Below are 60,948 nucleotides of genomic sequence, written 5' to 3' on the forward strand. Positions count from 1 at the left end.
GAGAATGTTCACACCCAAGTTGAGGTATTGAGACTGATTATATTGGTATCGATTGTCCGGTGTGAACAAGATCAGGATGACTTCACGGAGACGTAGCACTCTGCGAGAGACTACTACTAACAATCTGCACAAAACAATGATAATTTGTTTGCTGCGATTCACGCTATGGTTAAGGTTGTGCGTGAAACGGTGACTGCTACTACTCAAGCAGTTAACCATTTGGAAAAGCATAAAGGCGAGCACAACGGTGACTGTAACAGTGAGAATGATGGGAATGGAGGAAGAATGAGACAAGATATGGGTAAGCGACCTCAGCAAGCATAGATGCGACCAGTATGTAGGCAGTGTGGGAAGGAGCATGGAGGTAGACCTTGTCAGCCTGGAGGCATTATCTGTTTTTCTTATGGTCAACCTGGACACATGGCTAAGTATTGTCCGAAGAAGCCAATACAAGGGGTAGATAGGCCGCGACAGTAAGGACATGTGTTTGCTATGACTGCTGACGATGCTATGATATCAGACTCCCTAATCCAAGGTTAGTGTCATGTCAAATCTCAACTCTTAACTGTACTGTATGACTCTGGTGCATTGCATTTTTTTATTTTCGTGACTATTGTGCATGAGTTAGGATTAGATTTTATTGTGTTAAATTATGATATGATTGTCCATACACGTACATCTCAGAATGCCTGACTAGTCGAGTGTGTCAACAAGTACTTTTGTTATTGAGGCTATGACTCTTATACGTGACTTGGTCTGTTTGTCTTTGCGTGGTTTAGATATTATCTTAGGTCTGAAATAGTTGTCTAACCATCATGTTTTCCTTGATTGTTTCAAATGAACTGCTATATTTCCATCATTTGACATGCATACTGGACTAGTTGAGTCTTGTACCTTTTATATGAACTCCCTAAGAGTTACCTCTAATAGTAGTAGGTTAGAAGGTTACGTTCTATTATCGGCTAGCTCAGAAAGTGGAGAACAACACTTGGAGCAAATCCGACTAATGAAGGAGTTTTCTGATGTTTTTACGGATGACATACCTAAATTTTCACCCTAGAGAGAGATAGAATTCAGTATTGACTTGGTGCTTGAAGCCGGACTAATTTCTATAGCACCGTATTGGATGTCGCCACTGGAACTGGAAGAGATGAAGAAACAGTTAGATGAGTTATTGGGAAAGAAGTTTCATCCGTTTGAGTGTGTGATGAGCGGATATTTTATACGCTTTTTGACTTCATTTTCATATAGTTTTTAGTAGTTTTTATTTAGTTTTTATTGAGTTTTTATAGGTTTTAGTGTTAAATTCAAATTTTTGGATTCTACTATGAGTTTTTGTGTTTTTGGGAAATTTTAGGTATTTTTTGGCTGAAATTGAGGAGCTGGAGTAGAAGTTTGATTCAGAGACAGAGAAAGCACTATAGATGCTGTCCAGATCTGACCTGCATGCATTCGGAAGAGCTTTTCTGGAGCTACAGAAATCCAAATGGATCAATCTCAATGGCTATGGAAATCTGACTTCCAGAGCTTTCCAGCAATATATAATAGTTCATATTTTGCTTCGGATTAGAAGGCCCAAAACTGTGGTCCAACGACAGCTTCCTGCTCCCTTCCAGGCGTCCAGCACCCAAAAAGCAGAGCCCAGCGTCCAAAGCCCCAGAAAGGACCCCCTAGCTGGCGATCCACGCCCAAGGAGTGTCAAAGCATGTGGATCTCATCAAAGCTTAGTCCAAATACTCACCAAGTGGGCCTCAGAAGTGGATTTTAGCACTAGATAGACTATTTTACCCTTACTAGTCATCTGTTTAGTATTTAAGGGCTTATGTTTATGTAATTCACAAAGCGTTAGACCTTTTTTCCGACTCTTTTCGATTCAGGAGAGCTCCATTCACGTTTTTCCATTGTTTTTACTTTCAGTATGAGTTTCTAAACCTCCTAGGTTGAGGGGAGGAGCCTTGCTGAGTCCTATGAATTAATAAAAATACTATTGTTTCTTTTTCGATTCGTGTTTGATCTATCTCTAAGATGTATATCTCGATCTTCATCGTAGTGAACAGGACGATCTGACAAATTGGCTTTGTTCATCACATTAAGACGAACGTGCTTGACAAATACCTACGTCTACTTGGGTTCGTGTGAGTACCTGGAAGAAAAGCACGAGCCAACAACTATGGTCATACATTTCTTAGACGGTTAATCCATAATTTCGTTGGAGACTTCTCAAGACACCAGTTCAGCCGATCTTTGGGAGATTAGGGTCTCCGTGGTATAGGCTAGAATCCAAAGAAGCAGCGTTCTCTGATCCGGAAGATTCGACCTTATCTGTGGCGTTTTGAGTTGGATCGCCAAGAGAATGACTTGCTAAGCGCTTCACCCTTTGTCAGATTGGATGACCATGGCCAATGGCGTCCATTCTGTAGCAGAGGAGATCAATGATCACGGGCAATGGCTTTGATCACTTACAGCATGCCATAGAAGAAGATCATTCACAAGCAAAGAAGATAGTAATACTAGAGTTACTTCAGAAAGACAAAGCAACTCCAACTCTCAACTCTATTCCCATCATATAATTCCTAATAGCTAACTTCTTAATCCAACAACTTCTGATTCCGCCTGACTAAGACCTGCAAGACAACCATAAGCTTCCTTCAAGTCACAATCCTCGTGGGATCGACCCTATCTCGCTCAGGTATTACTTGGACGACCCAGTGCACTTGCTAGTACTGTTGTTGTTGTATGAAATAGTGTGGGTTTTGCGTACACGCGCACCAAGTTTTTGGCGTCGTTGCCAGGGATTGTTGAGTTTGGACAAACTGCCGGATTGTCTTACTCCCTAGATCAGGTAACTTTTATTTTTGTTAAGTCCATGATTTTGATTTTCTTATTCTTCTTAATTTTCGAAAAATTCTAAAAACTTTTTCAAAAATGTTTTTTATTTCTTTGTTTGATCTTTGATTTTATTTGAGAGTCTTTGAGAGTGTTCTTAATTGAGTCTTTTATTTTTATTTTTCTTCTTCTCTAATTTTTTTCAAAAACTCTAAAAATTTTTGCAAAAATAATTTTTTATTTTTTGTGTTCAATTGGTTAGAGCGTTGGCTTATGTTCTTGTAATTTGATGTTCTTTTGAGTCCTTCTTTCAAAAACTCTTCAAAAATAATTTTTCTTTGTTTAAATCTTATTTCAATTTTTAAGTTTAGTGTTTTCTTGTTTATTTTCTTGTGTTTTTGAAAATTTTGTTTTGGTTTTCTAAAAATTTTAAGTTTGGTGTTCTTTTTTTATGTTCTTGAGTTCTTTGTGTTCTTGTGTTTCTTCAAAGTGTTCTTGAGTCTTGTATGTGTCTTGATCTTAAAATTTTTAAGTTTGGTGTCCCTTGGTGTTTTCCACCAAAATTTTCGAAAAACAAGGGTGCTAGATCTAAAAATTTTAAGTATTGTGTCTTTTGTGTGTTTTTCTCTTTCATCATAAAATTCAAAAAAATAAAATAAATATCTTTTCTAACTAATTTTAAGCATAATTTTCAAAAATTAAAATAAAAATCAGATTTTAAATTAAAAATTTTATCTTATCATATCTTAGTTGTCAAGTTTTCAAAAATTAAATTTTTTAAAAAATAAAAATCATATCTTTTTCAAAAAAATATATTATCTTTTTCAAAATCTTACCATATCTTTTTCAAAATTTAAAAATCTTATCTTATCTTTTTCAAATTTCAAATTTTAGAATTTAATCTTTTTCAAAATCAAATTTCAAAATCTTATCTTTTTAAAATATTTTTCAAATCTTTTTAAATTTCTATCTTATCTTTTTCTAATTTTAAATTTCAATTTCAAAACTCTTCTTATCTATCTTTTATTTTATTTTTAAATTAAAAATTATTTTTTTAATTAATATCTTATCTTCTCTCTCATCTTTTTCAAAACCTCCTAACTAATTTTTTCCTCTCAAATTTTCAAAAACTACTTCTCTTCTTCTCTCTCATCTTTTTCAAAACCACCTAACTAACTCTTTCTTGCTTAATTTTTGAAAATAATATCTTCTTTTTCTCTCTCTTCTTTTTCAAAACTAACTAACTAACTCTCCTCTTCCTTAATTTTCGAAAATATCTCTCTCTCTCTCTCTTCTCTCTCTTCTTTTTCAAAACTACCTAACTAACTCTCATCTCTCAGTTTTCGAAAACTTCTTCTCTTTTCTCTTCTATTTTTGAAAATTTAACAATTAAAATTCAAATCTTTTTAAATTAATTCAACTTAATTTTTGAAATTAATTAATTAATTAATAAAATAAAAATGACATTATTTTAATTGTTGCTTACTTTTTCTATTTATATTTCTTCTCTTCTCATCTCTGTTCATTCAACTCTACTTCCTTCTCTTAGTCTACCTCAACTTCTTTATCTTCTTTCCTTTCTTCTTCATATTTCACTTGGAGCTTCTTGCCAATTGGCACAAAAAACTTTATTGTGATTTCCTTTCTTATTTATTCTTATCTACTATATTCAAGGTATTTTTCTTTTATTTCTTTTCTTTTTTCTTCTTCTTTCTACTCTGACTCTAAGGAGGAGTTTCTTGCCTGTTGGAAGTCTCTTTCTTTTCTTTCTTTTTTATTTTCTTCTTTTTTATGACTAGGAAGAAGGATAAAGAACCCCCTTAACTCCTAATCCTGAACCTAAAAGACTCTGAGGAGGTGTTTACAATAAGCTAAAGCACAACACTCCGGAAGAGACCTTTCAAAAAGTTTTGAACAGAAAGCAGAGGACATAACCAAACCTTAAGAGGAGCCTAGAAAGGTCCTTGGTGACTTCACCATGCCTAACTTTAACTTTTATGGTAGAAGCATTGCTGTACCTGCCATTAGAGCTAACAATTTTGAGTTTAAGCCTCAGTTAGTCTCTCTTCTGCAGCAGAACTGCAAATTCCATGGACTTTCACTGGAAGATCCACATCAGTTCTTAACAGAATGTTTACACATCTGTGATACTGTAAAGACTAATGGAGTCAATCATGAAGTCTACAAGCTGATGCTCTTTTCCTTTGCCTTAAGAGACAGAGCTAAGTTCTAGTTGGATGCCCAACCTAGAGAGAGTCTTGACTCTTGGAAAAAGCTAGTTAATGCTTTTCTTACTAAATTCTTTCCACCTCAAAAGATGAGCAAGATTAGAGTGAAAGTTCAAACCTTCAGACAAAGAGAAGGTGAATCCCTCTATGAAGCTTGGAAAAGATACAAGCAACTGATCAGGAGATGTCCTCCTGACATGCTCTCAGAGTGGTCCATCATAGGCGTGTTCTATGATGGCTCATCTGAGATGTCCAAAATTTCATTGGACATCTCTACAGGTGGATCTCTCCACTTGAAGAAAACACCTGCAGAAGCAAGAGAGCTCATTGAGATGGTTGCAAACAACCAATTCATGTACACCTCTGAGAGGAATCCTGTAAACCAGAGAATCTCTCAGAAGAAAGGAGTGCATGAAGTTGAGACTCTGAATGCTATCTTGGCTCAGAATAAGATCTTGACCCAACAAGTCAACATGATCTCTCAACATCTCACTGGGATGCAAACTGCAGCTGGCAATAATCAGGAAGCTTCTCTTGAAGAAGAAGCTTATGATCCTGGTCAACTCACCATGGAGGAGGTGAATTATATGGGAGAGCCCTATGGAAACACCTACAATCCTTCATGGAGGAATCATCCTAACCTCTCATGGAAGGATCAACAGAAACCTTAGTAAGGTTTCAATTAAGGTGGTAGGAGCCAGAATAGGTTCAATAACAGACTACCATTCCATCTTCTCAAGAGAATATGGATACCTCTAAGCAGAGCCTTTCTGACTTAGTCATTCTAGTCTCCAGCCTCACTAAGACACTAAGACTACCCATAGTTTCATTAATGAAGCAAGGTCCTCCATTAGAAATTTGGAGGTACAGGTTGGTCAAATGAGCAAGAGGATCCCTGAGATCCCTCCTAACACTCTTCCCAGTAATACTGAGGTTAATCCTAGAGAAGAGTGCAAGGCTATAACCATGGAGGTCGAGGTTGAATTGGAGGAGAATGGGAAGGCATTGAACACCAGTGAAGAAGCCTTCACTGGGCGTTCAATGCCCACCAGCCCAGGGAAGCTGGCGTTGTACGCCAGCAAGAACATCTCTGCTGGGCGTTCAATGCCCAGAATGCTAGACGGACTGGCGTTTAACGCCAATCAGGATGGACAGCAAGGGCGTTCAACGTCCAATAAGCTGACAGAGCTGACGTTGAACGGCAGCCCAAGCACACCCTTTGAGTGCCCAAATCCCACTCAAGAAACCTCTAGCCCAGAACCAAAGAAAATCATAATGACCATTGAGGTTCTTTTGAATGCATTCCTGCAGTGCATGAGTTCTGATGACTACTCATCCTCAAGTGAGGATGAAGACATTAGGGAAGAGCAAGTTGCTCGGTACCTAGGAGCTCTTATGAGGATGAGTGCCAAGCTATTTAGTACAAAGCCCCTGGAAGAGGAACCTCCACTGCTTACCAAAGAACTCCATGCTTTGGTTTAGCAAGAGCTACCTCAGAAACTTCTAGATCCTGGACGCTTTCTGATTCTTTGCACCATAGGCACCAAGACATTTGAAAAGGCTCTGTGTGACCTAGGGTCAAGCATCAACCTCATGTCACTCTCTGTAACAAAGAAGCTAGGCATACTTGAGGTACAAGCTGCCCACGTCTCTTTAGAGATGGAAGACAAGACTATGAAGAAGCCATATGACTTAGTAGAGAATGTCTTGGTTAAAGTTGAAAACCACTACATCCCTACAAATTTCTTAGTCTTAGACATAGGAGAGGATGAGGATGACTTTGTCATCTTTGGAAGACCTTTCCTAACCACAGTTAATGCTATCTTTGATGTGGCTAAGGGAGAACTAACCCTAAAGTTAGGGGAGGACTACATCTTTTTCAAGATGCCTCATCCCAATTCTCCCTCTAAAAGAGAGATAACTGTGCAATACCTAGTGTGCCAACCCTCTCTTTCTGTGCAGAGCATTGCAGAGCCCCAGACATCAATTCTAAGTTTGGTGTTGGGTAGCCCTCAACAAGCTCTAAGCACAAAGGTACTAAAAAAAAGTACCTAAAGGTTGGAAGAACAAGAAAGTCTCAACTGAAGGCCTCTCACCTGGCATGAGAGTTGTCTTCACTAAGAAGCCAGCCTTACCACATACAGTGAGCCGTGTCCTATCTCTAGAGCATGTAGAGCTCATTCATGAGAGGACAGGAAGAAAATTCATTGTAAGTGGCAAAGATCTGAGCCCAAACTCACCTCCGTAAGGAGCTAAAAGCCAAGCTAGTGACTTTAAAAGAGTGCTTGTTGGGAGGCAACCAAACTTTACTCAACTATTTATTTTCATTTTGATTTTCTTTCAGTTTTAGAGTCATGATCATGTGCATTCAGTCAAGAGACAAAATTCACAGCAGTGAAAATAGAATGCTCCGGAAAGAGTGTTAAAGTTAAGCACCAGTGAGGAAGTCCTCACTGGGCATTCAACGCCCCAAGAGGGGAGCATTGCTGGCGTTGAACGCCAGCCAGAGAGCAGCCTTTGGGCATTCAAATACCAGTGCGGAGAAGCAAAGAATCTGGAATTTCCTAGCCTCTCAAGACCAAGAGGTCCTATGGAAGCTCCACCTACCCCACCTTCTTCTTTTCCATTGATCATATTTGCTCGAGGATGAGCAAAAATCTTAAGTTTGGTGTTGCAAAAGCCTTGCTTTGTGACTTCTACCACTCTTAAGTATAGAAGAAGAGGATGGAGCAAACCAAAAATCATGCACATGAGCCTATGCAGCAGCCTTAACAAAGACAAAAGAGTGACATTGAAGAGATCAAGCACTACATTGGATCCTCAAGGAGGAGCACTAGCCACCATCATTCAGGTAGATTCGTTCTCTTTTTCACCCCTTTCCTCTTAGTTTTTCGATTTTCTGTCTGTTTATTTATCTGTTCTCTTGTTCTAGTTGTATGATCATTTGCATTTGATGTCTTAAAGTTGTAAAATGTTCCATATATCTCTCACCTTGCTTAAATGAAAATTTTTATTGAAAAGAATTAAGAGATGCATGAATTTCAAGTTTAAAATAAGATTAGTTTAATTAGTGTGATGTGGTGTCATTTGCTTTTGTTTTCTGAATGTATGAAATAAACAGTGCATATTTGAAGTTGTAACTTTAGAATGTTGGCTCTTAAAAGAATAAGGAAAAAGGAAAAGTATTATTGATAATATGAAAAATCTAAAATTGATTCTTGAAGCAACGTAAAGTGTATGTGGCATGAATGTATCCGGTGGTAATACTGGAAAACAGAGTGCTTAGGGTCACGGCCAAAACTCAAAAAGCTGTGTTCAAGAATCAAAATAAGATTAACTAGGAGAATCAATAATATTATCTGGATTTTAAGTTCCTAAAGATACCAACATCTCTGAGTTTCAATGGGTAGTGAGATGCCAAAACTATTCAGAAGCAAAAAGCTTCATTTGAAACTTAGAAATTCATTGTATCTTAATTTTCTTTTTTATCCTACTGTGTTTTTAGTTGTTTGGGGACAAGCAACCATCTAAGTTTGGTATTGTGATGAGCGAATATTTTATACGCTTTTTGACATTATTTTCATATAGTTTTTAGTATTTTTATTTAGTTTTATTGAGTTTTTATAGGTTTTAGTGTTAAATTCACATTTTTTGATTCTACTATGAGTTTTCTGTTTTTGGAAAATTTCAGGTATTTTCTGGCTGAAATTGAGGAGTTGGAGCAGAAGTCTGATTCAGAGACAGAGAAAGCACTGCACATGTTGTCCAGATCTGACCTTCTTGCATTCCAAAGAGGTTTTCTGGAGTTACAGAAGTCCAAATAGAGCACACTTAACAGCTATGGAAAGCTGACTTCTAGAGCTTTCTAAAAATATATAATAGTTCATACTTTGCTTCAGATTAAAAGGCCCAAAACTGGCATCCAACGCCAACTTCCTTCTCCCTTCCAGGCGTCCAGTGCCCAAAAAGCAGAGCCCAGCATCCAAAGGCCCAGAAAGGACCCCCTAGCTGGTGATCAACACCCAAGGAGCCTCAGAGCATGTAGATCTCATCAAATCTCAGCCCAAATACTCACCAAGTGGGCCCCAGAAGTGGATTTTACCACTAGATAGACTGTTTTACCCCGTACTAGTCATCTGTTTAGTATTTAAGGGCTTATGTTTATGTAATTCACAAAGTCTTAGACCTTTTTTTGGACTCTTTGATTCAGGAGAGCTCCATTCACATTTTTTCATTGTTTTTACTTTCAGTATGAGTTTCTAAACCTCTTAGGTTGAGGGGAGGAACCCTACTGAGTCCTATGAATTAATAAAAGTACTATTATTTCTTCTTTGATCCGTGTTTGATCTATCTCTAAGATGTATATCCCGATCTTCATCATGGTGAACAGGACGATCTGACAAATTAGCTCTGTTCATCACATTAAGACGAACGTGCCTGACAAACTGGTGCGCGAAATTGTGATCACTACACAACTTTGCACAACTAACCAGCAAGTGCACTGGGTCGTCCAAGTAATAAACCTTACGCGAGTAAGGGTCGATCCCACGGAGATTGTCGGTATGAAGCAAGCTATGGTCACCTTGTAAATCTTAGTCAGGCAGACTCAAATGGGTATAGTGATATACGAATAAAGCATAAAGATAAAGATAGAGGTACTTATGTAATTCATTGGTAGGAACTTCAGATAAGCATATGAAGATGCCTTCCCTTCCGTGTCTCTGCTTTCCTACTGTCTTCATCCAATCCTTCTTACTCCTTTCCATGGCAAGCTTATGTAGGGTTTCACCGTTGTCAGTGGCTACCTCCCATCCTCTCAGTGAAAATGTTCCTATGCTCTGTCACAGCATATGGCTAATCAGCTGTCGGTTCTCGGTCAGGCCGGAATAGAATCCAGTGATTCTTTTGCGTCTGTCACTAACGCCCCGCCTGCTAGGAGTTTGAAGCACGTCACAGTCATTCGATCATTGAATCCTACTCAGAATACCACAGACAAGGATAGACCTTCCGGATTCTCTTGAATGCCGCCATCAGTTCTTGCCTATACCACGAAGACTCTGATCTCACGGAATGTCTAGCTCGTTTGTCAGGCGAGCACTCGGTTGTCAGGCGATCAACCATGCATCGTGTATCAGGAATCCAAGAGATATTCACTGGAGCCTTGATTGCTTGTAGAACAAAAGTGGTTGTCAGTCACCTTGTTCATAGGTGAGAATGATGATGAGTGTCACGGATCATCACATTCATCAAGTTGAAGAACAAGTGATATCTTGGACAAAGAACAAGCGGAATTGAATAGAAGAACAATAGTAATTGCATTAATACTCGAGGTACAGCAGAGCTCCACACCTTAATCTATGGTGTGTAGAAACTCCACCGTTGAAAATACATAAGAACAAGGTCCAGGCATGGCCGAATGGCCAGCCTCCCAATGATCTAAGAACTAGATGTCCAAAGATGATCAAAGGATCTAAAAATAATCCAAAGATGAAAATACAATAGTAAGAGGTCCTATTTATAAGAAACTAGTAGCCTAGGGTGTACAGAGATGAGTAAATGACATAAAAATCCACTTCCGGGCCCACTTGGTGTGTGCTTGGGCTGAGCAATGAAGCAATTTTGTGTAGAGACTCTTCTTGGAGTTAAACGCCAGCTTTTATGCCAGTTTGGGCGTTTAACTCCCATTTAGGTGCCAGTTCCGGCGTTTAACGCTGGGATTTCTGAGGGTGACTTTGAACGCCGGTTTGGGCCATCAAATCTTGGGCAAAGTATGGACTATCATATATTGCTGGAAAGCCCAGGATGTCTACTTTCCAACGCCGTTGAGAGCGCGCCAATTGGGCTTCTGTAGCTCCAGAAAATCCACTTCGAGTGCAGGGAGGTCAGAATCCAACAGCATCTGCAGTCCTTTTCAGTCTCTGGATCAGATTTTTGCTCAGGTCCCTCAATTTCAGCCAGAAAATACCTGAAATCACAGAAAACACACAAACTCATAGTAAAGTCCAGAAAAGTGAATTTTAACTAAAAACTAATAAAAATATACTAAGAACTTAACTAAAACTACTAAAAACATACTAAAAACAATGCCAAAAAGGGTACAAATTATCCGCTCATCACAACACCAAACTTAAATTGTTGCTTGTCCCCAAGCAACTGAAAATCAAATAAGATAAAAAGAAGAGAATATACTATAGACTCCAAATTATCAATGAAACTTAGCTCCAAATTAGATGAGCGGGACTAGTAGCTTTTTGCCTCCAAACAGTTTTGGCGTCTCACTTTATCCTTTGAAATTCAGAATGATTGGCTTCTTTGGGAACTCAGAATCCAGATAATGTTATTGATTCACCTAGTTAAGTATGATGATTCTTGAACACAACTACTTATTGAGTCTTGACCGTGGCCCAAAGCACTCTGTCTTCCAGTATTACCACCGGATACATACATGCCACAGACACATAATTGGGTGAACCTTTTCAGATTGTGACTCAGCTTTGCTAAAGTCCCCAATTAGAGGTGTCCAGGGTTCTTAAGCACACTCTTTTTGCCTTGGATCACAACTTTATTTCTTTCTTTTTCTTTCTTTTTCTCTTTCTCCTCTTTTTTTTCGTTTTTTTTTGTATTCACTGCTTTTTCTTGCTTCAAGAATCATTTTTATGATTTTTCAGATCCTCAGTAACATGTCTCCTTTTTCATCATTCTTTCAAGAGCCAATAATTTTAACATTCATGAACAACAAATTCAAAAGACATATGCACTGTTCAAGCATACATTCAGAAAACAAAAAGTATTGTCACCACATCAAACTAATTAAGCTAGTTTTAAAGATGAATTCGAAATCCTGTACTTCTTGTTCTTTTGTAATAAAAACAGTTTTCATTTAAGAAAGGTGATGGATTCATAGGACATTCATAACTTTAAGGCATAGACACTAAGACACTAATGATCATAAGACACAAACATGGATAAACATAAAGCATAATTTCGAAAAACAGAAAACTAAAGAACAAGGAGATTAAAGAACGGGTCCACCTTAGTGATGGCGGCTTGTTCTTCCTCTTGAAGGTCTTATGGAGTGCTTGATCTCCTCAATGTCTCTTCCTTGTCTTTGTTGCTCCTCTCTTAGTTGTCCCATGTTGGAACTCAATTCTCCTAGGTAGGTGTTAATTTGCTCCCAATAGTCTTGTGGAGGAAAGTGCATCCCTTGAGGCATCTCAGGGATCTCATGATGAGAGGGGTCTCTTGTTTGCTCCATCATTTTCTTAGTGATGGGCTTGAGGTCATGCCTTCTCAGTTGAACCGGCTTCCCTCTTGAGTTTCTCTTCCATTGAGCGCCCTCTTCACAAATGTCTGTGAGGACTTGGTCCAACCTTTGATCAAATTTGACCCTTCTTCATGGCCACAACTTCATAGAAGTGGTCTTGATGCACCCTTGAGATGAATCTCTCCATCTCCCATGACTCGGAGGTGGAAGCTTTTGCCTTCCCTTTCCTCTTTCTAGAGGTTTCTCCGGCCTTAGATGCCATAAATGGTTATGGAAAAACAAAAAGCAATGCTTTTACCACACCAAACTTAAAAGGTTTGCTCGTCCTCGAGCAAAAGAAGAAAGAAGAGAGTAGAAGAAGAAGAAATGGAGGAGAGGGAGATGGCTTTGTGGTTCGGCCAAAAGGGGAAGAAGTAGTGTTTAGGTTGTATGGTGAAGAAGGATATATATAGGAGAGGGGGGGTCATGGTTCGGTCAAGTGAGGGTGGGTTTGGGTGGGAAAGTAGTTTGAATTTGAATGGTGAGGTAGGTGGGGTTTTATGAAGGATGGATGTGAGTGGTGAAGAGAAAGATGGGATTTGATAGGTGAAGGGTTTTTGGGGAAGAGGAGTTGAGGTGATTGGTGAATGGGTGAAGAAGAGAGAGAGAGTGGTGGGGTTGGTGGGGATCCTGTGGGGTCCACAGATCCTGTGGTGTCAAGGAAAAGTCATCCCTGCACCAAATGGCATTCAAAATCACGTTTTGAGCCATTTCTGGCGTTAAACGCCGGGCTGGTGCCCATTCCTGGCGTTTAACGCCAGGTTCTTGCCCTTTTCTGGCGTTTAACGCCAGTCTGGTGCCCCTTTCTGGCGTTAAACGCCCAGAATGGTGCCAGACTGGGCGTTAAACGCCCACCTGCTAGCCTTACTGGCGTTTAAACGCCAGTAAGTTCTTCCTCCAGGGTGTGCTATTTTTCTTCCTGTTTTTCATTCTGTTTTTGCTTTTTCAATTGATTTTGTGACTTCTCATGATCATCAACCTACAAAAAAACATAAAATAACAAAAGAAAATAGATAAAATATAACATTGGGTTGCCTCCCAACAAACGCTTCTTTAATGTCAGTAGCTTGACAGATGGCTCTCATGGAGCCTCACATTTTCTCAGAGCAATGTTGGAACCTCCCAACACCAAACTTAGAGTTTGAATGTGGGGGTTCAACACCAAACTTAGAGTTTGGTTGTGGCCTCCCAACACCAAACTTAGAGTTTGACTGTGGGGGCTCTGTTTGACTCTGATTTGAGAGAAGCTCTTCATGCTTCCTCTCCATGATGACAGAGGGATATCCTTGAGCCTTAAACACCAAGGATTCTTCATTCACTTGAATGATCAACTCTCCTCTATCAACATCAATCACAGCCTTTGCTGTGGCCAGGAAGGGTCTGCCAAGGATGATGGTTTCATCCATGCACTTCCCAATCTCTAGGATTATGAAATCCGCAGGGATGTAATGGTTTTCAATCTTCAACAAGACATCCTCTACAAGTCCATGAGCTTGTTTTCTTGAGTTGTCTGCCATCTCTAATGAGATTCTTGCAGCTTGCACCTCAAAGATCCCTAGCTTCTCCATTACAGAGAGAGGCATGAGGTTTACACTTGACCCTAAGTCACACAGAGCCTTCTTGAAGGTCATGTTGCCTATGGTACAAGGTATTGAAAACTTCCCAGGATCTTGTCTCTTTTGAGGTAATTTCTGCCTAGACAAGTCATCCAGTTCTTTGGTGAGCAAAGGAGGTTCATTCTCCCAAGTCTCATTTCCAAATAACTTGTCATTTAGCTTCATGATTGCTCCAAGGTATTTAGCAACTTGCTCTTCAGTGACATACTCATCCTCTTCAGAGGAAGAATACTCATCAGAGCTCATGAAAGGCAGAAGTAAGTCCAATGGAATCTTTATGGTCTCATTTTGAGCCTCAGATTCCCATGGTTCCTCATTGGGGAACTCAATGGAGGTCAGTGCACGCCCACTGAGGTCTTCCTCAGTGGCGTTCACTTCATCTCCTTCCTCTCCAAATTCGGCCATGTTGATGGCCTTGCACTCTCCTTTTGGATTTTCTTCTGTGTTGCTTGGGAGAGTACTAGGAGGGAGTTCAGTAACTTTCTTGCTCAGCTGTCCCACTTGTGCCTCCAAATTCCTAATGGAGGACCTTGTTTCAGTCATGAAACTTTGAGTGGTTTTGATTAGATCAGAGACCATAGTTGCTAAGTCAGAGGGGTTCTGCTTAGAATTCTCTGTATGTTGCTGAGAAGATGATGGAAAAGGCTTGCCATTGCTAAACCTGTTTCTTCCACCATTATTGTTGTTAAAACCTTGTTGAGGTCTTTCTTGATTCTTCCATGAGAAATTTGGGTGATTTCTCCATGAAGAATTATAGGTGTTTCCATAGGGTTCTCCTAGGTAATTCACCTCTTCCATTGAAGGGTTCTCAAGATCATAGGCTTCTTTTTTAGATGAAGCATCCTTAGTACTGCTTGGTGCACTTTGCATTCCAGACAGACTTTGAGAAATCAAATTGACTTGTTGAGTCAATATCTTGTTCTGAGCCAAAATGGCATTCAGAGTATCAATCTCAAGAACTCCTTTCTTCTGATTGGTCCCATTGTTCACAGGATTCCTTTCAGAAGTGTACATGAATTGGTTATTTGCAACCATTTCAATTAGCTCTTGAGCTTCTGTATGCGTCTTCTTCAAATGAAGAGATCCTCCAGCAGAGCTATCCAAAGACATCTTGGATAGTTCAGAGAGACCATCATAGAAAATACCTATGATGCTCCATTCAGAAAGCATGTCAGAAGGACATTTTCTGATCAATTATTTGTATCTTTCCCAAGCTTCATAGAGGGATTCTCCATCCTTCTGTCTGAAGGTTTGGACTTCCACTCTAAGCTTACTCAATTTTTGAGGTGGAAAGAACTTTGCCAAAAAGGCATTGACTAGCTTTTCCCATGAGTCCAGGCTTTCTTTAGGTTGTGAGTCCAACCATGTCCTAGCTCTGTCTCTTACAGCAAAAGGGAATAGCATAAGTCTGTAGACCTCAGGGTCTACCCCATTAGTCTTGACAATGTCACAGATTTGCAAGAATTCAGCTAAAAACTGATGAGGATCTTCCAATGGAAGTCCATGAAACTTGCAATTCTGTTGCATTAGAGAAACTAATTGAGGCTTAAGCTCAAAGTTGTTTGCTCCAATGGCAGGGATAGAGATGCTTCTCCCATAGAAGTCGGGAGTAGGTGCAGTAAAGTCACCCAGCACCTTCCTTGCATTGTTTGCATTGTTGTTGTTTTCGGCTGCCATGGGTTCTTCTTTGAAGATTTCTGTTAGGTCCTCTATAGAGAATTGTGCCTTAGCTTCTCTTAGCTTTCGCTTCAAGGTCCTTTCAGGTTCAGGGTCAGCTTCAATAAGAATGCCTTTGTCTCTGCTCCTGCTCATATGAAAGAGAAGAAAACAAGAAAATGTGGAATCTTCTATGTCACAGTATAGAGATTCCTTGAGGTGTCAGAGGAAAAGAAAAATAGAAGACAGAGGTAGAAAATTCGAACTTATCAAAGAAGATGGAGTTCGAATTTTGCATTAAGGAATAGTGTTAGTCCATAAATAGAAGGATGTGAGAAGAAGGGAAGTAATATTCGAAAGTCAAGTGAAATATTTTGAAAAACACTAATTAGTTTTTGAAAATAAGAGTGGAAAAGAAATCAAGTGATTTTTGAAAAAGATTTTGAAATTAGAAATAAAAAAGATTTGATTGAAAATTATTTTGAAAAAGATGTGATTAAAAAGATTTGATTGGTTTTAAAAAGATGTGATTGAGAAGATATGATTTGAAAAACATTTTAAAAAAGATTTGATTTTGAAAATTAAAAACTTGGCTAACAAGAAAAGATATGATTCAAACATTAAACCTTTCTCAACAGAAAAGGCAACATACTTGAGATGTTGAATCAAATCATTAATTGATAGTAAGTATCTTTAAAAATAGAAAGAAATTGATTTTGAAAAAGATTTGATTGAAAAGATATGATTTGAAAAAGATTTGATTTTGAAAAACTTTGAAAACTTGAAAAAAAATTGATTTGAAAACAAAATCCTCCCCCTTGTGCCATCCTGGCGTTAAACGCCCAGAATGGTGCACATTCTGGCGTTTAACGCCCAAAACTATACCCTTTTGGGCGTTAAACGCCCAACCAGGTACCCTGGCTAGCGTTTAAACGCCAGTCTGTCCTTCTTCACTGGGCGTTTTGAACGCCCAGCTTTTTTTGTGTAATTCCTCTGCTGCATGTTCTGAATCTTCAATTCTCTGTATTATTGACTTGAAAAGACACAAATTAAAAATATTTTTGGATTTTTTTATAATCAAAATGCAACTAAAATCAAATAACAATGCATGCAAGACACCAAACTTAGCAGTTTGTATACTACTGACACTAACAAAATGAGAATGCATATGAGACATATAAACACTCAAGTCAAGAGAATTAAAAATCAGAGTAATAAAATCATCAAGAACAACTTGAAGATTAATGAAGACACATGCATGAATGCAAACAGAACAGAAATATGCAATTGACACCAAACTTAACATGAGACTCTAGACTCAAACAAGAAACATAAAATATTTTTGGTTTTTATGATTTTGTAATTTTTTTGTGCTTTTTTTTTCGAAAATTATATGGAAAAGAAAATAAAGGTATCAAAATTCTTAATGAGAATTCCAGGAATCATGCAATGTTAGTCTAAAGCTTTAGTCTAAAGGAATTAGACATGGCTAGCCAAGCTTCAGCAGGACATTGCATTCAAGAGCTAAATTGATGAAGATCAATCAGCTTTGGTGATGATAAGAACATCACCTTGAAACACTAGAATTCATTCTTAAGAACTCTGAAGAAAAATACCTAATCTAAGCAACAAGATGAACCGTCAGTTGTCCATACACAAAACAATCCCCGGCAACGGCGCCAAAAACTTGGTGCGCAAAATTGTGATCACTACACAACTTTGCACAACTAACCAGCAAGTGCACTGGGTCGTCCAAGTAATAAACCTTACGCGAGTAAGGGTCGATCCCACGGAGATTGTCGGTATGAAGCAAGCTATGGTCACCTTGTAAATCTTAGTCAGGCAGACTCAAATGGGTATAGTGATATACGAATAAAGCATAAAGATAAAGATAGAGGTACTTATGTAATTCATTGGTAGGAACTTCAGATAACCGTATGAAGATGCCTTCCCTTCCGTCTCTCTGCTTTCCTACTGTCTTCATCCAATCCTTCTTACTCCTTTCCATGGCAAGCTTATGTAGGGTTTCACCGTTGTCAGTGGCTACCTCCCATCCTCTCAGTGAAAATGTTCCTATGCTCTGTCACAGCATATGGCTAATCAGCTGTCGGTTCTCGGTCAGGCCGGAATAGAATCCAGTGATTCTTTTGCGTCTGTCACTAACGCCCCGCCTGCTAGGAGTTTGAAGCACGTCACAGTCATTCGATTATTGAATCCTACTCAGAATACCACAGACAAGGTTAGACCTTCCGGATTCTCTTGAATGCCGCCATAAGTTCTTGCCTATACCACGAAGACTCTGATCTCACGGAATGGCTGGCTCGTTTGTCAGGCGAGCACTCGGTTGTCAGGCGATCAACCATGCATCGTGTATCAGGAATCCAAGAGATATTCACTGGAGCCTTGATTGCTTGTAGAACAAAAGTGGTTGTCAGTCACCTTGTTCATAGGTGAGAATGATGATGAGTGTCACGGATCATCACATTCATCAAGTTGAAGAACAAGTGATATCTTGGACAAAGAACAAGCGGAATTGAATAGAAGAACAATAGTAATTGCATTAATACTCGAGGTACAGCAGAGCTCCACACCTTAATCTATGGTGTGTAGAAACTCCACCGTTGAAAATACATAAGAACAAGGTCTAGGCATGGCCGAATGGCCAGCCTCCCAATGATCTAAGAACTAGATGTCCAAAGATGATCAAAGGATCTAAAAATAATCCAAAGATGAAAATACAATAGTAAGAGGTCCTATTTATAAGAAACTAGTAGCCTAGGGTGTACAGAGATGAGTAAATGACATAAAAATCCACTTCCGGGCCCACTTGGTGTGTGCTTGGGCTGAGCAATGAAGCAATTTCGTGTAGAGACTCTTCTTGGAGTTAAACGCCAGCTTTTATGCCAGTTTGGGCGTTTAACTCCCATTTAGGTGCCAGTTCCGGCGTTTAACGCTGGGATTTCTGAGGGTGACTTTGAACGCCGGTTTGGGCCATCAAATCTTGAGCAAAGTATGAACTATCATATATTGCTGGAAAGCCCAGGATGTCTACTTTCCAACGCCGTTGAGAGCGCGCCAATTGGGCTTCTGTAGCTCCAGAAAATCCACTTCGAGTGCAGGGAGGTCAGAATCCAACAGCATCTGCAGTCCTTTTCAGTCTCTGGATCAGATTTTTGCTCAGGTCCCTCAATTTCAGCCAGAAAATACCTGAAATCACAGAAAAACACACAAACTCATAGTAAAGTCCAGAAAAGTGAATTTTAACTAAAAACTAATAAAAATATACTAAGAACTTAACTAAAACTACTAAAAACATACTAAAAACAATGCCAAAAAGGGTACAAATTATCCGCTCATCACAAACACCCGCATTTACTTGGTTTCGTGTGAGTACCTGGAAGAAAAGTACGAGCCAACAGCTATGGTCATACTTCTCTCATACGATTAATCCACGATTTTGTTGGGGACTTCTCAAGACACTAGTTCAGCCGATCTCCGGAAAGATTAGGGTCTCTGTGGTATAGGCTAGAATCCAAAGAAGTAGCGTTCTCTGATCCAGAAGATTCAACCTTGTCTATCGCGTTTTGAGTAGAATCGCCAAGAGAATGACTTGCTAAGTGCTTCACCCTTTGTCAGATTGGATGACCACGGCCAATGGCGTCTATTCTGTAGCAGAGGAGATCAATGACCACGAGCAATGGCTTTGATCACTTACAGCCTGCCATAGAAGAAGATCATTCACAAGCAAAGAAAACAGTAGTACCAGAGTTACTTCAGAAAGACAAAGCAACTCCAACTCTCAACTCTATTCCCATCATATAATTCCTAATAGGTAACTTCTTAATCCAACAACTTCTGATTCCGCATGACTAAGACCTACAAAACAACCATAAGCTTTCTTCAAGCCACAATCCTCGTGGGATCGACCCTGACTCGCTTAGGTATTACTTGGACGACCCAGTACACTTGCTGGTACTGCTGTTGTTGTACGAAATAGTGTGGGTTTTGCATACACGCGCACCAGTGTGTCACCGTGGGGAGCTCCAGTGTTACTGATAATGAAGAAAGATAGTGGGATGAGATTGTTTGTAGATTATCGGCAACTAAACAAGATTACAATCAAGAATAAGTATCCACTAACGAGGGTAGATGATCTTATGGATCAGTTGAGAGGTGCGACAGTATTCTCTAAGATTGATTTACGATAAGGTTACCATCAAATTCGAGTGAAGGACTCGGATATAGCTAGACTTCCTTTTGAACTAGGTATAGTCATTATGAGTATATAGTTATGTCCTTTGGACTAACTAATACTTCTGCTGTATTCATGGATTATATGAATTGCATTTTCCATCTGTATCTAGACCAGTTTGTGGTAGTTTTCATAGATGATATCCCCACCTATTCCAAGACCGAGGAAGAACATAAAGAGAATATGAGGATTGTATTACAGATATTGAGAGCATGGAAGCTATATGTGAAACTGTCTAAGTGTGAGTTTTGGGCGATGAAAGTGGCATTCTTGGGACATGTGATCACGCGAGGTGGTATAACTGTAGATCCTTTAAAGATCGAGGCAGTGGTATAGTGGAAACAACCTACAATAGTTATAGAAGTTCATAAATTTTTGGGGTTGACAGGATACTACCGGTGGTTTATTAAAGGTTTTTCACAGATAGCTTTACCTTTGACTCTCCTTACAAGTAAAGAAGTTCCGTTTGAGTGGACAGAAGAGTGTGAAGAAAGTTTTGAAACTTTAAAGGAAAAGTTGACGACGGCCCCAGTTTTGGTATTATCAAACCCACAGAAACCTTTTGAAGTGTATTGTGATGCTTCCTTTAAGGGTCTTGGATGCATATTAATGCAGCATAGGAATGTGGTGGCTTATGCTTCGAGACAGCTGAAACCTCATGAAAGACATTATCCGACACATGATCTGGAATTAGCGGCAGTGGTTTTTGCACTCAAGATCTGGAGGCACTATTTGTATGGAGCTCAATTTGAAGTTTTCTCTGATCATAAGAGTCTGAAGTATATCTTTGATCAGAAAGACCTCAATATAAGACAGAGGCAATGGATGGAATTCCTAAAAGATTATGACTTTAAGTTAAGCTATCATCCTAGAAAGTATGGTTATATGTGACTTATGAGCCTTCGAGCGATGTTTGAGAATATTGTGCGGGGACGCCCGTATTGTGTTGTTGCTTCCCAGACAGGCTGCGGTAGATAGGTACCAGCCCTGCAAGCTGAATGCTTGGTAGAGGCCTGACTCGCATACCTACGATATATTGAGATTTGAGCAAATACCAGCCCTGCAAGTCAAGAGTACTTGGTAGAAGGTATGCGGTACTTAATTTGGGATTAAGTTCTGGAAAGGCCTTATCTAACTTGGAGAGTCGGATTACATCGGGTGCGGGTCGAAACCGACAAATGAGCTCATTACCTGCAGTAGGACCAAACATGCATCATGCTAGTTTGCGCATAGTTGTGTGACTGCGTATTGAGTGTGATTGTACATATGTCTCTTGTTTCTTCTGCTATTTGTGTTTTGGCTTACACTGTTGTTATGTATATATATGTTTCTGAACTTAATTTATGGTTATGTGGTCACGGACATTATAAATGAACTTAACTCTAAACCCCAATCTTACTAAGAGATCCCCAGTTCTTACCCCTTACACCTCTTCAGATGGACACGAGAATCCTATTCTACGAGATTGATCATCCGTATGTTCACGAGGACCCATCTTATGGGCTTTTTGGGTAGGCCAGGCCCCGAGATATCTTATGTACATATATGTATATATTATATGAGTCACTAATTGAGGGATGTTGTATCGTAGTTCTGTACTTGTTTAACTGAGCTACTCTTGTATCATGATGTATATTATAGTGTGATGTTTTATATATATTGCCTTCTGCTATATATCGCGGTATCGCGGTATTTTTCCGCACTCAATCAGCACTCTAATAGGATCGGAGTGCAGATATTCCACCAGTATCCGCAAATCCAATCTGTAGATCTGCAGAATAAGTAAATAAATTATAAATAAATAAAATATATATACTTATTTAACTTTCAAAACGCTAATTTTCTTATGCTACCATCACACCTCTCTGACTCTCACTCACCCTCCCCTTTCTCCTCCCTCTATGCTTCTGTCCTTACTCAACTCACCTTATTCACCTCATCCCTTGCTCCAGACGGCGGCTCATCTAAACTCACTTCAGTCCTCGGCTCTTCCTCACCGCACCATCACCGTTCCTCGTGCTCGTCGTTGCTCCTCGCTCGCCACTCAGCTGGCCGCTGCTCCTCGCGCGCTAGCCACTTCACTCCTCATCGTTTTTCAGTTTATTCCTTCTACTTATGTTTCTGTAGTGCAGATTTATTTCAGTTCATTCACTTCTATTTTATTGTCTCTGTTTTTACTATTAAATTTATTTTTTAATTTTATTGTTTCTTTAATTTTTGAAATGCATATTTGTTTTTTATTATTTCTGTATTATTATTTCTGTTTCTACTATTAAAAAATTTTGTTTTTAATGTTTGGAATGTATATCTGTATTATTGTTGTAGTGACTGTAATTGATCTATTGTGGGTAAATATTAATGCGAAATTCGGGTTTTAAATTTTTTATTTTATTAATTTTTTTAAATTTAAAATATTTTTTTTTTAGATATATCAATCCAATCTATTCACAAATTTACAGATCTACAGATCAAATCTAAGTATAAAAAAATAAATATTAAATCTGATCCGATAAAATTAATGTAAATCAGATCAAAATTTTAGTTATTTCTGATTCGATCAGTGTGCAATTTACTTTCAAAGAAGGGAGGCTTATACTACGTATCTCTTATATATCATCATTTTTTAGAAACACACGTCTTTCATCATATTAGTTAGTCAACTAAAGCAAATAAGCAACTTACTACGTTTAAAGTCAAAACTAGCCATGAATTAATACACCAACTATGATGAACATTAATAAAAGGGTAGATTCAATGTTAAAATTGAAAGTATTAGGAACAAAGTAATGTTAAAATAAATAATAAACAGTACTTCATTGTTGATAACATAAAAATATTAGGATTAACTATCTATTAGTATACTCTCTACTCTAACCTTAATTTCTATTTCTTTTTCATTGTGAATATTTTTACTCGAGCTTTGGATGAATGGTGGTGGGGAAATTTTCTAAAGCCGTACGTGCATAAAAGATATATTGATATTCAACGTCCATAGACAGATGATGACATCTAAACAGTGTGTATATACATCTCTTCTTTCCTTCCAACAATAATACTATTTAACTATTACGATAACTTTTAAAGCTTTTATTTAAATAAAAATTCATTATTTATAAATTTAAATCAAGATATAAAATTTACTAATTTGTATATTTAGTTGAGAAACAGAAAAATTAAACAAAAAAAATATCATTTTCACTTTTATTAACGGAAAGAATAAAATAAAATAGAACGTTATATTTAAATTTTTAGACTCGCTTTCACTTGCTCCATAAAAAAAAAAAAAAAAAAAACAAAAGTGATTTTGGTTTGTGCCTTATTTTCGTAGTTTCAAAGTCGAAAAATAGTTGTTTCTTTACAATTAAAAAATATACTTTCTTTAAAGATTTTATAAATTATAGATTTACTCTTTTTAAAAAAAAAGAAATTATAATTTCTTTAAAGACGTTATAATTTCTTTAAAAAATTTTAAACTAAAACTACAAATAATTTGCATAAATTTTAAAATAAATTTTTTCTAATATTTAAATTAATTTTAATGGTTATACAAATAGATTTTCTGAATATTATCCTTATAGAAATGAAAGTAAAAAAAAAAAAAGTAGTTTTTTTAGAAAACTAAAAGGAAAAAAAAATAATTTCAATGAAACTAAACAAAGAAACTAAAAGTTTTAATTTTTTTCATTTCTAACTTTTTTATTAACTATTATAATTTCCTCAACTGCCATAATTAATGCTTGGAGATTATATTATTCAACAATGGCTTCTATTTGATATTCCTCTTGACTTTGAACTTTGAAATTCAAGTCTAGACGTTATGGTGGACCAGCCAGTTTCTTGTCTTTTACCAAAAAAGGAAAAATAAATAATCATAATATATAATTGATAATGATAAATGATGAGAAGCACTTATCAGAGAACAAAAACTGTCAAAAAATGTTTGTGGTTGAGGCAAGTTGTAGAGAGAGAAAATAAAGATAAAAGATTCATATACAGATGCATGTATCTTAATTCTTCCCTTTCATTTTCACTTGAAAGCACAAGGCATTGGGCCCCAAACCTGAAAATCCATTGCATACATTTAATGTTATATTAATTAAGCTAACGCAAGTGGCACACATAATTTGTATTAATTTGTACAACAAGTTGATCGAATATGCCCATATATTAAAGGGAAATGGCTTCACCAAATTCAAACCAGTCGTCTTCGTTGTTTTAATAATTCTTTTCCTTCATAATAAACATGACGTCATATATATGCAGCTAGAATTATTTGTGATTCAATAAAATTTAAGAGATACTATTATTGGAAAAAAAAAGTAACATAGTCTAATTGCTTTTTTTTTCTACCGTATGTCTTCTTCCCAAATATTAAGGACTAATATTAAGGACTAATCTATAAAATTTATCGTTAATTAATAAATTACTATATGTATAAGATAAAATTTAAACTTTCAATACTTATTTAAACAGATTAATCAATTAACTACTAGACCAATTTAATTTAGTTCGTATTGCTCATATTAAGAACTAATAGTACCAAAATAAAAGTCTTAAGCATTTTTATTTTCAACAAAAATAAAAGCCTTAAGCAATTTTATTTTAAGACATCTAATTTTTGTTTTCATACAAATATTTTAAAATAAAGGGATACCTAGCTCATTATTATATTACATTAGCAAAACATAATAGGGCCGTAGGGGAAAAAATTTAGCTTATTAGTAGGACTATATAAATAATAAAATCATTATATATTTTCCTCAATATATATAATGTTGCTTGATGTTTATAATTAATGAAGTTATGTGAACACACATCCGAATTTTATAAAATCATTATATATTTTTTGGTCGAATCGGATCAAATTTAAATAGATCTAAATTGATTCTAAACGGACACCAGATTTATTTTGACTCCACTCAAAGTAATTCAAAAAGAATTTGAATTAAATTGAGTTGACCCGATCGATAAAACATTATTATATACAAATTTGTAAATTTTATATATTAAAATAATAAAATTTTATTTTTAAAAATAAATTTAACAAATGTTATCTCATATTTATATTAAAATAAATTATTTTAAAATAAAAATAATATCGTATAATATAAAAAATATTAATTAAATTATAAAAATATAATATAATATTACAAATTAATTTAAATGTATATTTTTTTATTGTAAAAAGTAATTTCGAGTCAGATCGAGTGACTCAAAATAAAATTCAAACTCAATCTAAAAATAATACCAGATAAAAAATAAAAATTTAAACCCAATAAAATATGTTTTTAATTCAGACCGGATTTTGAATTGGGCATAATCTTGAACATCCCTTGCGACAAAGTACCAAAAAAAAATGTAAATTTGAATCTTTCCTGTTATTGGGAGAGTATTTTTAATAATCGGTCCATAATTAGAGACTTATTGAGTCTCAAAACATACCCTAAGTTTAAAAGATACAGAGTGGTCATTACTAAATTCAGCTAAATTTTAATATTAATAAAAAGAAAATTATAACAAATAAATTTATGAGTATCCAAATTATTAGGAAACCAAATAAAGTGCACGCTGGCGGCTGGTGCTGGTGTTTCACAAAGCATTTGGACAAGACAGGTTCATGGAATGTAAATGCCATGGGAGTGGGACATACATAAATTTATTCACTCACCACTATTCACATGGATCATGGACCCACATGCACCATATTAACGGAATTAATTTTATATTTTATGTCTATGGCTGTTAATAGAATAAAAACAAAAAAAATGTTATTTTAAATAATTAATTTGGGTAATTATACATGACAACTACACAAATAAAAAATTCAAATTATTTATAGTATGAATTTTGATTAATCATTTTTATTTCACAATTTAGATTCATTATAGAGATAATTTGAACGTAGATATAAAAAAAGAATAAATTATTATTTGTACTATAAATTTAATAAATATTGACAAAAATATCCATTAAATAAGAAAACTAATATTGTATTCATAAAAGATGAATTTCTTATGACAAAAGTATTTAATAAAATTTTAACAAAACTTTTAAGTTACTCTCACTATTTATCTTTTTCAAATTTCAAACTTTCACAACCCTTATCATGACCAATACCTTTCCTGATTACCTCTGTCTCGCCTCCTCCTCTCCATTGCCACCATTCACTGTCACCACCACTAAATCCCAATCCTCTTCTTTTTTTTTTCTTCACCATCATTCACCATTCACAGCAAGAGCGCGACGCTCCGTTGGGTTTCATTGGCTATGAGTTAGGTTTAGGAAAAAGAGTAATTAGGGTTTGAAGCTAAGGAGATGAAAGATAGAGATTAATCTTTCTTGAAGGAAAACAAGAACAGAATTGACATCAAAACCACATTGAGTGAGATAAGTTTGAACATCTTCAACGAAATGAGTTCCTGAATTCTTTCTCTGCTCCGTAACCGCCGTTCCCGACGCTAATGATGAAGACGCTATTCTTCTTTCTTCCCTTCAACAAACCTCATATAAAACCCTAGGGAGCGTCGCACTCTTGCGGCCGAGGATGGTGTTGAACTTGTCGCAAAACCTCTCATCGATAGAGATGTCGCACTTGTCAATTGTGATGCGAAAGTTCCGGGAGATCGATTTGACGACGCAACATTTATTGAAGGTGGTGGCAGAAGTTCTAGAATATGACGGCGACGAAGATGGTGGTGGCGCAGCACGAACGCGGCTCGGCGAGCTTAGCCATGGTGGCCACATGGAGCAGTTATGCATGAGAGAACAGAAAGTGGTATTAGGAAAAAGAGTGATGCGTGTATGTAGAGAAAAAATGTTTTGTAATTCTAAAAGGTATGAACTGATGAAGGAAAAAAGAAGGGGATGGGGATTGAGATTTAGTGATGGTGTTGGTGAATGGTGGTGGTGGAGAGGATTGTGAAAGTTTGAAATTTGGAGAAGAAGATAAAGGGTAAGGTAATTTAAAAAATTTAATAAAAAAGTCAACAAAAGATTAAGATTTGGGTATTTTTGTCACACGGAATCTATTTTTATGGGTACAATGCTAATTTTTTTATTTGATAGATATTTTTGTTAATATTGATAAAATTTATAAATACAAAAAGTAATTTATTCTAAAAAATATTACTAAAAAAATTGCATAACTTTTTGAAAACAGATCGAATGTACCTTCTTATTTTATTATGATTATCTATATTTATAACATATTTAAGAATAAAAAAGAGCGAAATTTATATTTAGGCATTTGTGTGATTAATACAAATTTGTGTTTAATTGATCATATGATAAATTTACATTATAGAAAAATAGAAAATTATTGCCGACATACAATTTGGGATGGGTTTCCGTCAAAAATAAAAGAAGAGAATTTTGACAAATTTTACTGATGGATTCAATAATCCGTATTTATAGTTTCATTAGTAAAATAAATTATTTTTGTATGAATTTAATATTGATGGGTCCGCTAATAAATATAATATTGATGGTCTTTAAGGTAGGAATTAAAAAAAATTTTTGTTTCCAATCTTTTTTGTATTTAAATTTATCTTTAAGATTTAACTTAATTTTAAAATCGTTTTTCGGACGAAAATATCCTTTCTCTTTCTTTCCCAAAATCAAGCAGAAGTAGAACCAAAACCAAAAATTTAAGCTGAACCCGAAACAGAAGCAACAACAACAACTAGAAATAGAAGAACAACAACAACAAAAGCAACTAGAAATAGAAGAACAACAACAACAAAGATTGATGGAGTTCCATAATGGTGGTTCTGATCGAAAATTGAGAGGAGAAGTGCAAACCCAAAAGAGAATTCGTCCATAAGAGTGAATGAGAAATTGAGAGGAGAAGTGCAAACCCGAAAGAGAATTTGTCCATAAGAGTATTTCCAACACAAGTGGCACTGTTGCTGAGCAGAGTGGTGACAACAAGGGCGGTAATCTCAGCTTGAGGGTGCATCTTCTTCTAATCAGGGTTCCTAAACCCCGTCACGTTCCCCTTCACATGAAATCTGAAGAATCATTCAATTTAACGAAGCAGATAGAAAAACGCTTATGGAAGCAAGGAATATACAAAATACAATTACGAACATGTCCTTCACTACAAAAGTTAGACCACATAGCATTTGGTTGCACGTGCCAGGAAAAAGAAAAGGCTCAAAATGCTGCATAAAGGCACCGTACAACTCCTTATCGGGGGAGCTGAAATCCTCTGCCTCCGCCGTCTACGGCGAGTTTCAGTGACAATAAAGACGGCGGTGGTGAGGTTAAGGCTGACGAGAAGTCAGCGTTTGGATTTGAAAACATTGCACTTTAGAAGATTGAGGACTTTGAACATGATGCAGAAAATAGAGAAAATAAAAAGTGGTGGTTGGCGGTTGAGAAAGCAGCGGCTGCCGCTAGCCCTTCCCCTTCCCTTCCCCACCTTCTCTTCCTCTTCTTCCCTGAAACTCCCTCCCTCGCCAGACGTGATTCCCTTCCCATTCCCTCTTAACCCGTTTTCTTTTGTTTTTTTTTTAGTTAGGAGTATTTTTGGAATAAAAATTAAAAATTTAGTAAAAAGAACGACTTTAAAGTTAAGTTAAATCTTAAAGATAATTTTGTAAAAAAAAAATTTGAAGATAAAAAAAAATTTCAGTTCTGCTTTAGGGATTAAACTCATACTTAACCCTAAAAAATCTATCAATAAATTCGTCTTTTCTAGCAATATATATGAACATTTTACCAATCTTATTTAAAAAAATATTCTCACTTAAAATTTCTAAAAATATAGATTTTTATCTATTTCTATAATTTTATTTTTATTTTAATTATAATTAAATATAAGGTGCATTAAGGATTCTTCTTGATGAGACGCAATGCTTAAATTAAATGTAGTAGTAGATAACGCTCACACTCATCAGTAGCCAGTGAAATTGGAATGTAGTGTATATATATGACAAAGGCATCAATATATATATATGGAAAATTGATTGAGAGTGACACTCATGACACCTACTCATCACACAATGCACTTGGCTTATATGTGAAGTTTCGTTTTGGATATGAATAGTGAAATTGATATAATAATGAATAATGAATAATGAATAATGGATGAATGAAGTTTTTTATTTCATAGCATTATTTTAATTTCGTCCCCTTTTGGGGTAGTCGCCACCCTGTTATTGGTCCAATTTCTAGACTTCTAGTTTCTTTACAATATGGCAGTTGCCCACGTTTCCTTTGTTTCTTTGACTCACGTGCCTATTATAATTATATTTCAACATATAATACTCACTTGAATTTCATTGAAACATTGAACTATCAAAAATGTTATAAAAATATTTTTGTTTTGAACTTGTTGGGTTTAGAAAATGTCTCTTTTCAAGATATAACCGAATTTAGGAGAAATAATTTACAGTTAGAAAATCTTTTTTTAACAGTATTTATTAATTTAATAGATCAAAAATTAATTTATTATAAATCAAGATTTTATTTAAAAATTTATTATTAGTTAATAAATTACTATTTAAAGATTCATTCTAATTAAATTCACAATTGTTTAAACGAAAGAATGAACTAATCACTCGACCAACCAAAATTAATTAAAAAATCTCATTTTAAATAATGTTATATCTCTAACAGCAGTCTTTTTTTTTTTGAGTTTATATAAATTTTAGAAGTCAATAATATTTTAATTTTAGACCTTTTAATCATATGATATTATATCATAAAATTACTTATTTTAAAAAGTTTAAAGTAATAAAACAAATATACATAAATAATTATATCTCTAACAATAAAAAATCTCTTATTTGATACATACAATTAATTTTAGGCCTTAAATTTAATAATAAGTTTGGTAACCAACTTGAATTCGTCGAGGGGTCAAGTTACTCGTCCGCTTAACTAAGTGTCGAGAGTTTAAATCTCACTTTTTATATGCAGTAACTCATTAGCTAATAGCAGACTTTTAAATAGAACTCAGATCTGTAACACATTAATCCTTGACTCGATGAGTTGTGAAATACTATGGAAAAACAAAAATAATAAATTTGCATTGGTCACCTATTTTATATATTTATTGGAATTATTTATAAACTAAGTTTTCAACTTCTTTGAACATTTGTTAAGATATTTGCATATTATTATTTATCAAAGTGAGGACTTTCATATTGACAATGAGAATAATTAAGCTTCAAATTTTGTAAATTAAGAGAACATTTTTTATCACTTATCACTTATACCAACTATTTTTAACTTATATAATAAAAAGAGTATTGTTATTGGTACTTTCAATTAATCCAAATTTGACCCCCCAAAATAGTTTTCATATTGTGTGTGTTTATATGTGTGTTTTTTTAATATCTTAATAGGAAAGTATTGTTTTAGACTCTAACTTTTGGATTAAATTTTAATTTCATTTCAAATATTTAAAACGTCTTATTTTTATTTGAAACGTTTTGTTTTATCCTATTTTTTGTTCTTTGGTTAAATTTTTTTTTAAAATATTTTTTATTTTATTATGAATTTTTTTTAAAATAATGATAAAATCGTAATCGTAATGGTCATAATAGTTGTTTTAATGATTTGAGAACTATCAATGACATAATAAAAAATAATAATAATAGAAAAAATATTTAAAAAAAATTAATTTTAAACATAAAATTAAAATAGGACGATATAAAACATTATGAAATTAAATATAACGTTTTAAAAATTAAAAACAAAATTAAATTTTAATCTAAATATTAAAAACTAAAACAATTTATCATACTCCTAATTTTTTTAAAAGAAGAAAAGTATGAAATAAAAGAGGGAGCCGGGAAGGAGAAGAGAAAAGGGAAACAAATAGTTTTGTTTTTTTATTTTTAATAAAGAGACTAGCAGAATTTAATTCGAACCTTGTTGCCACTAATAAAAAATAAATATATTTGCCACCCTAGTTACTTTTTGACATTTTATATTGAGGCTCTATAGGTTGACCGTTTAACAGTACATACAATGATACAATCTAAGGTTTCATAAAATAAGGAAAGACATGCATCCTCCTTGCCCAATAATCCCAGCATTACTTTATTTTCCTACTTTATTAATTCTTTCTTTTTAAATAAAAAAGGAAAAAAAAAATCATCAATTGTTTTATGAATCCAATGTCTTGGGTCCTTCTGTTGTTTTCTTCCCAAACTGGTATATAAGGCAAGAACCTTAGATCTTTTTCTTCAATTCATCACATCATAAAAGCATACACAATTATTGTAGTAGCAATAGTGGTTACAAAATCATAGCACACACAAAAAGAAGAAAACACAACACAAACTCATCTCAATTTAGTGTATATTCAACTTTTTGTTTTTTGGTTCCAATAATCAAGAAAAATGGATTTTGATCCTTCTTCTTTGTTCCAACAACAAAACACTACTACTCACTACTCCTCTTCATCAAATCCCTCTTTTTCTTCTTCTTATTCTTCTTTATTAGATCCTTATAATTACCCTTTAGAAGACTTATTGTGTTTCTTGAATTATGAAGAAGATAACAACAGTAATGTTAGCAACAACAACAACAACAACAACCTTATTTTTCCCTTCAACGAAATCAAGGAATCTTCATCTTCCTATGATGATTCTTCCAACAATGAAGGATCTCAAGGAAGCAACAATGAATCAACATCATCATCATCACAAGAAGTCTCATCTCAAGGCCAATTATTACCACCGGTATCGCCGCCGCAGCCGCCGCCACCATCAACAACAATAACAAAGACTACAACAACAAAATTACCATTATACCCTCCAAGGGAAAACAAGGAGAAAAGGCCCTACAGAGGAGTAAGGAGAAGGCCATGGGGTAAATTTGCAGCTGAGATTAGAGACTCAACAAGGAATGGTGTTAGGGTTTGGATTGGAACATTTGACACAGCTGAAGCTGCAGCTTTGGCTTATGACCAAGCTGCGTTGACCACAAGAGGTTCCATGGCAGTTCTCAATTTCCCTGAAGAAATTGTTAGGGAATCACTCAAGGACATTATGGTAAATACCAACAACAATAATAAGGAAGAAGGCTCTTCTCCTGTTTTAGCACTCAAGAGGAAACATACTATGAGGAAAAAGTCAAAGTCAAAGTCAAAGTCAAAGGTGATGATTAGTAATAGCAACAATAACACCAACAACAATAGCAACAAGAAGGCCAAAAGGGATGATGATGTTTTGGTGTTGGAGGATTTGGGTTCTGAGTATCTTGAACAGCTTCTGAGTTTGACTTCTTCTGAAGGCATTATTTGCTAGCAGCTATATAGTATATACTATATAGTAATGTGTTATTAGTTGAACTAAAATGTTTTATTTTTCATTTATTATTTTAACCTTTTCTGATTCTTTCATTGCTTTGGTAAATTGTTAATGCTTTGCATTCTGGAATTCCCTTCTCTCTGTTCTTCATTTCCTTTATTTTGAAGGTTTTCTTTGAATTGTCAATAATAAAAAAAAGGAGAGAGAACCCAATTGTATAAAAGAAATATTCCTTTAAGGAAATTTTAGTTCATAATAATATTTTTTGAAAATATAAAGAAACTTATTGTTGAAATTGCAAATGCAAACAATGTGGATTTTTTATAATGAGTTCTATACTAATTAAATAAATTACAGTATATAGTTTAAGCAAGAATTAGACAAATACTTACAAATTGAAGAAACAACTAGTACCCTTGTATTCAATTATACCAATTCTATTGTCTTCTCAATTCTTAGATTTATCAAGTTTACAAATTGTGCACCAATTTAATTGTGCAAGTATAATTACCTTAAAATTAATGAACAAGATTAATCAACAAAGTAAGCATTTTCTCCTATATTAGTAGTACTAGTTTGTGCAAGAATTTGATTAATAGTTACAAAACTTCATTACCATTGAGTTTAGGAAACTAAAATAAAAATGATTTTGATATAAATCGAAAATATTATAGAAAAAATTTTTACATTAAAAATATTAAACAAATTACAAACACTAAAGATAAAAAAACATTCTTTACTTGTTTATGGTTGACATTCTTTCTTGCATTCTAACCATCCCACCAAACCCTAGTCATATTCAACAATTTTGTGCCATGTATGTAGTTTCCTTTTCCTTTTAAGATGTAATTTTATTCGTTTGTATATTATATTGTCTATTTGTCAATGTAAGTACGTATTTTAATTTATACCATTCCAATTACATATATAATAATATTATTGCATATATGAATTTTGACTTAGTTACGTACTTATCATAAAAACTAAATATCTTCAATGCTATAATAATATATAACTAATTAAACATTAAGTGGGAAATCTTAAAAAATAAAATGACAAATTGTTGACCAATAACCTGCCATAACAACAGGACTGCTTCAATTCTAATGGGGATTAAAATGCGTATATATCTATTTATAATTATATTATTTATACGTTAACATTAATTATTAATATAAAATATATTTCAGGAAAAAGTATCCACATCCTTATAAGGCGTTCCCTTCTCCAATTGATGTGGAGCCTTATAATCTACTCCTCTAATGGAGTCCAGCGTCCTCGCTGGCACATCGATCTGGATTATGGCTCTTAACAGTTTAGACTATTCGCTAGCATGATATTGTCCGTTTTGACACACAAGGTCTCATGGTTTTATTTTTGACGATAGAAATGATATCCGAAATTTCTTACACTCACTCGTCAAAACGCATCATGTTAGGAGAGATATCCACACTTTTATAACGTATGCTTCGTTCCTTTTTCCAACCAATGTGAGACTTTACAAACTAAATAATACACATAAATATATAATGACAAATTTTAATAACTGAATTTAATATACAAATAATACTTTTAATCTATCTATATTTTTTTAAACTAACAAATTATTGTGTTAAAAATATCATTAATAATAATTTAAGAGAGAATGAAGGGTTATGAATTAGACAACAACAATTGATTGAAAGGATAAATATTTATTAACAGCTATTATTACAATAAAAATCAAGTGAGAAGTTTAAGTCCTAAAATTTGGGACAATAAATAATATGATTTAAAAAAATATTTTAATATTTTTTATAAAAAATACTAAGCAGTTAAATTAAACATTTTTTTAACTAAATTCAATTAAATTAATTTGCATTTCTTTTTCGAATATATACCCGCTTCTTTTTTTTTCTCCTTTTATTTTTTTCTTCATTTTCCTCTTTTTTCTACTTTTTTTCTTTTTTTTAGTTTAATTTATTTTCTTTCTTTTTCTTTTTATTTTTTTTCTCTTTTATTATCATCATTGTCGTCATCATTATTCTTCCTTTTTTTTCTTTCTCTTTCTCCTTCTCACCCACTTCTTTTTTTTATATATATTCAATAAAATTATAAAGTACAAAAATTTTAGTACATAATACAAAAATATTTTAAAAATTATATATTTAAAATATTGACTCACCTAATTAATAAAATATGAGCTATTCACCTGATTTGTGTTAGTTGGTAGGGTCAATACTAAAAAAAAATTGATTAAATTGGGTATTATTGATCACAGGGATATGATTTGTGTTTTATGTAAAAAAAGAAACTGAAAATGATTTCCACTTATTCATTGGCTGTGAGTTCACGTGGCAGGTGTGGTGTGCTTGGATATATGCCTATAATAAATTTTGGTCTATTTTAGGAACCATTAAACAACACTTTGAGAGTTGGACAGGAGCTCCTGTAAGAAAAGTCGAACGTAACAGGTGGCTGATTGGTTTTTTTTGATATTATTTAAAATACGTGGTTGAAAAGAAATGCCAGGATTTTCAAGAATCAAGAAACATGCGTTGCAGAAGTTATTACCAAGTGGATTAGGAGTTACAAAGAGTGGGTTGGCTTTATTCAGTCTAGTTGTTGATGACAATGCCGGAAATAACTTCAATTTTTTTGTTTAGTGTTTATATTATAACTCTAAACTTTCTAAATGCTCCACCTTATTGTATTAAGCTTCTTATTTAAAAAAAAATAATAAAATATATTTATAACAAAAATTCATGTATTATATCCAAAAAAAATCCTGTATTTTATCGAATAGAACAACAATTGATATTTATTAGAATATTATATAAGAAACTTGACCACTTTAATTCAAATCAATCTAAGATTTTATCAATAAGGAATAAAGATCTGGCAATTTATTTTCCAATAATTTTAGTCCAATGAAAAACTAACATATATACTACTTTAATCGACATATTACGTTGACCTAAACTAATATAACTCCCATATATCAGTCACATCTCTAGTTCTAATTAATTGTATACTGCACTTTATCATTAGGAAATTAGCAATTACGACTACATGTGTGAAACATGTACGTCTGAAAAATGAAACAGTAGATTATTCGGTCTACTATATCAGTATTATATTGTTATAATGATCTTAGATATATACTTGATAGTTGTGTGTTAATATACACCTTTATAGGTATTAATTTTTTTATTTATTAAATATGTAAAATAATAATAAATATAAGATGAAATTAGTCTAAATGACAGATACTATCAAGAGTAAACTAAAATTAAGAAGTCCAATTTATTTTAATTCCAGTCTGAATTCTGAGACACTGTTTGATTTAAGAAAATATGTTTTTAAGAATTATGTGAAAAAAATAAATTTCTATCTTTCCTTTGTGTTTTAGATTTTTTTATTTACAAAATTAAAAAATAAAATAAAAAACTTAACAGAAATTATTTTTAATATGGAAATAAAAATAGTATTTTGGTTTAATATTGACATTTAAAGTATATTACATTATTGTGGAAATATTCAACACGCAGAAACGTGTTAGCTGAAATATTACCACATGTTCACACGTTTTTCTATGTATTAACTTCTCACCTACAAAATCCATTCATATATAATTATACTAAATAATTTCATTTCTAACAAAAACACTAATATTTTTTCCATATAAAAAAATTAGCCTACATGAGTACATACCTTGGCTTGGAAGTTTTTTTAGGGAGAAGTACGAAAATTGAGTTTTGGAACTGAGGCCAGAAAATATTTGGGCTTAGAAGTTGACCCATTGTTATGATAAGCTTACCAAGCAATGCTTCGGGGGGGAAATCTATAAAGCTGATCCAAAATAGAAGCACCGGTTCTTTCTTTATTGGGCTATCAGGAAGTTTGAACTATGCACTATTTTTGGACGGCCTTAATTTCTTTTCTTATCTAATTTTATCTTGACCAATTCTATCTTAATGTTATTATCCAAAATAAGACAGAAAAATCATTTGGTAAAGTACTATTCTTCTTATACCAAAAAAAAAAAGTAGTATTCTTCTTTCTTATGTTTTTACATTTGAAAAAAAAAAGCTATTTTATTATGGTTAACAATTAATAAAAACTAAACAACATAAATTAGGCTTTATTTTTTAGTCGACAATTTATTTTATTTAATTTCCATTTTTTTAACTATAGTTTTTTAATAAAAACCAATTTATTAAAAATCTGTTTTGTAGTTTAGTCTGGTTTTGAACCAAATAGCACTGTCAATTTCAGTAACAACTGCAGTGATAAAATTTAAAAAATTACAGTGCCAATAAAATCGTGTTTTTCTACATATTATACAATGTGCAGCACATATGATAAAAAATTCAAACTCAAAATTTAAACCTTGAAGAATTCAACCTAAAAGAATAACTTTATACAATTAAAATTATATATAAGTAATCTCAAATTCTCTTCTTTCACATAAGCTAATAAAATTTAAGGAGCTATTGAGTTAAAAATTTCTCTCTTTCGGATCAAATATGACCTGATACAGTAAAACATAAACTGAAAGATGGTTAAATTTTTGGATTAGAATGAAGGACTTATTTAAAAGTAGAGAAGGAAAATTGATTATTTTTTCATTACAAAGATAAGAATCATCAATGGAATATAAAATCACAAAAATTTCTCAGTTCAAAAAACAAAAAAAAATGGCAAACTATGTACGGTGATGATTTTTCCACTCCAGTTTAGAAGAAACGAAGAAAACGACAAAAAAATGACTCTCCTTCATTTCGAGGATGAAGAGATGAAGTTGTGATGGACTTGTCACGAGGATGATGATGCCACGGTGGCATTGTGGACGACGAGGATGAAGCTTCGATGACGTTGGTGACAAGGACGGAAAAATTGGGAAGAAGACAAGAGATGAGTTTTCATATTTGAAAGAAAGTAAAATTAAAAATTTTGCCTTCTCTGTTAAATAAAGGCCAAATTTATAATTGTACAATTATTTGCTCTTTCACCATCATTTTTCATCTCATGGTGGACGAGAAAAGTTTTCGATGAACTTTAGATTACTTTTTTCTTTTCCTCTTAATTTTTCATGGTCATCTAAACAATGAAAATTTTGATTTTTCACCCCTTTTTTTTATATTTTTTTCTCCTCATATTCCTTTGAACCTACACTATGTAAATGTATTTTTCCTTTAAATTACACATTCAATTTCTCACATCTTCTCTCTTCTTTCTTTTAGATTTTCTTCTTTCTCAAACAACTTTTTTCTCTATTTTTTTACGTTTCTTCCTTCTTTTGTTTACTTGTATTTTATTTATTTTCTAGAAATTTTATGAAAAAGAATAAAAATGAGAAAAAAAATAAAGAAGTAGTATCTAAAAGGTATCAGAGTAATAAATGAAAGAGAGCAAAAAAAGCAAAAAATCAGAAAGAGAAAAGTGAATACTAAGGAGTATTGGCTATTGTATTTGAGATAATAAATTGAACTACAGAACCGAGCTACAGTGCCTCTCTTACATTATTTATAGACATAGATTAAAAATCTCTATAATATAACTAATTCAGATGACTCAGCAGAGGCTTAACAGCACTTATAGACACTAACAACAATGCTTAACAATCTAACAGTTATGTGTAACTAACTTTCTCTGGCTTATTCTCTCCATCATTCTCTCTCAAACTCAAGGATGCTATTTAAAATTTTGCACCTTGCGTTTGGCCATTAAGTCAAGAAAAATAGCTGAGGGTAATGCCCTGGTGAGTGTATCAGCAATCTGGACCGAACTAGGTACATGACTGACTCAAATCACATTCTTCATAAAATAGTCGTGCACAAAATGTAAATCAATCTTAAAGTGCTTAGAATTTGAGTGCAAGATAGGATTGGCTACCAAGAGAACTGCACTTTGATTGTTACAATAGATTTTGATAAAAATGCATCATATTCAAAATCTGAACCTGCTTTAAACAACTCTGGTTTAGGTTGCATCTCTAACAATGAGGCCGTTTTTAGAAAACTCTTCTTTCATAAAAGAGTCTCACGTCCTAGAAACCCATTTGTGTTAAGAAATTCTTATTTAAAATTTTTTGCAAAGAAGAGGTACAAATGTTAGAGATGGATCTTTCAAAAGAGATGCACTATTTTCAAATACCAGAAAATTCAAATCTTTTAGTCACTATCAGCATCATACCTTTAATCGTTTTCTTCAACATGCTCACACAAATCACTGTTTTAATTGCAATAAATCTGGTCACTCTTCTTTCCAATGCTTTATTGACAAAAGAAGAGTAGGAAACAAAATATACAAGGTTGTTTGTGATTTTAATATACTTGGACAATCAAGAAGGGTTCACTTCAAAGGATCCAAATTAGTTTGGATACCTAAGGTCACTTAAAAGATTTGTGCAGTTTTACTTAGCATCCAAGAAGAAGAAAGACATGTGATACTTAAATAGGGGATGCTCTAGATACATAACCGAAAAGTCCACTTTCTTCATCAAGTGTGATAAATTTGATGGAAGCTTTGTAACTTTCGGTGACAATAGTAAATGAAAAATTGTAGGTGTAGGTAAGGTTGGTAAGAATTTTTCAATTTTCATTGATGTTGTATTTTGAGTTGATGGGTTAAAACACAATCTTCTAGACATTATCCAATTGTGTGATTTATGTTGTTTGGCTATTTTCAAGAAATTGGAATGCTTGGTTATGTGAGAAAAAATATGGTGAAATTTTGTTTGAAGTTTAAAGATGCAATAATTTGTATGGACTTACCTTAGAGGAACTAAAAGAACAAAATGTAGCTTGTTTTACTTCTATGAAATCTAAGAAATGGCTATGGCATAAGAAATTAGAACATACAAGCATGCTTCGAGTTTCTAAGCTTGTGGAAAAGAATCTAGTTAGAGGTCTTCCTAAAATAAGATTTGACAAAAACATCACTTGTAATGCTTGTCAAGTGAGTAAACAAAAAAAAATTCTTTCACACCTAAGGATGACATCTCAACTGAAAGACCATTAGAAATGCTATATATTGATCTTTTTGGTCCTACAAAGACTCAAAGTCTTGATGTTAAGTACTATAGCCTAGTGGTGTTTGATGACTATACTTAATTTGGATGGATTCTTTTCTTGGCTCATAAAAATGTCTTTCTTACTTTTTCAACTCTATGCAAAAAATTCAAAATGAAATTTTTTGAAAATTATTTCCTTAAGAAGTGATCATGGAAATGAGTTTGAAAATTAACACTTTAATGAATTTGGTATTTCATATAATTTTTCATGTTCTAGAATACTTCAATAAAATAGAGTTGTTGAAAGGAGAATTTGAGGCCTTCAATAAATGATTAGGGCTATGTTTTTGTGAAAATAAAATTCCAAAATTCTTTTGGACTGAAGCTATATTTTAAACTAAATCATCATTAGAAAAGTTTTAAAGAAAATACCATATGAGCTTTGAAAAGGAGTACCACCCAATCTTAAGTACTTTCATACTTTTGGATGCAAAGAGTTTGTGTTAAACACTAAAAATAATCTTAGAAAACTTGAACCAAAATCTATGAAGGTGTCTTTGTTGGATACTCAACCACTAGTAAAACTTATAGAGTTTACATCAAGGAACATAGAATAATTGAAGAGTCCATACATATCATTTTTTGTGAGTCTAACTCCATTTCAAGTGTTGTTTAGAAAATTGATGCAGAAGTAAAACAGAAGCAAGTCCTCAAGTGAACCAAGCGAATCCCAAATCTGTTCCAGCTGTGGATATCGTCAGTCCAAAAATGGCTCCTATGAATGAAGGAGACATTTCCATTTTGTCTCCTGACCAAGCCAGAGAATATAGAACAGTGGACTCATCAGAACCTTGCCAAGGTCAAGCTGAAGTCTCAACTCAAAAGCCACGTGAATAGAAGTTCTTAAAGAATTACCCTCATGAATTTATCGTTGGAGACCCTTCACAAGGTATGACCACTAGATTCTCAAGCAAGAAGGAAGTGGAGGCAAACAATGTTACTTTCTTGTCCCAATTAGAACCTCTCAATATGAAGCAAGCTCTTGAAGATCCCTCATGGGTGAAGGAAATGAAGGAAGAGCTGGTCTAATTTGAGAAAAATGAGCTGGATATTGTGATGTAAATTTTGCTGAGATCATGTGAATAGAAGCAGCCTTCAGGAATTTGTTACTTTTTGAACAATCATTAAATGTGTGGTCATGCAAAAAGCAAGCTATTGTTGCTCTGTTAACGGTTGAGACCGAATATATTTCAACTTCTTCGTGTTCTCAAGTGACTTGGTTCAAAGCACAACTTGCACATTACAAATTGCAAGTCAATAGTATCCCTATATTTTGTGACAACTTGAGTGCAATAAATATTAAAAAAAATCCTGTTTTACACTCAAGAACTAAGCATATTGAAGTAAGATTTCATTCCATAAAAGAACATGTGCAAAAGGGAACAATTGACATACAATTTGTGAAATTGAGAACTACTCTAGGGACTGTTGATTGCTGAGTTTTTTGAATTAAATATGTTTAAAGATTTTCTGGTTATTTTTGTCTCTCAGGTTCTAGGGAGACAAAACTGGACAGATGATGACTCCCTCTAAGTTTCATAAAGTTCAGACTATGTGTTGATAATTTTAAATAAATTTGTATCTGAACTAAATCCTTGGTGGTCAAATGTATTTCGTTAAAACCACCACTAAGCCCAAGAGAAAGTTGTTTTATTTTATGAAGTGGGTTTCATTGCTTGTTTTGATCACATACACTAAAAAGGGGAGTTTTTGCATTCATCATTTTTCAAGTCAAATAAATATCAAATTCTTTTCAATTTTTATTTCACTTGTCATTTTAAAACTCTGTATTATTTTTAAAATTCAAAATTCTTTGAATCTCGTTTTATTAAATTGGTTTGTGTTCTCAAAGGATTTTTGAATATTTAAAGCAGTTATTATGATAACTTCTCATCTTCTCCACTACTCACATTTTTTCTTACATATAGAATGTTTTTAACTTGCATTTTTGAGTATTTTGGTATCGATCTGAGTAATGAAACCTAAGACAGAATTTTATATCTTAAGGGTAGTAATGCTGTAAAGAAATCTAAGAAAAAGGGCACAAAGGCAGTCAAGGACACGATTTTGAAAGAAGAAGAAGATCCTCTTACAATTGAAGATGGGGGATCTGATGTCTAGCCCAATTTGATGCAGCTGTTTTCTTATAATCTATTTTTTATGATACATTTTACAACTTCTGTTGATACTAACACTCATACCTGTTTTGCACTTGTAGATTGCATATTAAACTGTTTTTGTGTGCAAGTTTACTATTCTCGATAACAAGGGAGTAAGCATTGTGTGAAAATAAATTGAAACAGTTATAATGAAATAGTTGAACTTATGATGCTTGAGACTGGCTGCAATTTTCTTTGTTTTAAACTATTATTTCACGCAGCTATGAGTATGCATATTGGTTTGATTGTGAATATTACTTATACTTATTATAGTTTTTGTTTGTTTTGGTATTTGAGTTTTTTTAAAGGCTGCTCCATGATGTTGCTGCTGAAAAACTATTTTTGAAACATTGGTTTATCATTATTTTTGTTCTATTTTTGGATTTTAGTTGTTGAACTCTGTTGGGTGACTATAACTTGGGTTTTACTTTTTTTTATCTGCTCTACACTTTTTGCATATATGTTGAATTATTTTTTCATGTAGGTATCCCTCCTTAATGACAAAAGGGGGAGAAAGAAAAATGACTTGAGAGACTGTAGTTTATTTTTATTTTGGTTTATGATGATGATGTTTGAAGCTGCTGTTTATTATTTGAATTTGTGTTTAAAATTTTGTAGTTTGATCCGATTGTGAATATTATTTATAGCTTAGCATATGAGCTTGTGAATGAGTAGCATTTAATTAATATTTGGTTTAGCTCTGATTCATACATATTTCAAGGCTGGCTGATGATTTTTGTGAATTGATAAGAGCCTTACAAACTTTGACATATGATGTGTCCCTCCTTGATGCAAAAGGGGGAAAAAAACAAAAAAAGGGAAAAAATGGCTGAATTGAAACTATTTTATGTCATTGATTCATGCTCTATTTCATGCTCTAATTTGCTCTATTTTTAGCACTCTGTTTCAGTGGATAAATTTCAACATGAGCTTTGATTGTTATTTATAAACTTATTTGCTCAAGCGTATATGTGCTATTTGGACTATAAAATTTTATTAAGGTGTTTGAGAAGCATATATATTCTTGTGAAAAACTGGCTCGGTTTTAAGAGGTTTTATTGTTTAAATTTTTAATCTTTAGGAACCTGTTGGAACTTGTATACAATGTTTGCTTCCTTGAAAATTTTGTTTATCAGACACACATCAGGGGGGAGTGCATCGAACAAAAGAAAGGAGGAGATTTTTGAAAATCTTCAAACGGAAATACTCTATCCTAACTCAATTCAGTTTAATAATGTTTGTCATCAAGGGGGAGATTGTTGAGTTTGAAAAACTAAGATGATGATCAAATATTATTAATTAATTGTTTTGTTTGATGAATTTGGTTTGTGTGCAAGAAAGAAAATTAATTTTTATCTTGGCCCAGTTATTGCAAGTCCATTTTGACCATAAACAAGTTTAGCCTAATACAAATTTATTTCAAATCATGTGGATGAACTTTAAAAGGATAGTGAAACCAATTAGCCCAAGAAGCAAATGTCTAAGGCCCAAGTCAACACTCTCTTTGGTCAAACTCCATCACAAATACTTGATTCAAAATTTAGTGACTGAAATTTGAGAAAAAAAAAAGACAAACCCAATCACAAGTCCATGAAACAAACTTGATGAATTAAAAGGAAGAGAACTAAAAGTTGCCCAAAGCCTTCAAGAACCCATATGGTGTTCACAAAATCAAAGGGTCCCACTTTGCAAAGTTATCATTCTTGGTTACTGGAAGTAAAAATTCAATTGAGTTTAATTTCATTAAAAGCATGCTTCGGTTACTACACCCTTGGTAACTGAAACTCCAAATTTAATTCTATTTAATTTGCATTGATGGTTTTCATTGAAAATTTCTCTTTTCTCTCTCTTCTCTCCCTTTTGGTCATGTCTATCATCTTCCAAGAAAGAAAGAAAGAAAATAGAATGCACAGAGAGTGGGTTATGACCAAAGGCCACAAGCTCCATACGAAAGCTATTCTCTCTTATCTCTCCTCTCTCCTTCGGTCACATCTATCCATCAGAGAAGAAGATTGAAGAAAAGTGAAGCCTATGAAAAAAGGTTGAGAAAGATTGTTGTTAGAGAAGGAAAGATTTGGAGAAAGGCTTTAAGATTTTGTTACCAAGAAAGGAATAGATCGGCCTTGGTCAGGAAGCAGATCTACCTTGATAAAAAGTTTATTTCCATTTTTATTCCACCAAGAAGAAGATAGCCTCTGAGTCTTAAGCTGGAAGAAGCAAAAATAGAAAGCTTGAAGCTAGCCTGGGTCAGACGTTCATCAACGATCAGAATCAAGACTTGGAGGCAAAGAAAAGTTCAACAGCTCAGATTTAAGATGCATGAAAAAAAAGGTTGAAAGAGAAGATTGAAGGTAGGGTTGCATGTTTGATTTAGTCACTGCTTCTAACCTCTCTCTCCTATGTCACGCCGCTGCTGCATGTGTATTGGGAGAAGAAAACCAACATGTCTTGAAAAAGGCTTCAAGCCCTGGAAGCTTCACTCCTCTATAATAAGGGTGAACAGTCAAGGATTGAAGCAAGGAGTGAGAGCACACGTTTGGGTTCCTATAGATCTTTGAGTTGTTTATTCTTCTCCTTCATGGCTTTCATTGAATATTTCTTTTTCTCAGTTTAGTCTGTTTGTGTTTCATTGGTAAAAGACAAAATGTGAGATTTTGTAAGAAAAAACCAATGAGTGGAAAAAGACAGAGAGTTAAAGAAAAAAGTCATAGTTATCTCAGAAATTCTTTGTATATATTTCTATTTTGTTGTCATGATCCTGAGGAGATTCCCTTGCAAGTTGGGTTAGCACTTTGTAGTTGAAAGCTAGGGTAAGTCCTAGTCAAGTTCAGGTTGGGATAGAATCTGGACTTGTTCCCTTGCTAGTTGGGTGAGCACTTTGTTGTTAAAAGCTAGGGTGAGTCCTAGTCAAGTTCAGGTTGGGTTAGGATCTGAACTTGTCCCAGATAAGATTAGGTAGATCTTAGGGAGAATTGTTGAATGTAATTTTGTTGAAAGATAGTGAAATTCTGTCACTGTTGTGATGGAGATTGGATGTAGGTTGCATTGCACTTAGCAGCTGAACCAGGATATATCTGGTGTTACTTCTTCTTCTCTACTCCTTTCTCTATTTCTGTTTATTAGGAGACAAAACAAAAGTGTCTCTCAAATCAGCACGAGACAAAAGCAGAAAAATCTCCTGAAGTTCCTTTGAAAAATCAGAAATTAATATTCAGCAAAAAAAGGCTAAGATTCAACCCCCTTCTCTTAGCCACTGATTACCATTAATTATAAACCAAAAGAAGTAAAGGCTGCAATTGTTACCTGTGAAGGCCTCTGTCCTGGTCTTAATGATGTCATTAGACAGGTTAGCAAGTGATCAATTTAGTCTTTTATTCTAAATCTTCTCCTGGAGTGGCCTTAGTAAATATTGCATTGTAGCATCTTACTCTCTTTTTACTCTTTAGCCACTATGATAGATATCTCATTTTGAAAATGCTATTCGAGACGCAATTTTTTGTACAAGTCATTTGCATCAACTCATTAGTGCATTATTCTATATCTAGTCAGCCTTTTTATTTGTGAATAAATTTTAATTGTTACATGACTCACAACATTTTATCCAGCACATGAATTCCTATATTTGTTGCTCTTTCCTAGACATTCTGACATATAACCTAGGCTTAACTTTTTTCTTTTGTTTTCCTTTGGCAGGTTGATGAAGTTGTTGTTCAAGCATTTAAAGTCTTAAGCAATGAGGGAAGAAAAAGAAATCAAATTTTCAATTTCTTGTCTGATATGCATTCATCTTTGAAGGTCAAAGTTCTATCTTCTATTGCATACTCCTGTTTCTATTCATATTTCAAAATTGAATGCTGGGGGTTTGTTGTTTCCAAGTGTAGCCTTGGGTTGAGGTGCCGCTAAGTATATATATATATATATATATATATATATATATATATATATATATATATATAGACTTACTCAAAGATATACATGCAACCACTTTCATGTTTATTTTGCCTAATATTTTAGTTATACAATTAAGGACATAGATACAACATAACTAACAAAACACGAAAACTATATTATATATAGTTAGACATGAAATATTTGTCTATGTAAAATTGTAATTTATTGAATATTCACATATTTTTCAGTGGCTGTTGCATTTTTATCTACCTTATTAGTAGTACAAATATATTATCTACCTGCCTTATTGCTAGCGACGATTTTATAAAGTTTGATGTGATTTTGGAAAGCAAGAAAATCAAGGCAAATGCATTTTAAAATTAAATGTTAGCAACATTATTCAAACATTATTCAAGGCATTAACAATTTAACATATTGTTGTATGTTGTTAATTTCTGATCTTTTTGTTTCATGCAACAGGCACCACCACTCCAACACTTTTCTAGAAAATTGGCCATTCATTAAACCCTTCCAATTGGCCATTCATTAAACCCTTCCAATAACCTGGCATTTTCTTTTCTTTCCCCCTTATAATCTTGTAGTGTGATTGTTATCATTACTCTTGAACCAGGTATAATATGAAGTTGGTTTCTTCATGCAAATGTGTTTAATTCTCATTTTGTTTCTTTTTAAATATGTGTTTAATTTCAGGTGTTGAAAGTTCTTTTGGCATTTTCTTTAGCTTATTCTGCCAACCCAAATTCAAAGTTAGCTACTCCTCCATCACTTACTAAAACTTCAATGTCATTAGTTTCAGTTGTTCAGATTTTCCAACACTTCTTCCCTATTTTTTCCCTTATGTTGTTGTATATATGTATGTGTTTTGTATTGTTTGTTGTCCTCATTTTGTATTATTTAAAAATATATTTTTTGTGGCTAATATTTTTTTGATGGCTAATATATATACTCTTAGTATTTTTGGTTTTTCGTGGCATTTCTTGGTATTATTTTTTGCTTCTTGATTTTTTCTGTTCTTGCTATGGTTTGTTTTTCATTGCTATTGTTTGTTGTTCTTGATTTTCTGTTCTGAATTTATTGTTCTTCACTATTGCTAATTTTTTGTTGTTGATTTTTAATTTGCTGTTCTTCATTGTTGTTGCTTCTATTGTTATTTTTATTTTAAATTTGTTAATTGTTATTAATTTTAATTTATTGGTTTTATTATTTTTATTCTTGATTTTTGTTATCTTCATTGCTATTTTGATGGCTGCTATTTTTTGCGTTTAATTTGTTGTTGATTAAGTAATATATTGATGTTCTGTTTTTGGTTTTTTATCACAGTATAAGTAAGTGACAACATTGATGAAACTGAAGGTGAAACTGGTGGACATATTTTTTGTGCAATTGATATGCCAAGTTTTAGATGTTGTTTGTATTTTTTTATTTTTTTTTTATTTTCAATGTGCAATAAGATACGAGATGTGTAATATATAACAAATTTTATAGAAGCAGGATCACATTTTTGCATCCAGATTGAAACATTTCTAAAGAAGTGAGTGAATACTTACTTTTACATGATATTATAACCAAGTCTTTTTTTTGTTAGTTTACTAATTTAGTCATGATTTTTAGTGCTATTGAATAGATAGAATAGCATTTGATCAAACCCAAAGGTTTAGTTATGATCAAGTTAAGCTTCAATACCTAATTTCTTTAAACATGGTTTGGATTTTTTTAAACATGTATAATTTTGATGAACTAATTTTATTTGTATACTATATAATTTTTTAGTTCAATTACTATAAAAAATAATATACTTTTTATTTTAGTATAGTGACATACTCGCAGTTGATGATGGTGGCAAATTAAAGACTTCATTGCAACTAAAATATTTGTGAGATACCGATCGATTTATTACTAGTTTAAAAGAAATTTGCGATGATATTTTGCGATGGTATTGCAACTAATTAACTGCATATTATTTCCTAACAAATTAGCGACTACTTCATAACTCTACTTCTCATTAGAATAGCTTTGGTTTAGCAAGAAAATTCGTACAAATTTGATTAAGGATTTTCAAAGATTAGCTATAGATTTGTTACAAAATATGACAAATTTGTAATCATATTAGCAGACAACTTGCGACGAATTAGGTTCGAAAAAATTCCTCGTTAATTAGCGTCGCCTAAGCATTTTATTTTGTCTACGAAGTTAGCTTGGAATTAGCAATGAGTCTGCTGCGGTAGAGTTTGTCGCTAATTAGCGACTACCTTTTAGTTTATTTCTTCTATGGAATTAGCTTTTACTTTAGTTATGCATTTGCGACTATCTATTCAGTAGCTAAAAAATTTTCCGATGAATTAGCGATTATTGTGTTTGCCTCACTAATCTGCGACTTGTAATTAGTGAGGAAAGCATTAGTTACTAGGCAGTAGCTAATCCGTCACAAATTATATTTTGCGTCAGATTAGTGATAATTTTATGACTCTTTTTGTGGTAGTTAATCGACCATATTCTTGTAATGTATTTAACTACAAAATATGCACATTTCAAAATAATTTCTATATTTTTAATAAAAGTTTTTGAGCTTTTTCTTTGTAATGTATATGTACAATTAATTCAACTTAAATTGATTTATTTGAGTGGAATTTTCTATTTTTTAAAAGAAAGATAAAAAAATACATAAATTATTTTATATTAATAATAAAATCATAAAAAGAGAAAGAGAAAGAGAAGAAAAAGAAGAAAAAAATTTTTATTGTGCTAATAAATTTTTAGACTAACATAATTACTCTTGATTATCAAAATGACTTTTTTATGATTTTTTATGTTTTATTTAAAATATTTTTATTTTAAGGTGTACCTAAACACCTTTAAAACTTTATTAAAAAAAATTTTAATTAAAAATGAACATTTTAACAAGAGAAACCAATCCAAATGCACAACACATATTAATAGGGTATGTTTATTTTAGTTTTTCTGTTCAAATAATAAATTTTTAATTACAAATTAATTTTAACATATTTATGTAATATATTATAATAAAAAATTAAAAAAAGTTGTAGTTTATGGAAAATAAAAAAATCAGAGTAACTACTTCTGATTAATAAGCTGTTCTCTATTATATATAAAAATCAAATCGTAAAATCATACAAGTAAAATAAATTACAAAGGTGAATATGTCACCAAAAAAATTACAGAGGTTAGTTTGACCAAGGAATTGATGGGGAGAAAAAGAAGGGGAATATCCAATTATCCAATGCATTATGCTAGTCGAGATGTTGAATATTTTGAAGGAACTCGATTTAGTTCGTTTTTTTTTTTTTTTCCCCTAATTTGGGAGCGGATTTGTTACAGAAATGTCAGTTGCGGACAACGTTACTTTCAAGAGACAAAATGACATATTTGTCCCTCCAGTTTTATTTTTAATTTACCCCGATATTTATGTTATTTGTATTTTGAGAACGTTAAAACTTCAAAAGTGATATTTATGTTTAAAATATAAGTTTACCTATCATATATTTCAAAGACACGTATTAATACTGAGACTATTATTAATAAAATATTTTAAATTTTTTATTTGCAAAAAATATATTATTTTATAATCATATTATGAACACAAAAAATTAATTATTAAATTAATTATTTATATAAAATATATATTAAAATATAAAATATATTCTAAAAATAATTTAAATAATATATATTTATATATAAATATATGATGATTTATAATATTTTTATTATTATATTTGATTCAATTTCAATTAAATATATGGTTGAAAATTTGAATTTTTTGATTATTTACAAAAGTTTGTTAAAATCACACAAATGGCCCAACTGCAAATGTTAGAATCTCAAGTCAATATAAATTATAACCACCTTGACTCAAAAGGAACCGTTTGATTGAATAGAAACCAATCCAAGGAATCAAAATGAAAGGAGAACGATGGTAGTTGTGTAATGAATCATTGAATTCTATTTTTTGCTTCATTTTCGTTACCTATTAATAATTGTCCACTCTCTTCACCACATTTGCGCTAAGCCAATTCTTTTTCCCATCACTCTCTTTTCTTTCTTCTCCTCTCTCTCTCAAAACTCATTAAAGCTTCTCACATTCTTGCTGGTAAGTTTCTTTCATAATTTCTAATTTTGTTCTTTTCTTCCATTCTTTCACTCTTCTTGTGTAACTTTACTATGTATACATACATTAGGTGACTACAGGTTTCTTTTTTTCCACTAATCATCATTAAGAGAAAGAAAATCGTGGTACATTATATTGTTTTTCCTAATTAATTCTCATTTTCTGTACTGGATTGATCATCATAATTTTTATTTGTTATTATGTCATGCATTCAAGTGTGTATGTGCGCGTCAGAAATATCACAGCTATGTATTTTGTATAGTTCTTTAAATATTATAAATACTTTTAAAATATGCACTAAATATGTTTAGATTGGACAAATATTTCTTCAGAAATTATGTATATAAGTTTCCTTTAGAAAGATCTAAATGGACATACTTTGATTAGATTAGCCAAATAAAATTAGCTCATTGCTTTTATTTGTCCTTTTGTTTAGAAGGTTAATTGTTTTTGTGTATGAAAATTGAAAATATTTTATATTCACATTACCTTATTTACACGTGTTTTCAATTAGTAGTAGCAGCATGCTATAGTGATTATTATTAGAGTCTCACTCTGATGCATGTTGCAGAAAAGATAAATATTGTGTTTTTTAGATTTTTTTATGCTTATTTTGTATACTATGTATATTTTCAATTTGTATGTGAATCTAAATCTATTATTATTATTATTATTATTATTATTATTATTATTATTATTATTATTATTATTATTATTATTATTATTATAATAGTTGAAATGATTATATAAATTTGACAATATTTAAAAATTGTTAAAATTAAAAAAAATATTTTTTTAGTATTTAAAAATAAAAATAACAAATATTATAAAAATATAGAAAAATGTGTGCTTTTTAAATATTGTCAAAATTATATAGTCCCACTAGAACTATCACAATGATAGTCACTGCAGACTCTAGGGTAGAAGTATACAGTACAATACAATAGTTTTTAATAAGTCTTTTTTATAAGACTAATACTTGTATTAACTATTGACATTCTTTCCTTTTTAACAGTTGTAGGTGTATTTTATCTAGGATTAAATAAAGCTTCAAAGATAATTATACATGGCGAAGGATCAACTTCAAGTGTTGAATGCACTTGATGTGGCGAAAACACAATGGTATCATTTCACAGCAATCATTGTTGCAGGAATGGGATTTTTCACAGATGCCTATGATTTGTTTTGTATTTCCCTTGTAACGAAGCTACTCGGCCGCATATACTATCACGTTGACGGCGCACCAAAGCCGGGAACTTTGCCGCCCAATGTCTCCGCCGCAGTTAACGGCGTAGCCTTTATCGGAACACTCTCTGGCCAGCTCTTCTTTGGCTGGTTAGGTGACAAGCTTGGCAGAAAGAAAGTCTACGGCATGACTCTGATGCTTATGGTGGTTTGCTCTGTCGCCTCCGGCCTCTCGTTCGGCCGGGAACCAAAGTCGGTTCTGGCGACGCTCTGCTTTTTCCGGTTCTGGCTCGGATTCGGGATCGGAGGAGATTATCCGCTTTCTGCCACCATTATGTCGGAGTACGCAAATAAGAAAACTCGCGGCGCATTTATAGCCGCCGTCTTCGCGATGCAGGGATTTGGTATCTTGGCCGGAGGCATATTTGCAATCGTTATCTCATCGATATTCAAGGTGAAATTCAATTCTCCGCCATATAAGGTTGATCCGGTAGGCTCAACTGTTCCAGAAGCAGATTTTGCGTGGAGAATAATTCTTATGGTGGGGGCTCTTCCCGCTGCACTGACATACTATTGGAGGACGAAGATGCCGGAAACCGCGCGTTACACGGCGTTGGTTGCTAAGAACATGGAACAGGCTACAAAAGATATGTCTAAAGTTATGCAAGTAGAACTCCAAGCAGAGGAATTAAAGAAAGAGGAGGATAGAACTAAGGATTTTGGCTTGTTCTCAAAGCAATTCGCGGCGCGTCACGGTTTACATTTGCTTGGAACAGCGAGTACATGGTTCTTGCTTGATGTTGCATTTTACAGTCAGAATCTCTTCCAGAAAGATATCTTCAGCGCAGTCGGTTGGATTCCTCCTGCAGAAACCATGAACGCGTTGGAAGAAGTTTACAAGATCGCGAGAGCTCAAACGCTTATAGCTGTCTGCAGTACAGTTCCTGGATATTGGTTTACAGTAGCATTCATTGATAAGATCGGAAGATTCACCATCCAATTGATTGGTTTCTTCTTCATGACAGTGTTCATGTTCGCCCTCGCAATTCCTTATGAGCACTGGACTCAGAAAGAGAATCGCATTGGATTCGTCGTGTTGTATTCGTTAACATTCTTCTTCGCAAACTTTGGGCCTAACTCAACCACTTTCGTCGTCCCTGCAGAGATCTTCCCTGCAAGATTCCGCTCTACATGTCATGGGATTTCGTCGGCTTCCGGCAAGCTTGGTGCTATGATTGGTGCTTTTGGATTCCTATATTTGGCGCAGAGTCCGGACAAGACCAAGACAGATGCAGGTTATCCTCCCGGCATCGGTGTCAAGAATTCTTTGTTGGTATTAGGAGTGGTTAATATTTTAGGGTTCTTGTTTACATTCTTGGTGCCTGAGCCAAAGGGAAAATCTTTAGAAGAAATATCAGGTGAACATGAACAAGAAGATGAGGTTGGAAATAAGGTATAGTCGTGTTGTTTGGCACAATTAGGACGAATAATAAAGCCGTGCCTTCAATTTGGTATTCGAATTACCCGGCCCAAAATTAGGTTCTTTCCTATATGAGTTGCTCTTTTTATTTGATTTTGTGTTGTCATTTTGTATAGATAACAGGTGCTATTTGTTCTGTGATTTGGAAACATATGTAATTGTCTATTTCATTCTTTAATTTGATGACTATATATATGGTTCTTTACTTTTAATAACCATTTTCCTTCTTCATCACCTACGTTCCCCTGATATGTATTACTTTGTTGGCCAGTGTACTTTTTTGGTCTAATGTGCATTCTTTGTTGAGAAGTAATCATGGTAGTTTTTGGTTTTGTCTTTTATGTTTAATTTTTATATATATTATTTACTGTCTACCAAAAAAATGCATCTTTACATTGTTACATATATTTTCATTTTATCCTGTAATTTGGCACATACTTTGTGCTCTACATCTTTGCTAGATTTATCATCTACTTCTAGTCTTCTACTATTATATAATGGAATGGAATATAGAAAGGAACTGGTGGATAATTTTTTTTCTTTTAAAATGTCTTTTAAATTTTAGTATAACTTACTCTCTAAATTTAAACCAAATTTCTTATTATTATCTACATCTAATTTATAAAAAAAATAGATTAATAGACACAATAATACTTATCAATATACTAATATTGATTAATTTTAGAGTTATTATGAAAATATATATTATTCAATAAAAAAAAGATAGCTTATAAAGTAATTATTTTCATCAAAGATAGATATTTTATTCATTGAAATAATTAATGAATATAAGTGATATTAATAAGATGATAATCCGACTGACTAATAATTTAGACTTCCCATGTAGTTTTTTAAAAGTTAAAAACAACATAGAATTAGGTCTAATTTGGGTAACCAACTTAATTAAGCTTATTTTGATAAAATAACTTAAATAATAAATAATTCTGTTAAAAATAACTTATAAATAAGTTATTTTGTGTTTGGATTTTTAACTCTAAAAATATTTATTTTATAGAAATGTGATGAAAAGTAGAAGTATTATGAGAGAAGTCATTTTTTTAATTTCTCTATAAACTCCTAAATAATTTTTTAAAAAGTTATAATTTAATTTTAAAAATTATACTAAACATTAATACTACTACTTTTCATAAGTCAAAAATAAAAAAAAGTTACTTCTAAAATTTTTTAAACGGGCCTTAGAGTTCAAATAGAGAAGAATTCAAGACGTGGATGTAGTTATTGTAAGTATTTTATTAGTTTTCAATCCTATACTTTAAAGATCTTCCAATTCTTTGTCTTTCAAATTTGTCATAGAATCGTTGCCACCATAGATATTTGCTTTTAACTTTATTTCAGCTTAAATTTGGTTCGTCTCTGTCCACCATTTTCATAGCCAGGGACGGACATAAGGGGGCCGAATGGCGGCTTCGGCCCCCAACCTTTTTTAATAGTAATAAGTTATTATGTATAATTTAATTTTTTTAAAAAAATTATTTATTATTTTATCTAGTATAAATAAAAATTTAGTCTAATTTAAATATTAATAATTTTTAATATCTACAAAGTAAGTAACAATATTAAAGAAATCTGAAAAAGATATTATTACTAATATTTTTTAATTAAATAAAAATTTTCAAATCTCATAAAGTGAATTCTTTTTCTTTTTGTGACCGTCTTTTTTTATTCATTTGGTATTAATTTTCTCTGTTTCAACTGCTATAATTAAGAGATCTTTTTCAACTATAAATATTGTGAAAAATAACTTAGAAACAAAATAAAAGATGAATTTCTTGCTAATTGTCTTTTAGTTATATTGAAAAGAAAATTACTGAAAAATTTGACACAAATTCTATTATTGGTGAATTTTATGATATGAAGATTCGACCACTTCGTTAATAAAAAGTATACACATATTTTTTTTACTTTAAAATATATTCTCTGTCAGTATATTTTTGTAATACATCTTATATTATATAATTTTTTTACATAATTTTTAATATTATATGTGTTTTTGGCCCTCCCATAATATCATTTCTGGATTCATCCCTGTTCATAGCTCGCCGGATTTTGGTATCCTCAAAGTTGAGATTATCCAGCTACGTTCTAGATTTTTTTTGGTGTGTGAGTAATTTGTGCCAGAACATTTTAGTTTTGGGTAGACATTTTAACTTTTAGATTACCTTTTAAATTTGCTTTTGTTGGCATTACCGCATTATTCTGTGGCGTCTTAGGAGGAGGACGGAAGAACTGAAAAGTAATTGAGTAGCCTGAAACATAATTTTCTTTTTTTATTAAAAAAAATGATGTAATCAATATTATGGATTTAGAAAAGTATAGGGATTATCAATTTTATTAAATTTTGGCTAATATGTAATCAGCAAAAAAAGAATGAGTAATCTCACATTATTTTATAAAATTTCATATCATTAAAAATTCATAGATGACTACAAATCACAAAAATTATTAATCCCTAATACTTTTCTTATGATTTTAAAAAGCAAATCAAATCAATTAGTTCAACTGGATTAAAAGGGATACCATCTAAGAAGTGATCAATTCGGTAAAAAAGAATAGTAAACTCACATTATTCATGTAGTCTTTTTTTTGGTTTACGGTTCTTCAATATTCATGTTTTGATTAGTGAATAATTACTCCACCTACAACACATAATATTAATATTGCTAGTAAAATGTAAATAAAATATGAATCTAATTCGATTAATTTATTAATATTGTTATCTTATTGTAACTGGTATTTCAGTTGGTGTAAGCTGCTATTTTAGAATGAACGCAAACTACGACATTCGTTCTCACGCCCAAACAAACAATAAATTAAGTGGATCATTCATTTCGTTGTAATTGTATCCTTATATACGGTACAATGACTTATAAAGATGCATGAGAGTTGCTGATCCCCAATTGTAAGTGTAAATCTGCTCAAAATTTTAGAGTAATGGTAGATACTTCGTGTGGGTATATGCCATTGACTTATCCACAAAGAGAGTGGTACCCAACAGATCGAAGATGTGACATCTAATGTATCCCTGAACAGACTCCAAAGTGTCTAAAGGTTGTGCATCTTTAATATGATGAACCTAGGACAACTTTATTATCTTTGGAGGAACTAATCATAAGTTTGCTACTGAAAATCGCTAAGTTGTGGATGACCAAAATGTCATGACTACTATCGGTCCAATCGGTCATGCACTCTCCATCAATCGACAGGACATATATGTGTCATATCTTCGAGTGTCACCATAATCTTACCGACCGATAATGCGAAGGTGTGAGTCTTCGTCCTCCACCTTTCCTCAAGAGAAGCTAGCAACGCACCATTTTCTCTAATTTCTCCGATTCTTAATATGTGATAGAATCTCATCGTTCGTAAGGTCTGATCAACTGTCGAATGTCACATCGGATCAAGTTTAAGAGGCAAAATATTCCAATTAGCCTAGTTCAACTAAAATACAAAAAATAAATAATATTAAACTTAATATTATTTTTTAATTTTAAATAAAATAAATTAATAATATTAAAATCAAAATAAAAAATAATTAAATAAAATTCAAAAAAATAAACTTTTATATTTATATTATTTATTAATTTTAATAAATACCAATTACAACAAAAATAATAATATTGTAACAGAGAATTAAATAAAAAATAATTACCAAAAATTCTTATTTTTTATTAATATTTATAAAAATATTAATTTAATAATTACAAAATAAAATAAATAATAAATATTAAAACAAAAAAATAACTAAATAAAATTCAAAAAAATTTAATTTTTATATTTATATTATTTATTCATTATTATAAACACCAAATAAAATATAAATAATAATATTGTAACAGAAAATAAAATAACAAATAATAATCGAAAATTTGAATTTTTATTTATTTATAAAAATATTAATTTTAATAATTACAAAATAAAATAAATTAATAATATTAAAACAGAAAATAAAAAATAATTATATAAAATTTGAATAAAATTTAGGACAATTTACTTGATTAAAATCATTGTGAAAATTCTTTACTCAAATGCAACATTTGCCATTCGTTTACGTGAGTGTCCTTTTTCATTATTATGTAAACCGTGGTAGGTAATCACGATTTTCAATTTGTACATAAATCGTGGGAGGTTGGTACGGTTTACACTTAGGAAACGTTGAACATCAACCGCGGTTGCTTACCACGAATTATGCATGGAAAATGTTAGAAGAAATCGTACTTGGTCACCACGGTTTATGAAAAAAAGCTGTGAGCATAAAATCCTGTTGGCTACCCCAGTTTATGCTTAGAGTAGTATAAATATATAATCCGCGTTAATTCGGCACGGTTCTCATTTGTGGCAAACCAAATTTTGTTGAATCTGGGAGGTTGAGAGAGTTTCTGGGAGAGGCTTTGAGGTTTTGAACCATTTGGGTGGTGGAGCCATGGAAAATGAAACTTGTATCTACCGATTAAATGGCATTGCGCACGTGGCTAGATATATCGACCAAGAGGTTAGTTATACTATCTTATTATTATTATTATTGTTGTTGTTATTGTTGTTGTTGTTGTTGTTGTTATTAATTTTATTTTTATTATTATTGGTAGTTGTTAGTATTGTATTATTGTTATTGTTACTATTATTATTACTGTTGGTATTGTTATTATTGTTATTGTTGATATTATTAGTATTATTGTTATTATTATTCATATTGATGTTATTGTTATCCTTCTTAGTAACTATGGTTATTGTTGTTATTATTATTGTTATTGTTTGATTATTGTTATTACTATCAAAAAAGAAAATATAAAACCAATGTGGGTGTATAATAATATTTTTAAATTATATTTACTGTTATTAATATTGCTCGTATGCTGAGGTTTTCCTTATCCACATGTTACAGCCTACTAGGCTTATTAGCGGTGTCAGGAGACAACAGAATATGCCGTTATACGACCGGATTATACCGTATCTGGAGACCGCGAGCTTGTATCACTTGGCTAGGCTGAACAGTCAGTGGTTCTGGGTTGATGAGACTCTACTTAGCGCATTCGTTGAGAGGCGGCGTCCTGAGACCCACACCTTTCACATGCCGTTTGGGGAGTGCACCATCACTTTGCAAGATGTGGCATATCAGTTGGGTTTGCCCATCGATGGGGAGGCCGTTAGTGGATGCCTGACTGACTTTGAGAATCTGATGGAGAATGGAAGACCCGCATGGACGTGGTTTCGCGAGTTGTTTGGCGAGTTACCGTCGCAGAATAAAGTCAAGCAGATGACGGTGTGCTACACATGGTTCCATGAGAGGTTTTGTGTTCTACTAGCAGAGGCAAGTGAAAAGACCGTGCGTATATACGCACGTGCTTATATTCTGATGTTGTTGTCCTCTCAGCTGTTTGCGGACAAGAACGCAAATCGGGTTCACCATTGCTGGTTGCCTTATTTTGCATCCATGGAAGACTTGGGGAGATATAGCTGGGGCTCGACTGCACTGGCCTGGTTGTATAGATATCTTTGTCGTGGGACAAGTAGAGACGTTAACTTGGCCGGGCCACTACAGCTTTTATAGTCTTGGATTTTCTGGAGGTTTCCCAGTCTCAGACCCAGTGATTTTGATGTGTTCGGATTTTCGCTGGCATCCAGGTACGATTTATTATTTTCGATCCATAACTTGTTCAATTTCATGTGTTGTCGTTCGTTATGACATGCTTTCAATGAAACTTGTAGGTGGGCATCATATCTACCGAGAAACGATGTAGGGGATCAAAGAGTGGTGTCTGCACGCCTTTCTTTGGATAGATTGCGTGTCCGCAATGTGAGTCGTTTAGTTATTGCTCTTACAAGTAGTCGTTTATGTTTACTCTGATGGTCTTACCTAACATTACCTTCTCCGATACAGTTTGTGTGGGAGCCTTATTCTACTCCCGAGGTTGCTGCTGTTGTTCATTTGCAGATACTTGTTGACGAGCACCGTAGGCTATGGACGACGGTCACTAGCCTGATATATTTTGCTGCGATAGAGTGACATCAGGTGGATAGGGTGGTACCGCAGTTCGGCGGTGTTCACCATCTCCCCCAGTTGGTTCTGAACATTGATTGGCTCCATGCGAAGGATGGAAGGGGTGGAGATCAATGGTTCTCCAGATATTATCAGGAATGGCATTTGCATTGGGAGAACAGGCTTGATTCAGTCATCCCGGTTGATCGAGTAGCTGATCCGAGTCCATCAGCGGAGTACTTGGACTGGTGGTGCCGTGTTGCCCATAGATTCCTGTCCCCAGATGTTGCATTTCATGATCCTCGACCGATTGTGTTGACCAAGGAGGCTCGTCACAGCGGATCGTCGCAGGCACCTCCCAGGGTGCAGGTTCCCGACAGACGAGACAACAGGCGAGTGGATCGGTGTCGGCGTATAGGCACACGTGCTACCGATCGAGAGTGGCGATGGCTCGACGACCTTGTGGATGAGGACCTAGGTGGTGCTGATGATGGAGGTGTTGTAGATCATCGTGTTCCTCAACGTAGAGCCAGACGGCAGGGTGGGTGGGATGGTCGTGGACGGGCTCGAGGTAGAGGACCTCCCGCTGGGGATGATGTTGCTCAGCACGCTGTTGGTGAGAATGTTGGAGGTTTGGAGACAGGAATGGATCAGCCCACCTACGAAGTTGGGGGTAGCTCTCAGATGTTCGGGAGTGTTGGGCCACAGGGATTCGCAGACTTTACTACCGCGGCCGTTGGCATGGACATCGAGGATCCTGTTAGTCAGTCAGAGTTCTTTAGGGATATAGTAGATATGCTGAGGGACGACGATGCGACCCATTATAGGCCACAGATGTCGGAGGTTCAATCCCAGTTTGCCGAGTACCAGCCACTGAGTCAGGGTGTTCAGCCTCAGTTGCTGGTTGATCTCAATGAGCCTGTAGTTTCTCCATATGACCCATGGTTCGCGTTAGGAAGGACCCCAGCTGTTCCTCCGCCGTCTATCCGCGGACCACGAAAAGCTCAGCAAGCCTCCCATAAGTTGGCTTAACCAATGAAGTGACCGGGAGGTTGCGAGTTCCCTTTAACACCTAATTCACACATTCACTAATGTTGGTTATCATGTGCCCAAAGCGTCTACCACTATCCTCATGTTGGGTCCACTTGTCATACTCTATCCGGTTGGCCCAGTCACACATGGCCGGATTCTCAGTCCGCATGATGTCAAACTAGTAATAAAACTCTGCTTCAGTTTTTGCATAGGCAGCATTGACCAGCATCCTCCTTGCATCTTTACCTTTGAAGCTAAGGCTAAAATTCGCTGCCACATGATGAATACAGAATGCTCGAAAAGCACGTGGAGGAAGCCAACCATTCTCAGGGGCCTCAAGGGCAGCCTTAATGCCATTATGCCTGTCAGAGATAACAAGAATACCCTCTTACGGCGTCACATGCGATCGTAGGTTGGACAAGAAGAATGACCATGACTCCGTATTTTCTCCCTCCACAAGGGCGAAGGCTATCGGGAGGATGTTCGAGTTCCCATCTTGCGCTATTGCTAACAGTAATGTGCCTCCATACTTGCCATACAAGTGGGTACCGTCAATACTCACCAGGGGCTTGCAATGCCGAAAGGCCTCGATGCAGGGTGAAAATGTCCAGAAAAGACGATGAAAATACACTGTTGACTCATCGACCTGATCCCCAAGTTGAACAGGAGAGGTCTTCAACACAGTTACTGTCCCGGCCATGGTCAACTGTACCCCTAGCATCCAACGTGGCAACTCGGCATACGACTCTTTCCAATCTCCATATATTTGTGCTACTGCCTTCTGTTTTGCCATCCAAACCTTTCTGTAACTAGGACTGAACCTGTAATCGGCTTCTGTTGCTTGTTGCAAGACCTTTACCGTAACGGCAGCATCCGCCCTAACCAACGGATAAATCCTCGCACATATAACGTGGTAATCAAGCTGCTGGAGATCACTGGAAATAGAGGTGGCCAAGCAAGTGTGCAGACCATTGTACCTCCTAACCTCCCAAGTGCCCTTACGTGCACAAAGCGATATGTGAATCAACCAACTACAATCCTTGCCGAACTCCTTGCATTTTCTATGATACTTTAGAATTTAGATGATCCGATTCCAAGACTCTGTACTCAATACCTCCGTCTGCCTGTTGACCCAGAGCCTCCAAGTTTAGAGTGGAGAAGTGTGGAGGGTACTGCTGTGTGCCAGAACTTGAAGGCCCGTGCTGTGTATGTTGATTGGCACCTATGTCATCATTGCTGTCTCCAATGATATCTACAGGCTCCTCGTCAGAGCCATCGTCCCGCATTGCATTCTCTACTCGATCAGGTTCCCGGAAGCCTTAAACATCATGAATCATGCCACCAGCGGTATCCATCTCAAATGCTTGCTGCCAGACCCTAGGATTCTCCAACGGTACAGAAGCAACTGCCTTCATTCGATCTAAATCAGTCGCAAAGGAAGGGGATACGACCTGCGGAACAGATGGTCCGGCCGCAGGCATTGAACTAGACACACTGCCCGCGGCAGTCGAGCTATGAAGTGGAGCTGATGCCCCAGAACTATCGACACCAAGCTCCAACTTCGCATACAGCTTGTATATTATGACCTCCGAAAAACTCCTTACACAATGAAACAGAACCCTAATATCTTCATCGGCCGCTAGCACAAACGTATCATACTTAACACCGGTCGAGACAACTGCGATGGGAATCTTGTAGAATAGCTTCTTCACCCACTTGCTCCCAAATACCCCAAGCTTCTGTAAGATGCTGTTCTTTATATCTGACAAAGTGCTTGATGAACTGATAAATACACTCAATGGTTATTTTTTGCTTCTTTTGATTTTTCCAGAGCAATGCACTAAGACAAGAAAACTCT

General features: G+C 33.9%; 2 protein-coding genes and 1 non-coding gene across 3 annotated transcripts; 2 read left to right on the forward strand and 1 right to left on the reverse strand.

The window, feature by feature from the left end:
• Positions 1–15,137: 15,137 nt before the first annotated feature.
• LOC130964712 (small nucleolar RNA R71) lies at positions 15,138–15,245 on the forward strand. The gene has a single exon (XR_009080789.1). It is a non-coding gene; the product is annotated as a small nucleolar RNA R71 (small nucleolar RNA).
• A 15,773-nt stretch (positions 15,246–31,018) lies between these two features.
• LOC130960187 (ethylene-responsive transcription factor 1B-like) lies at positions 31,019–32,276 on the forward strand. The gene has a single exon (XM_057885513.1). The coding sequence runs from the start codon at positions 31,236–31,238 to the stop codon at positions 32,142–32,144; it is 909 nt and encodes a 302-aa protein (XP_057741496.1). The 5' UTR covers positions 31,019–31,235; the 3' UTR covers positions 32,145–32,276.
• Positions 32,277–59,268: 26,992 nt separating this feature from the next.
• On the reverse strand, positions 59,269–60,376 carry LOC130962647 (uncharacterized). The gene is made up of 3 exons (XM_057888835.1): positions 60,161–60,376; positions 59,522–60,087; positions 59,269–59,452 (listed from the first exon to the last, which is right to left on the reverse strand). Exons 1-3 carry the CDS (start codon positions 60,374–60,376, stop codon positions 59,269–59,271), a joined length of 966 nt encoding a protein of 321 aa, XP_057744818.1.
• Between the last annotated feature and the right edge of the window lie 572 nt (positions 60,377–60,948).

Source organism: Arachis stenosperma, chromosome 2 (genome assembly GCF_014773155.1).
Source record: "Arachis stenosperma cultivar V10309 chromosome 2, arast.V10309.gnm1.PFL2, whole genome shotgun sequence".
Lineage (NCBI taxonomy): Eukaryota > Viridiplantae > Streptophyta > Magnoliopsida > Fabales > Fabaceae > Arachis > Arachis stenosperma.

Excerpts from the sequence above, each read along its gene's own strand:
- LOC130960187 (XM_057885513.1), top strand. The coding sequence starts at position 31,236 with ATGGATTTTGATCCTTCTTCTTTGTTCCAACAACAAAACACTACTACT.
- LOC130962647 (XM_057888835.1), bottom strand. The coding sequence starts at position 60,376 with ATGCGGGACGATGGCTCTGACGAGGAGCCTGTAGATATCATTGGAGAC. Across the intron at positions 60,088-60,160 it reads CGGATCATCTAAATTCTAAA|GGCACTTGGGAGGTTAGGAG; the intron begins GTATCATAGAAA and ends TGTGCACGTAAG. Across the intron at positions 59,453-59,521 it reads GGAGAAAATACGGAGTCATG|GCATAATGGCATTAAGGCTG; the intron begins GTCATTCTTCTT and ends TATCTCTGACAG.